Source organism: Chroicocephalus ridibundus, chromosome 4, assembly GCF_963924245.1.
Source record: "Chroicocephalus ridibundus chromosome 4, bChrRid1.1, whole genome shotgun sequence".
Lineage (NCBI taxonomy): Eukaryota > Metazoa > Chordata > Aves > Charadriiformes > Laridae > Chroicocephalus > Chroicocephalus ridibundus.
In genome coordinates, this window is record NC_086287.1 from 32,139,192 (window position 1) to 32,210,914 (window position 71,723).

At 44.9% G+C, this 71,723-nt stretch overlaps 1 protein-coding gene across 1 annotated transcript; it reads left to right on the forward strand.

Annotated features, from left to right (window-relative positions):
* Positions 1-18,986: 18,986 nt before the first annotated feature.
* EGLN3 (egl-9 family hypoxia inducible factor 3) lies at positions 18,987-48,950 on the forward strand. Its single transcript, XM_063333524.1, has 5 exons — positions 18,987-19,746; positions 40,775-40,894; positions 42,831-42,967; positions 43,668-43,741; positions 45,131-48,950. The coding sequence occupies exons 1-5, from the start codon at positions 19,390-19,392 to the stop codon at positions 45,166-45,168; spliced, it is 726 nt and encodes a 241-aa protein (XP_063189594.1). The 5' UTR covers positions 18,987-19,389; the 3' UTR covers positions 45,169-48,950.
* The last annotated feature ends 22,773 nt before the right edge of the window (positions 48,951-71,723 follow it).

Sequence of the window (71,723 nt, forward strand, 5' to 3'; positions counted from 1 at the left end):
AGCAGTGGCCATAAAATAGAAAAACGTAGTATGTCTTAGTAGTAGAAAATTACAATATCTTTAGTAAAAGGAACTTGCATAGGTTTTTCTTTGGTTGTTAAAGGTATCCTGCATTAAACAGTAAGTAATCTCTTTAGGAATGCTTAAGTTTCCTGTTTCACTGCCATATTATACTTCTGCTTATCTGTCAGTAAGAGTTCAAATTCTGCACCATGTCCATCTAAATCTACTTAGAGAAAAGAACGATAAAGCAGGTGTATTACACTGGAAGACCTACATTATTTTTTTATCTTCCTTACTTAACTGCAACCGTTCTCAACATAAATTAAATAGTGTGGGTAGGAGAACTTGTCTTTCTCATGTATACTGATTTTTCAGATCTATGTATAATATTAAATCCATGCTATACAGCTTTTACAAACATACCACCAGCTTCAAAAACAAAAGACTTTAAAAATAGCTTGTGGAAAGCTTATGATCTACTATCGAATCATCATGAACATTCTCTCAACCATACGGTCCCTTTTGTTCAGCGTGGAGGAATGTTACTTAAGAGGTTTTTTATCAGTTGATGTTTTGGTTCAACTTTTTCAAAATCCGCAGTTATTAATGGTATCTCTTATCCCGATTCTTAGCCCTAGCTGAGTGCTCAGTGCAGGACTTCGGACATGGGAGCAAAATCCCTTCTCCATTTATTGCCAGTCCAGATGGATGATGAGTCGATCTGGATCCCAGCCCTGGGACCTGCAGGGGTTGCCCTCGATGGCAGGGACTATGGCAGGAGCTGAGGACAGTGATGGAGCAGGTGCCTAAGCAGCACCCTTTCCATTGCCCAAAATAATGTTTGTTGACTCACAAAAGCAAAAACACGAATGAGCTATGGGAATCACGAAGTCTGCCCAGATTTTCATATTACAAGAGGTTTAGGACGCGCACCTTTGAAAGGCCTGTGAAGAGGTTGGTGCCAGTTGTGAGCAGCAGCAAGAGGCCGGGTGCTGCGTGCGTTGGAGCGCTGCACTGTGGTTATCTCAAACCAGAGGATGTGGTTGCTCCCTCCCTCCTCCTCTAAGGAGCTGGGATAAAGCAAGAAGGCAAGACCTGCATTAGCCTCGGTGGCTTCAATATTTAAGTGGTTTGGCTGACACACTATTGACTGTTTTTTGTACAGAGGAGACTATTGCCAGGTACCAGCCAGCAGGAGAGGGGAGCGTGTTAAGCACAGGAATCTGTCTGGAGTTCAGAGGACACAGTGCTGTTTTTGAAAGTGCTACCCCTTTGCACCAGTGTGCATTAGCATATTCAAAGCTGATGCGAAGTACATACAAGGCATCTTGAGGCCTTGCAAGAGAGCTCAGAAAACAATATTCTGTACTATAGGTTTCCTCAACCTTCTCAGATTATCCAAGAGAAGGCGTCTAAAATACAGCTGGTCTGGCAAAGGTGTGGAGTAATTCGTGCTGCTGTATTATGAGAACCATTTTCTGTGACTCCCAGATTATCTCCACATCATCATATTTGACTATTCTGGTGAATTTACCAAGGCTGGGTAAAAGAAAGCAGATGGAGATACGGTTTTATATCTTTTGCTGATTTTACAATATTTGTTGGTAAACCGTTTTCATTATTGGAATTTGGCACAGGTCATAAAAGACTGTATTTGAGTAATCCTTTTTCTTTATTATTGATTTAACTGTCTTTTGCCCTGATTGCATAAATACAGCTAAAAATATTTATTTTTACATTCTGTTTCTCAGTGGTGGCCAGCTATTTCCAGTGACAGTAATTAATTTTTTGATTTTTTTTTTTAAGTCTAGCAGATTGCACAGCTCTGGTTTTACTTTGCAGTCTTTCTAGGCATAGCTGTAGCCGTTAACAGCAGATTTCTGCTCTTGTATTCTAAAGGCACAGAATTCTGGCCAAACTCATCAGTCCCTTCAGTGATGTGGGAATATGACCAAAAGGCAATTTCTTATCCATTGAAAATAGGTCAGGAGATTAAAAAGGGTTGAACAAAGGCAAGGAGCCATTAACATGGGTTGGAAAGTAAACTCTAGGTACAAAAATTTATAAAACTAAATTAAAGTGGGACATATTTGATTTTAGGGAACTACAGTGATCTAAATCCTTTGCGCCTTTTGATTTATATCAGGCAGTTCACATAAACTGGCTCCTTTGAAGTTGTGGGAATTAAATTTACACATAAGCCACGTAAACTCTGTTTTTCTGAAGAATTTAGTGAATGTACTTTTCCTTAAAGCCAGTGGTCCTTTTTAACACTGCTCCTTCTTCTGGTGACAGATAACGTTTTAGTGATGAGAGAATTAGAAATGAAAAACTGAGTTAATGTCTTTTTCTTTCTTACCCAAGCTACTGCTCTGCTAAACAAATTGTTCTGCACTTTCCAGGGTCCTGCCTCCATGGTCCAACGCAAGGCAGTCAAAAATGGAACTTGCACACCCTAACCGTATTTAGACTGGTTTTCTAGAGAAGAAACCGAGTCTGATCTCTCAATATAACCTCACATCTAAACAATACAACATACTGAAGCCATTAGCTCTTTAGTGCTAAACTTAGCAATGAGGAATTCCCTAGATGATTTTTGCATTCCAGGGCTGCTACCACACAAGATTCGTGGGGACGTGAGGAAGATTCAAGATACTTAACAAACACACATATATATAAAAATTACATTATTCCCCAAACTGCCTGGTGAACTAACATTCTCTTCTAGCATCATGAAGTAGGTCTCAAAAAATTCTGTGGTGTCACAGATGTTACTGCAGAGGAAACCACACTGGCAAGCAAGGAGGAAATAGTAACAACATTTTTGTTAATTTAACAGAATAGAAGGCTTAACCCTTTTAGTGTTAGAACAGGGTCTGATGTTTTATATTAAGTGTTTTCATCCATTTCCAGTTGTTACTACTTTTCCCTTGGAAAGAGATTTGGGAGAGACTGTCTGGAAATTTCACATAGGCTCCATTTCATTCTGTCCCCAGGGCCAAACGCTACCGTATCAGAAGGTGGATCTTTGATTAGCAGAAGGACACCAGATTACAGGTTCTTTGGAATGATCTGGCTTCAGACTCTATTGATAAAATGCAGAGCAAAGTCTAGCTCCACAGACTAGAGGGAATAAACCATCTGCGATATAAGTAAGAAATAGTCATGTAATACCATTCTCAAATATATATGCAAGCAATACTGGTGGCTACCACAAGTTTGTTTCACCACTTCGTGACCCAATCAGCCTTGTCAGTTCTCAGAATCACAGGACCACAGATGGTTGAAGGTGGAAGGGACCTCTGATGGTCATCTGATCCAACCCCCTGCTCAAGCAGGGCCACCTAGAGCTAGTTGCCCAGGACCACGTCCAGATGGGTTTTGAATATCCCAAGGATGGAGACTGCACAACCTCTCTGGGCAACCTCGTGCCAGTGCTTGGTCACCCTCTTAGTAAAAAAGTGTTTCCTGGTGTTCAGATGGACCCTCCTGTGTTTCAGTTTGTGCCCATTGCCTCTGGTCCTGTCACTGGGCACCCCTGAAAAGATCCTGGCTCCGTCTTCTTTGCACCCCTTCAGGTATTTGTGCACATTGATGAGATCCCCCAAGCCTTCTCCAGGCTAAACAGCCCCAACACTCTCAGCCTTTCCTCATAGGAGAGATGATCCAGTCTCTTCATCATCTTCATGGCCTGTGTCCAGTATGACCATGTCTCTCTCATACTGGGGAGCTCAAAACTGGATGCAGTACTCCAGTGTGTGATGAGGTGTGGCCCCACCAGTGCTGAGTAGAGAGCAAGGATCACCTCCCACTGCCTTTCTCATCTGTTTTCTTCCTTAAACTAGGATCAAATGCATTGTACTTTCCAACATCTTTACCCCAATTTGGTAAAAGATATTTACTCTTATAAAAAACTAAAATAACCTTTTCTTGTCAAATTCCTAGGAAAAAAAAATGATTTAATAGCTGTGGATTGACATCTGGAGCAGGCCATTGCAACTATCTTTTCAGCCCACAGGTGCAGCAGAAACCATTGAACTTTCACAGTGGTGCTTCGTTTAGTCCCTAACTTGGGTCAAGACAGAGGACATTGGAAAATTTCTAATGCTCATTTATGTACTTCAAATGGTGGAAAATTTGTTTCTGCATTTGGTAAATTATTCCCTTTGCTGTGCCCCTTATTGCTAATCTGAAATTGAAGCTTTGGCTTCTAGCCATTGGATTGTTTGTATGCTTGTATACCAAATTAAAGACTTTTTTCACTGTGAAGTAATACAGTCTCCTCAGGCTCCCTGTAAAGCGGGTTTTCTGCCATTCCTATCATTCTCTTGAGGCATGTTTCAATTTTTTTTTTTTACATTTTCTTTTAAAATATGGACACTGGGCTGTTCTATTCCAGCCATGATCTGTCTGCTGTTGCACGTGGTGGCATCAGGTACACCTGTACTAGCACAAGGCACATACTAATGCTTCTGTCTTTCCGAATCTACCTGGAAGTTAGCTAAAAATGCAAACTGTTGAGGTACAAGGTGGTTGATTTTGCTCACCCGGAAGATGTTATGGTGGAATGGCTGACTCTGAGCTCCCTTGTTGTGTCACAGCTCTTCTCTCCACATGGCATTGTGGAAGTGCATCATATATATGTGACCAATGTCCTCAATCTTACTCACTGCAGCTGTGTCCTCTTAGAAAAATCAGCAGTGTGACCACGCCATGCATCAGGGTGCTGCGAGCAGCTGGGGCTCCCCTGGAGCAGGCAGACAGGACCATCCCACCGCCCCCAGCCAGGGACCAGGGCAGGCTGGGGAGCACTGCGGACAGGGATATGGCCAGGCTGAGATGTCAGGCACCAAATAGGGGCCAGGATCAGGCCCAGTGAGGGGAACCAGGGTCAGACAGCCCTCGGATGGTCAAGCCCAGGTGGAAGGCAAATGGTAGAGGCTTGTCTCAAAGCAGCTCCCACGGAAAGGGGGGTCAGCTCTTGCTGAGGATCCCAGCAGCGCTGCGGGGCAGATTCTCTGCAAAGCCACCAAAGGGACCCTGAACCCCACAGACAGACCGCCGGGAGCAGGGATGCTCTTGGGGCCCTGGCAGTGTACCAGCTATCATCATAATAGCGGGAGCAGAGGTTCAAATACTGACTTTTGCTTTGTTTAATCTATTAATTTATTCGGCTGTCTCATTCCTGAGCCTATAATCACTTGCATGGATGAAGACTGAGTAATTAAGCCCTTTCCCATTGCCAGATCAGGATATACCCTGCTGCAATGGGAAGGATGCTGGAAGTGCCTATGCCCAGGGGTGGAGAACATACGTGAGAGGAATGAAGCTTGGGAGTGCTGTGTTTGCGAGGTAGATGTGCAATTTGGTGAATCTGGTTGTTGTATTGGCCAGCAATGAAACTAAAGCCTCAGGGCACATCATGTCCTTGGGGCTGTGGATTTTCAGCGAGAAAATGTATAGGGAGACTGTAATCCCCATATGCATTCCAAGTTCCTAATTGATCGGGGGTGCTACTTTTTGTCACCCTCACCCATCTGCCAGGGAGATAACTGGGAGCTAATAACTCCCACTGGAAATATGCCAGTGCCATCAGCCTGGGCTAGAGAAGGGCATTGGGCAATTCAGGAAACATTTGGCAAAGCTGTTAGTAAGGGCTTCTCCCTTCCCCAATCACCTAGTTGATGGTAACCAAGATACTAACTGTCCCTCCCTATCTTTTCTTTTCCAGGCTGATGAAATGCGGTGTGCTTTTCCTGCTAAAGGAGGCAAGAAGTGGCAGGTAGTCACAGAGGGTGTGGATTAGGTCTGTGGAAAGCCGAGGCAAGCGGAAATGTCTCATAATATGCCTTAAGCTCAACAAGAAAACTACACTAGACTATATCTCCTATTTTGTTTTTGGTACATAAAGTTTGCGACGTTCACTTTTAGCATGTGGGTGATGATGGGGAACGCAGTACTAATTTTGAGAGTAAGCGGTGGTGATATAGTGTTTCCTTTTCCTAGTGGTTGTAAGGCTACACCCTGGTGCTTATCTCTACTGTCTCTATTGCTCATCTCCTGTCTATTGTTACGGTTATCACAATAAAAGGACATTGGTTTACAAAACATTTCAGCTTTATTAACAAGGTGGTGTTGTGGGATGAAGAACTCAATTGAGAGCTCCAAAGGAGGAAGAGGCAACTTGGAGTGTGATGTATGGGCTGGTGGCAATGGCCTGCGTGCCTTCAGCTCTGTAGTTCTGGGTTATATTTGCTGTGGTTGCTGGCGTATTCCCTACTATTGTTTCCAGTGTCTCTGTCTTGTGTTTCATTGTCTGGATTGCATTACAGCTGCACATCTTTCAGTACTTCTTTGCCATTCCCAGAAGGATGGCCATGCTAGATTGGAGCAGAAGCCCAGTTACTTACCATCCTCCTTGTGGCTGCAGTCGATGCTTCAGGAAAGTCCCTAATAATAAGACACTTCGGGAGGGATGCTTTCCCAGGTGTACCATCTGAACTTGCCACAGCCAACAGCATAGGATTTCCTGCTTCTGTCGATGTTTTGTTGGCCTCTGGACACATGCTCACAAAATGCACACTCACCACTCTTTTTTTTTCCCTACGGTTCAAACATTTACCAGAAATTTTGCAGAGGTGTAGAAAGATATTGCAGAAATTTGCTCCTTGAGGTCACAGGTGAAGGGAAAAAACAAAGAACAGATAATTGCTCCTAGTCCTTTTATTTCCCCACTTAAAAACATATATTTAAACCTTAATTAGAGTCTTGAAGCAACCACTCCATTTAAGGCCCTGGGTGCTGAGTATTTTTTTTTTCCATACTGTGCAAGATCAGCACCTTGTAAAACTTCTCCTGGGAATACTGAGGTAAAGGGATAGGGAAGGGTAAGCAGAGGAAGTATTTAATGAAGGATGTTAAACTATTCCAGACAGAATCCTAAAGGGAATATCTTTCAAGAGGAATCCCTAAGTGGCAGGCGACAAGCTGGGAAAAAATGCAGCCAATATCTTTTACAGCCTTCTGAGAAGGGCTGGTGGAATAGTATGAGAAGTGTTTTCCTTTCTTGCTACATTCAGTTTCTTCCTCTGCTGTGCTGGCAGAGCGTTAAGCATCCTGTAAAATACTGCCTTTAAATACGTGAATGGAACAGGTTTCTGTGGCTATAAACCACAGGACCGAATGTGGCTACCTCCAGTAGGCTTCTGCCAAGCAACCTCTCTGGCTCCCTCCCTTCCTCTGCCTCTCCAGTGGTGGCTCATCACAGTATGTCTGCACTGGCAGGTCAGAGCAGAGCCTCAGTGGCCGTGGCAAGCTCCTTAGACCACTGTAACAGTACAGTATAGATGTGCCGCTGCTTCCCATCCCCTAGATAAATACTGCCATCATACCACGTTCTTCTATCGCGTGGCAAGGTAGGCAGAGCGTAGCCTGAAATCTGCATGGCACAGTCCACTAGTGACCTCAGTGTCTGAACAAAAAAGGTGGGTTTCTGATACACACACAAGGAAAGTTTGCGTATCTGTGACTGAGTTTGTAGCAGCAAAAAAGAAAATAAAAAAAAATCCTGTTCTAGTTCAAACCCACATATATTAGCTGGGAAATAATGTAATTTCATTTCTGTAAGCTATCTTAGATGTCTTTTCCCTCAGTTGCTTATATGTGTGTATCATATTTCATACCACACATACATTTGTGTAACATATTCTGTGTGTTTTGTGTGCAACTATCATATAATTTACTACTCTACTTTTCTATATGGTGGCATTACAGTAAATTATTTTTGTCATACAAATACTGCATACTACACTTCATATGGTTTAATTATGTTTCATTAATGAATTCAATCACACGCTTTAAAAAGTTCAACGAATTATTGTGTACTATATCACTGAAGTGAAAATGCTGCCATCCCCAAGCACTGTCTTTTGCTCTTGCATTCAGCCTATGCTTTTGGCAATAATAAAGATGCCTTTTTAGGGTTATGTGAGGATAGAGGAGGCCACTCGCTGGAAATTACTGAACTGTTTTAAAAGAGGATTTTAGTGAGTTTGAAGACTCTTATGATCCATTTTCAGGAAACTGTTAGGGGGTTGGTTTTTTTAGTTTGTTTGTTTGTTTGGTTTTTTTAGGTAGTGGAGAATCAGAAAAAAAGCTTGCCGGAGAGGAAATGGAAGATGATTTAAGCACGTGAATGAGCTGGAGGAAAGACAGGATCCCCACATTTTCACTCATCCCATCTTCATCAGCTGGGAAGGCAATGTCCAGAGATGCTCACTCAAAATTTAAGTACAGTAAACATTACTTTGAATTCAAGGTTGTTGTTCAGGAATTTGACAGAGATTAGTGTGAGTATCAAATGTCTAGCTGAGTTTCCTTTCTTGTGCAGTAATAAAAGCTTAGGCGTCTGAGTGAGATTCTGGGCTCCGTCTCCGTGTTAGGATTGGACCAAGACCAATGCTGGGCATTCAGACAATTCATTGTACTTGTTCTTTGCCTCTCCGTCCAAGACAATCCATGGCTTCCTCTCCGCACCTTACTGACCACGTAGTTCATGTTCATTGACAGGGAACAGAAGTGAGAGTGTAGCAGCTTATACTATAAAAAGCCTTTTAATATCATTGTGACTTTGGGTAATGGATAGCAGCATTCAGAAAGTTTACCAGGGACTTGACGGTTGAATGTGAGAAGACCTGCATTCAGGTGGCTGTATCAATGTAAGTCACAATTTCCACTGCTCTGATGTAGCCCACTGGGAAAGGTTTGCACTACTAGAAAAGAGTATACCAAATTATTAGCAGGACATGTCAGTGCCAGGTAGGTACAGGCATGGTGCACGCACGTCTCTACTAGAGCAAAGTAAATTCTCACAGTGTAATTCCTGTGCTTAGACCAACAATTCTTCACGATTGCATCGCTTTCTCAGCCGTGACCCTGCAAAGCAAACTTATTTTCCCTGACCTTTAAGGCACTTTGAAAATGACTGTGGATCCCAAAGCACGAAAGAATATATTGTTTAGCCATTATATGTCTAGATATACATGCACACAGAGACCTCGATCTTATATATGTTCTTTGCTTCTTAGTGCATACGTTTACATTCACCTGCACTAAAACGTGTGTTGTTGATGTGAGACAGATTAATGGGATGATCCTCTTTTCTCTGTACAATCAGCCTATCCTTACCATCGATGCTGTAACTCCCCCTGGTCACATATGTAATAATACACATACACTCAGACAGCTTGTTGCTGAAACAGCAGCTTACTTATAAGGTGATCTTACAAATGTCAATTTATCTTTTCTGTATTTCATGGAAAAGGCATGAGAGTTTTTAACAGAAACGTCAAGAAAAAATGAACATGAATCAATCCACTCTGTGATCAATATGTTACAATCTATTGGGATTCTGGCCTCTAGAGAAGCAATAACTCTGCCAGAAGAAATATGCTTGTTTTTCCTGAGACTTTACTGAGGTCACATGGAAGATTTCAATGGGCTTTTCATCGGGCGGTTTGTTCTTACATTTAAAAAGTGGAGTAGCTCCTGGGATATAACATGGCCTCAAGGATGGACTCCTGGGCCTCCAGGATAGACTCGTACCTAGAGGAGCAAGCCTAAAAAACACCCGTGTAATCCACCTCTCAAATTACAGCGCAATGTGGCACAGATCTCTTCAGGTGATCCCTCACCTCTAAGCCAGAAGGCATAATCACGTAATAATTCCTAATTAAGGGAGGGTGTGGTCATTTGCTAAAATCTTTGTTTGCAAAACATAAACAAGTTTTTCTTCCTTAGGGAAGAGAGAAAAGGAACAATTTTAAGGCTGTGGTTTTTTTTTTTTTTCTTATTCATGTCATAACGTCAGACCACAGCAGTACAGATGAGAGCCCAGATGAAGTTTCCGTTCACCACCACACAATGGGAAAACAGGCTTAGCCATGGATGTTCTCTGAGTGTTTTTCTCTTCCTTCCATACACACAGAAAAAACAGATATTTTTCTCTGAAAATTGCTAAAGAATGAATCATGTAGAGGCTCACTTACCATAGTTGTAAAGCCGTGAACGTGTGCCTAGCTGCTCCAGTCTCTGCATGAGGCAATTACCTGGTATCTGCTCAAATTATCTTCAGTCAAGGTAAGTCTTCACTGAAGATATTCGCTGCCTCCATCTGGTTTGGGCACCCACATTCCCAGAAGTGGTGTTGCTCTGTGGTCTCCAGGCTTGACCTCCCTTGAGGTTGCTATTGAACCTCTGTTGGGATTTTGGCAGTAAATAACTACTTACCTTCTGACTTGTAAATCCCCGGAAAGGCAATGAAGGGACTGCAAAGTGAGATTGATCTGATTATTAAGTAAGAATGACTTTTTGCACTGAGCCTAATTACTGCAATTTCTGTGCAGGAAGGGCAGCTCAAAAGATCCTTCATGGAAAAAAGTTTATGTTGTGGGACAAAAGTGTCCCTCTTGAAAAGCAGATTATGGTCACCATCTCTAGGGTGTTTATTTGGACATATCAGCATCCTGACATGCTAACATTTCATGGTCAAACAGGCAGTGAAAGAAATAATTTAACATCAGCCTCTATGGATAGATGATGAAAAACATGAATTAAGGTCAACTAATCCATTGTGACAATGAATTAGGAGTGACTGGAACCTTGCTTTGGCCACAAGATGAGTTGTAGAAACAGCGGCTTGTCTACTAAAAATGCTTTAAATGTATATGAATTAAATAATAATTTAAAAAATCAGCATTTTAAATAAATGGTGACATCCTTTGGTTATAATATTTTTCACTCCTTTTGCTTTTATAACTAATTAGGCAAGACAGTCATTCCACAAGGTCTTTCTCCATTAAACCCCCTTATCTACCAGTTAAGTCACCATCTGCTCCCTGCAACACACAGATTCCTTTTCAGTTTTCCCACAGGCCATTGTAAACCACAATAAAAAAATAATTTCAATACTTACGAGAAAAAATATTGACAGTATCTTTTTTCCACAATACTTAAAGAGTCTGCTTTTACACACTACATGAAATCTTGGATTTTCTTTTCTGCAGTGCCTTCTGAAAGGTTCACTGGGGAAAGCTACTACTGGCTAGTTGGAAACAGCAAAATATGTTTGAAAAGGCAGGTTTTAATTACAAGTAGTGGGTTTTTTTGTTGACCTGCATGTGTTTTGTGAAATGTGATGTCAGTTGCCCAGCAAAGAGAGTGGGAGCCCCATGGCAGAAACGGTAAAACCGTGTCCACCCTATTCAAACATCAGGACAAGGACTTTGAGGTTTAGGAGGAATAATGTAGCATTTGCCCAACATGAGCTGAAAGCTGTGCAGGCATGATTCATAGCTACTGTGAACTCTGCTGTTAACTTTTAACTTACAGTAATCACCTAATAACATTGATTTTTGTTGCTATTATGTGGCTGGATAGCTTGCTATCAGCTCTTGAGGCAGAAAAAAAATTAAAAGGAAAAAAAAATTGCTTATCAGGAAAACAAATGTGTGAACAAGAGGTAGCCACCACCAAGAGCGCATGAGTGCATGCATCCTCGGAAGTGCATGAGTGTCAAGATCCTAATTAAACTTTATTTACACAAAAAAGCCACGAGGGTGTTTGGAACTGTGTGGAAGACAAACTGACAGCAATTTTCTTTTAAGGATGGCACTACAACTATTTATATGTGTTATTTTTAATTATTAATTTTATAACTTGATATGAACATGCATTTTACATTTTATGCAGCCAAAGTAATACTCAGGCAGTACTTGCTCAGAATAACATCGGGCAAATGTCCTACAAAACAGATGAATTTTATTAGAAATATTAATTTAAGAGAGGAAAAACAAATCTTTGATATAAGTTTTATTAGCAAGCCATTTAGAAGAGAATTTAGGGAACAGTACTTACATGGTTCTGCACTAGGAGGAAAAATTGCTTTAATTAGATATGGTAAGTGATCAATTCTGCATGCTATGATTAGGAGGACAGCTCTAGTAATTATATATACAATAAGATGTCCAAGTCCATGAACATCTGTTCCTAGTCATCAAATTCAGAATATAGAAAAAGGTTACATTTGTATTCATTTTGTATCACAGAAACCCAAATCCAAAATATTTTATTGTGATCTTTATGCAAAAATGTTGAATCTATTTTTAATAAAATTTTAAAAAGCAAAGTATATGCCATATTTTCATTAACATAATCAACAAAATCTTTATGATACAGATACCACATTATTTATGTCCCGGTTATACACAACATGTATAATCAGTATTTGTTAGAACTTTTTTGACAGAATAATAGTATTGGTACAACTACTGGTGTGGATATAATTACAGCAATATGAACGTGCCTTATATTTTATAGGATTTATTCTCCTTCTGATGCAAAGAAAGTCTATATACTAGTATAAAGCACCTTTGTAGGAATATGAATGCACTAATACTTGTAGGATAGAAGAGAAAGAGCAGAAATACACTGCTTTAATTGTCTTAAGCAATCTAGAGGAAGACATTTTGACTTCTCACTCAGGCAGTTTAAAAAAAATCTTGTTTCTTCTTGTTTGTTTAACTTGGATTATACCGCATTCTAAAGTTAAAATGTATAATCACTGAGACCCTCAAAAATTTGAGTCCCCTCAAGATAGAGACTTCCTAAATAAAAAGGCAAAGAGATGCAATAAGATACCCTCAAAAAATTGAGTCCCCTCAAAATAGACACTTCCTAAATAAAAAGGCAAAGAGATGCAATAATATAAAGCAATCATCTCACCACCCATCCATATCGAAGACAATATTTTTGTAGCTGTATTGATCATAAAGATATAAGAAGAACCAGAATTGTGATTTTCTTCCCTTATATGGTCTTTCACTGCTTCTCTGTTTCAGCAACTTAAAAAAACCAAACCTACAAAGGAAAAACCCAACAACAAGCCAACCCAGACGACTCCACTATCTTACTGGCATTTCAGCAGGACACTACCTGCTGAAAGCCAACTGCAATTTTCATTGCCAGCTAGAGATTTCCCAGAAATGAAGTTTGCCTGAACTGACAATTGCACAGTGGAGGCTTTAATTATAAAATCCAGCTAATAAACTACTGCTTATACTAATAGAACTGGAAAAGTGGAAAGTCTGATCCCTAAAATTGTCCATCACCAAAGATCCTCTTTCTTTTTGTTTTTTTTTGAGAAAGTGGATTTTTGTTTACATTGTATACTTATTTCTTCTTTTCCTTTAAGCTGTGGCAGAACTAGAAATGTGAAAACTCAACAACTGCAAACCAGCAGGGAAGATAACTTAAACACTGTATTTCTGGCTTTCTTCTTCTTCACCTATATTGATATTAAATGACCAGTTAATGTCTTTGAGAAAGAAAAGACATAGGAAAGATTTTGAAGCCTGGTCCTTTCAGTAGAAATCTCTTTAATGTTGAGAAGTTTGATTTCTGGTTTGTCAAAATTTATGTTTCTGAGGGCTCTCCGACTTGATAGCTTTGGCAATGCAGCTAACTCAGCTATGGCTCCAGTCTTCTGATCGGTGGATTATTGCTTTCCTGGACAGATTCTCTGTTTTGTTACAATGCACCATTTGGGGCAGACTTATTTCTCTGTCATCAGGATTTACTGTTTAATCTCAGAAACACAGAGATACAGTTGGTAGCAAAGGATATAGTTTCTGGGGAGGAATATCTGTTTAAAAGGGAAATCAGTTTTAAGGTAATGATAGTGTTACTTATGATAATTTTCTATTTATTTTCAAATGTAAGTGCTTGCCCTAGATGTAGTTCTTAATTTATCACTCCAAATCAAAAAGGTAAGACAAACCTCTCTTAAACATGGAAATATATATATGTGAATGTCTCTACAGTCAGATTCCGAAAAAGATGTTGACAATTTAAAAATCATTGAGTCTTTGTTTTAGAAAAATATTATACTAGCAAAGTTTACTGCTTTCCCTTGTTTGCACTATTTACTTAACTCATCGGACTTCTCTGTTTACATAATGAAAGTTTCAATAGTTGCCTTTTTTCCTTATAGCCATACTTACTTCCAAGTTCTTGATAGTGTGATAGTTGAGAGCCATGAAATTAACTGCCAAGTGCTATATTGTCAGACTGCGCATTAATTGCGTTTACTGTGCAACTTTGACTGCTCCACTTGCATTCTGCTCGCTTGCTAACTCCCTGCAGGACAGTTGTGAACACCCCACAGCTCTTCAAACAGCTGACAGCGTGCCGCAAACATCCACTCCTACAGAAGAGATGCACAACAAGCCAGGAAAAGCTGCAAGTTTAAGATTCGGAATATCTCAGGGACTGCTGGAACAAGATAGGGGCACTTAATCCCATCAGGAAGCTGGGAATCTCGCTCCCTAAAGGGAGTACAGTAGCAAGCTTTAGAAAAGCTTGGAGAAAGCATTCAGTTGTCACCGATGCTAGCTGACCTCCCTTGGCACTAACAACTTATAAAGTGTTGGTTTTCCCCAAGAGCAGGATTTGGAAGCTACTTACTGGTGCCGCAAGTTGACACGTGTTAACAGCCTACTATAAACAAGGCAATCGTGAGTCAAAGCCTACCCTGAAGTTTTATCACACGTTAACTAACTCTGAACCCTGGTGCAGGCCAGATAACTGTGGCAAGGGAGGAAAGGTACCAGCCAGGGCTGCGCTATCGAACTTTCAGCCCTGCCCAGAGGCGTCAGTCCCGATGGTTCTCGTCCTTCCAGCGGGTCTCGTGGCACCTGACCCAAAACAGTTCAATTCACCGACCTGCTAGACAATGACTCTTTCTTTATTGTTTTGTTTGGGATTTCTTTTCTGCCACCTTAGCAAACGGGATCAGCTGTGGAGGAGTCCAAAGTGTGCCAAAGCAAGTGCAAAAAGGGGGTGGGCGGGAGAAGGTGTTGAACAAGTTGCTAGGTCAGCTCAAGCCGTAACACATACCTTTGCCCTCACACCTGCTTTCAGTATGACATAATATTAAGGGTGCTGACAAAGGAGCTCCGTCAAGTCTCGCTGTTGTAGTCGGAGGAGGCACCACACCAAAATATGGCTGCTCTGGCAGGAGTTGCTGCCTGCGCAGCAGGCAGAGGAACGGGCGGGTACCGGTGTCTCAGCTGCTTCTGTGTAAAACTAAGCCCCCAGTAACGGTGGGTTCAAGGCTCTGGACTTTGCACTTTTGAAGTGGTGGAGGCAAAACCCACACATTCCCCTCTGTCAGCCCTGGGGAGGAGAGGTGGAAACCTCCAGCAGAGGGGTGGGAAGGGCAGGTGGGGTTAGCGGCCTCTCAAGGAGTCGTGGCAAGGTGTGCTAGAGCTGGTGTGTCACCCCTGCAGAAACACTGCCTGCCCCTCAGCGAGAGGGGTTGTATAACCGTACCAACACCGCCAGAAAACTTCTTTCTGTAGGCAGGGCTTCGATTAGTGTCTAACTAACTAGATCGTGAGACACCAGCTCTACAAATCACATTGTAAATTATTAAAAATAGTAATTTTCTGTTTCTCACTGATAGAAAGAATACTCTTCCCCTCTTCCCTTTCTCTCGCTGGGGCCTTTGCAATTCAGCTCTTGGCCCTGAAGGGGACTGGCTTTCCGAAAGCATGAATCTGAAAACAAGACTCAAAATGTTTAAAACTCTCTGCTCTAAAAAAGCGTGAAGCGGTTTATCTGTAAACTCTGCTGTCAAAAAATGCATTAGTGAGTAACAGGTATCAAGGCTTTACAGACACCAATTATTCTCATTCTCTAAAACAAATCTCCTTAAAATCATTCTGCCAGCATGTTAATGTCCTTGTTTAGTCTACTGAACTCTATTAATAGGTACCATGGAGGCAGGTGTAAGCAACAGATATGAAGGACTCAAAAGTTTTGAAAATGAGACTCTGGAGTGGAAAATAAAGAAAATATAGAATTAATTTTAGAAGGGAAAATAAAAGTTCCTACAGTGCAAGGATAAACAGAGCTTTACACGGCAGAGGGTTAGCTCATATGTAATTGAATGATGCAGGATTTTTAATTAAAATGTGGTGACGCCTTTCATGCCTGTGATACACTGCACTGTAAACAAACTTTGTGCGTGTCCGAAGGTGCAGGTGACATAGTGAAGTGCCTTATTTCACGCCTTCATGCCTTTATTCATGACCTGTGCAACACTTACATTGTGTACAATGTCTACAACGGGGAGTTGCGGAGGGGCCACAAGAAGTGCTCGGAAAGGTTCAACGTCTGGTCCTGCTGTGGCTCTTTTATTCCTCCGGGTGGTCCTTGTGCAGGACAGTGTGTGTTGAGGACTGCTTTGCCTCTTGTATTGGCAAGTTCATGGCTTAGCTTGGGAGTTACTGCAGTTGCAGCCCAGCATCTCTCCACTCAGCTTTGGTACCCTAAAGGGGAATGAGAGAGCTCTTGCAGAGTGCCCGTGGGCCAGGCAGGAACTTGCCCTTCCTTGGTGGTGGTGGAGGTGTGTGACAGAGATTGTGATTGCTCAGGTTACAAACTTGTTCCAGTATAATAATACGGAGACTATTGCTGGGTGCAACCTGTATGCGTGGGGAAAGAGTTTCTAACCTGAGCAATCGCCATCTCTATCACGCTTTCATCACCATCACACTTCCCACAAAAGCCAGGGGCAAACAGATGAAGTAAAATAGTAAATAAAAATAAATAAAATCACTACTCTTGGGGCTTTTTCCTCCCAGTGTTTTATCTTCATGTGGAAAAGTAATGTGTCTGACTGCTACTGCAAATGCTAGATGTGAAAAACACATCACGCTGGCCACCAGAAAACCTGATCTGCCAATAAAGGGCAGCAGATGCCCTCCTGAGGAAGGCATGGCTTATCGATGCTTGTGGAATAAAAGTATTTACAACTCTGTGAACACCACTCTGCAAGTGGGGCTGTGGACTCAGCAGCTTTTAAAGACACATTTCTAACTCTCTAAGGTGTCTTTTTCTGATGCAGATTTGCCTAACTCGTCATTTCAAACTCTGGAAAGGAGAAAAATAAAGCTGTAATGACCAACCTCAGCTACAGCCAGAAGATATCCCTCTCGGCCCTGGACTTGTCAAAGTGGCAGCATTACACTTGATAAAAAGGCTAGATGTTCAGGATCTATGGATACTTGATTCTGGCATGGGACTGTGTGCACACGTGCATGTAAACAAGAAAGGGGGGGGGGGAATCCAAGAAAAATCAAAGGATTTTGGCACATGATGGCTTTTACAGAACAAAAATGTGTGAACAGTACAACAATGCAGCAATGAGGTTTCCTAATGTGTCCAAATTTCATAACATCGACATTTTGCAGTTGAATTAATTTTGCATCCCTTGCTGATTATTATAGCTGCTCTTAGCTTACCATGCCTGACTGATTTTTCAGATAAGCGTTAAGGGATTAATAAGATTCAGAATTGTATCCTATTAATTATAACCACACTTTAATGTGAAGTGCGTACCTAAATCAAATAAAAGCCCTTTGACAATCCGTATCTCACTGCACGCAAATTTATCTGATGCAGAAGTGTTGCTTGGCTCTCGGCAGAGCTGTCAGGCAACAACTCCAGCGGAGGAGACCTGTGCTTAGTGCCGTGCACTGGAGGGGAGATCCTGCTGGATTCAAGGAGAACAAACGTGGGATACGTGACCCGCTCCCGCATGTGTGGGGGCCTGGAGTTCACAGCTCAAGCAGCATCAGCCGCACGGGCTGCTTGTAATCCTGGCAGGGGAAGAAAATAACCAGCGTGGGTTTTGCCTTTTTTGGGGTTGAAATGTGCCGGCTTCCAGCACGAAACGCCTGTGCCTCCCGCGCCGCGACCTGCCGCTGTGCCGCAACCCCGGCACCCGCCGCACGGACTCCGCCGGTGCGGGACGGCTTCCCGCGGGGCACGTCGCCCCCCACGGACACACGAACCCCGCGGGGGCGGCAGCGGAGCGGCGGGGGGCGGGGGCGGCGGGGGAACGACGCGGGTAGCGCGGGGCTCCGCGGGACACCGCCGGTGGCCGCCGTGCGGGCTGGATGCCCGCGTCACACGGGCGGCTGCGGGGCGGCAAAATTAGTGTGGGGCGTGATGGTGGGTAACTTCGGTGACGTCGAGTTGGTGACGGTGTCCCGCAGGGTTTCCAGCCCCGTGTCTTTGCTTTAGTTTTGGTTTCTGGGGAGAATTTGTTTGTTTGTTTGTTTAGCAAACCGTGGGCACGTTGCGTGCTGTGAGGGAGTAGTTATTTACTTTTTGCTTTTCGTGAGGCATCTTTAATTGAACGCGAGTGTCCGGTCGGGGACAGAGCGAAGAGCGACAGCGGGGTGGGATTTCGTGGCCGGACGGAGTTACCGAAAAACCCCAGGGAAAGGCGGGTTTTCCTTGGGAAGGGAGGAACGGAGTTTGTCACGGTTTGTCACTCAAGTTGTCTCGGGCAGTTGACAGTGCGGGAGGTGTTACCTGCCGGCAGAGCCAAACAGCCCGGCGGGCCCTTCGGGGTGAATAACTAGGAGGGGTACTATTTTACTATCTAAAACTTTTTTTAACAAAAATAGTGCGTTCCTCGCCCAGAAGAGCTGCACCTGCCGCCCAATGAAATACTTCTGTCTGAAGAGCTGAAACTGCCGCCGCGGCAGGGGAAAGCCCGGGGGCGGGGGGGGATGGACATTTCCAAACCTCCCTTGGACCAGTCCCACAGCCCTGCCGCCCCGGAACGGCGGAGCGGGTCGATGCGGGGTGCGGGTGCCCCCGGGACGGCTCGGCGGGGCGGGGGACACACACACACACACACGGCACCGCCGCCGACATGCGAGGGGAGAATTCCTCAATGGCGCTGGCCACGCCCACTCCCGGGGGGTGGGGCTCACGGGGACCCTAAGCCCCGCCCCCCGCGCGCACGTGTGGAAGCCCCGCCGCTTGTTCCCCGCCGGCTGGCCACGCCCCCCTCGGCGTTCGATTGGCTGCCCGGGCGGCGGCGGGCGGGGAGCGGGCGGGGCGAGGCGCGCGGCGGGCGGGCTCCTCCCACGTGCGGCGGCGCGGCGCGGCGCGAGCACACATCCCGCACGTAGCCGGCGCGTTAATCGCGGTGGGGCCATCTGTCGCCGCGGTCCATTTACCGGGTGGCAGCTACCGGGCGCGGTCCCCGCACGGCACCTGGAGGGTCCCCGCACGCCGCTCGGGCTCCGGTAGCGGCAGCACCAGCATCGCGGAGCCGCGGCAGCACCGCCGCCGCGGAGCGCAGCCCAGCCCAGCCCAAAGTTTTGCCTCAGCTTCGCCCGGCCCCGCACCCCCCCCCCCCCGCGGAGCCCTTGCCCGGCTCGGCCTGGAGCCGGCGGCGGCCCGGCCGGCATCGCCTCCCGACGCGGGGGCCGGCAGGGTAGCGTCGCCGCCCGTCCCCGCAGCGCCATGCCGCTGGGGCACATCATGAGGCTGGACCTGGAGAGGATCGCCCTGGAGTACGTCGTGCCCTGCCTGCACGACATCGGCTTCTGCTACCTGGATAACTTCCTGGGGGAGGTGGTGGGGGACTGCGTGCTGGAGCGGGTGAAGCGGATGCACCGCGACGGGGAGCTGGCCGACGGGCAGCTGGCCGGCCCCAGCCGCGGCGTCGCCAAGCGGCATCTCCGCGGCGACCAGATCAAGTGGATCGGGGGCACGGAGGAGGGCTGCGAGGCCATCAACTTCCTCCTCACGCTGATAGACCGGCTGGTGATGTACTGCGGGAGCCGGCTCGGCAAGTACTACGTGAAGGAGCGATCCAAGGTAAGGGGGCCCGCCCGCCCCCCGGCATCGGCTCCCGGCCGGACCGACCCGCCTGGCAGCTGCCGGTGGGACCTGGCGGAAAAGTTTCCACGGGCTCCCACCCCCCCACCCCGTGTCGCCTCCTCGCTCTCCGCGGGTGGCGGAGGCGCCGGGGGATGCCCGCGGCGGGCAGCCGCTCTCCAGCCCTTGCCGGCGGCGGGCGGCTGCGGAGGTCTCGCTTAAAAGGCGGCAGCGGGGCTGCTCTCCCGCCGCGGGTCCCTCGCCCCGCCGTGCCCCGTGCGGGGTCTTCGCCGGCCTCCTCGGTTGCCGGTCCGCGGCCAGGTCCTTGCCTCCGCCACCGGGCATCGCTTGGCAGACCACCGGCGGGCTGCAGGCGGCACCCCGCTCGCCGGCGGGGGGGCCGGACCCCGGCTGCCCCCCGCGGGTGGCTGCCGCTCGCCCCAGCTGCGGAGAGAGGGGACGGCCTTAACCGTGACTTTCCTTTGGAGGATTGTTTCAGGTGGAGGGAAAAGCTCCTTATCCCCCCTCCCTGCGCACGTACCCGGCTCGGATCCGATTATTTGTTTGTTTGCGCCCATGTGATAGTGTTAGCCAAAGTAGTTTTGGTGGTCCAGCTTGAAGAGGCCTTCGTGATTGTATTGAGTATGCGGCACAAAGTAAGGGATGCTCAGTTTTGAGCACAGCAAACTTTTTGTTTTTTGAAGGGGTGAGGTTTTTTTTTTTTCCCTAGGCTTTCTTGCTCAGAAATGGAGAGGGCACTTCTATTGTAGGACACCTGTATTATAGGCTTCCTTCCCAATGAAGTTTATTTGCACTTGCAATGTCATTACTTCACTTTGGGGTAACTTGGTTTTTCTTTCCTTGTCTGCTTTGCTGTGGCAGAGTGGACTGGTTTGGAACTAAGTTTGCTTCACTGTCCCGAATGCTGTGAAAATGCTCCCATTTCTTTGTTTCTGACTTGAATTCTATAATATATAGCACATTTTCAAAACATCTACTTCTTCTAGAGATATGCCAGGAATATAAAGAATTAAACTTTAAAAAAAGTTACGAAAGTGAAAACGTAGGCATTTCTTTTGGTCCTAACTTGCCCTGAACTAAGAGGATGTGTGAGTGGTCCTGAGATTTTATATATATATATATTTTTTTTTTTCCCCCGGAAACTGAAGAAAACAGTATGGTGATGTTTACCAGTTGCTTGGGATCACCTTAAAACCTGTGCATGTTCCCCCCCCCCCCCCCCCCCCCCCCCCCCCCCCCCGGCACTTCCACACAGTGGTGGGAATAATAAAAGGTTGAAACGTTGCTCCTGTGCATAGCTCCACTGAACTACTGATCATTAGTTCAGTTAAAGCTTGGGTAGATTTGGTTTAAAATGTGAGTAGACTGGATTTCACTTATTCCTGGTGGGAGCCTGGTGTTAGGAGGTATAAATAACCATCTGCTTTGGCATGCCTTTAAGGTCATCCTAGTTCTTTCTCTGGGTGACTTCTGTTTGCCTGATTACTGATGAAAGTGCATTGCTGGCCACCTGTAGGGGGGAAAAACAGGAGCTTATGTTAAAGTTGGACTGGAGTGAAAGGAGGTGGTCTAGCATTTGTACGAGATACTTGCAGAAAGTCAACTGAATGCCTGAAGGCTGTTGGCACTAGCTGGGGTGAAGGGTCTTTTGGGGAGTGACCTTGGGTTGTAGAGATAATTTTAAAACTTACTTGTAGTGTTCTTGCAGTCATTTTTGTACAAATAGTAATAACGGACAGGGCAGAACTTGTTTTATAAATAGATACCAAGCTACTTGCTATAAAGAGATACTTTTGGCCCGTGTTCTTGAGTGTGGAAAGTGTCACACTCTGAACAGTGCATGGAAGTGCTACACAACAGTCCAGGACTCAAAGGGACTCAATATTGTTTGTAAAACTAAATGCAGAGGAATTTCCATCAGAAATTAATAGTAACCAATCCCTTATTATTATAATAAGTGCCATGGATATGTGAGGCCCTGAAATAACAGCTGCCATCTGTAACTGAGATGTGGGACGCCTTCAGCAGGAAGATTATTCCTGTGACTAATCAACTGACTACAGCAGCGCATGCAGGTTCCCACGTCACCTATAGACATTTCCCTTCCACCATTAAACCTGCAAATTTTGCTTTTCTTCTAAAATTTGATGAATGTTTATACAAAAATCCCAAATTTGTAGACATAAACAGATGCCCAGAAAACTTCCATGGCTTAATATTTGGAGGGGGGTGGGGTGTTTCTGAGCAACTGGACCAGAACTTCTTAGCTGGACATGTGCTATTGTAATTTCCTGTTTTAGGATATAGGTATTAGATGGGGCTAAGAGTCCAGAGCAGTTTGAAAGTGTAAGCCTTTGGCTACATGGTAACCCCTCTTGTCATGGAAATGAATTTATGTAATGTCAGCCTCACGATTCTTTAGAGGTTTATGCTTTTAAAACAATAGCATGACTTTAATCTTCAGCCTAAGTGTTGGAAGAGAGGGAGAGATTTGCTTAGTAAATGAACTTCTGTCAGCTTACTGTCTGCTTTGTGTGATGTGCTTCATGGTTTTTTTTTGTAGCTACACAAACATACGAAGACAAGAATGACTTTAGTCCAATAAAGGAAGCTATCCTTGTAGCTACATGAGAGAAATAAGTCAGGATTTTGCTGTTTCCAAATGACTTCCAACAGCATTAACAGAAAGTTAAGATTGCATCAAAGAGAACAGATGGAGGCAAAATTTTACAAGGGTACTGGGTACTCTTAAGAGCTGTTGATTGACATTTGAGGGCTGATAATGAAATGTAACCTTTCATCTTTGCAGACCAGTGATCCAAATCTATCTTTAGAATAAGTCATATTTTAAAATATTAGCTGACATGGTTAAATCAAAATAACCAGATAACATTCTTCTAAAGGTCTCTTCTGTTGACAGACTCAATGCACTGCTTATTGGCTTCTGTATTCTCCTCAACTAGAGTTTACATTTTCTAGTAAAATAAAGCCACGATTCCCCTTTCGTAGTAGGTAAATAGCTAAGGATCTCACCGAGGCATCGTTGACCCAGGTTGAGTCCTCTCCTCAGTGTGAGAAGATTCACATCCTTGTGCAGAGGGACGCTCTGGCCTGAGGACAGAGGTCAGTCTGGTTTTGAGGACCTGTCTCTACTCTGCTAAAGCTTTGACGCTTGGTGGAGAAGAGCTGGCCGGGTCGTTTGCGCTGGGAAGTGAGGCCACAATTCGGTCTCCGTGGCCAGTCCCCTGGAGTGCCCCCAGGTCAGGTGGTGCTCCGGGGACCGTGGGTGAAAGGGTGATGTGCTGGAGCTTCTGACTCCTCGGGTCCCAAAGGGTTCATTGGGCTTTGTGGGGGCTTGAGGAGATGGTGGAGATGGTGCTGTCTGTAAAAATGTTTGAGCCTACTCGCAAATAAATATTGCTTAGTTGTGGGGGTGGCACAGGGGCCTGCCATGTATTGTAAAATTTTCCAGGGGGGCAATTGCAAAACTTTGTAGGTGGTGAAATGTCTGCCCTGTAGAAAAGTAATCCCTGTATTATAAATAAATCAAAGCAACGACATTAAAAAAAACCTCCCCAAAACAAGGCAGGAAAATATTCCAGAAGAGAAGCCACTTGAGAAGTTTCTCATTCGAGACATAAGAAAGGATTTTTTACTTTTCTTTGAAGTTAGAAGCTGCAGATGTGCCAGGTGCTGTGGAGTTTGGGATATCTGTCCCTTTGGCCACCTCAGCTGCTGGGGAGCCCGGCGTCCTGGAAGGCCATCCTGTGGGGAGGCAGTGGACAGGGGCTGGCAGGAACTGGGTGTGGAAATGTAAAAGAGATGTTTGCAGCAGGATGCCTGGGTAGCTGATCTGCTGCTGAGAGGCTGTAGCTATTCCCCCTTTCACATTTTGCCCCTGCTGGAGAAGGGCACCTCTCCCATGGTCAGGCAGGGTCCCAGAGGGATGCCATCAGCACCTGCTGCCCTGCGCCACCTCGGCTGCGTCAGCGCTTGACGTTCTGCCAGCGGGCCGTGTTGGTCCTCACGGGCGAGGGGTGGAAGGTACTTTGATCTGGCGTGGCTGCGCCCTGCGTGGACTCTGCACCCCGGTCCTGACAGCAGCGTGTCCCACTGCGAGTCACTGATACCCCCTTGCGTGCCGTCAGGGGTTGAAATCCATGTGGGGGCTGCCTCTGGGGGACCTCGAGCTCATCTTGCGCCTGCTGGACACCAGTGAGTCCCACTGGTTAGAAAATAAGGCAAGAAGTTATTATCTGAAGAGCTGACCTGTGTTGAAGGAAGCCCATGACTGATGTTTTTATCTCAGAACCCAACTGCTTGCATTCGGTGTCAAGTATATGGCCTGAGGTTTAAAAAAAAAAAAAAAAATGTTTTCAATATGAGGCTAATGAATTTAGATGTCCCTGTGGGACGTTAACCCTCTTGAAAACTTGCTTCAAAATCTCTGTGGGCCTTTCACTTCTTTTTTTTATGGGATGTTTTCTGCATCCATCGCTTGTAGCCATGACGCCTCCCTGCTCAGCCCACCCTGGTGGGCCCCCTCTGACTGTCGCAGGAGAAGCAGGTCTTTTGTGGTGCCACTTCATGGCTAGCCAGTGTTTGCTGAAAACCAGAGCGGGTCCTTTTGCCTACCTACTGTGCGATGGGGTGTTCTTAGGTAGGCTTTGAAACATGGTCTGTCTAGCAGGTTGTTCCTGAGGGTTGAAGAAATGCACGAAATGTCACAGTCTTGGGTTGAGTGGTTTTACCAAGTCCCTCATAACTCAGGTAATGAGGTGAGGTATTTTTGCTTTTATGAATGAAGACAGAAAAGTTCTGTTGTATGGCATTCAAAGTCTATCCTTTGCAATTAGAGTGAAATGCTGCATTTTCTGATTTGAGATGTGGATGTAAGGAGCAGGATAACAGAAGACTGGCTATAGAGCTGAAGAGCAGTACTGCCTGTAGAAATATACTGGTTTATTATGTGTTACAAATGATTTTTGATACTTGCATAGCAGCATGCCTTGCAATTAGTTTACAATGGGAGGTCTGATGAATACCACCATCCAGAAGAAATATGCATAATTTCCCTTTCTTCTAATCAAATGCACATGTTCTGGCATAATGGGTAAGTTCAAATCTGTTCTTCTGGCCAGCTGCCGGCAGAGTCCAGAGCCACTGGAACTGTAAATACAACAGACAAGTCGTTTTATGATATCAGACTGAGGAATTCAGCATTGGCACAGATCCTAGAGTGGTTGCTTTGGCTTGATGTCAAAGCTGATGTTTATATCTGTGTTTGTCAAGCAAGATTAGTTAGCCTGGTTAATTATACACAGGAATGTATAATTTTTACTTGACAATCAGAGCATTAAATGAGTATAAACCTGGGAATATTAGCTCTTGTTTTTGTTCTTCATCAAATTATTCTCAATGACTTTTTGAAACTTTCAAAAGATACTACTCTGAAAGAGGCACTCGGAGAATCTTTCAGATTGCTTCTTCACTCAGCAGGGACAGGGTACTGGAGAAATGGGTCAGTATTTTACAGGCAGCGATGCATGTATCTGTAAGGGGGTTCAGAAGCATGGGGAGTCTCTATGGAATGGTGTTTGAGCTCCTACTTGGGTGTTGAAGTTACAAGCAGCTTGAATTCGTTACCTGTTACGTGTCATCACTCTTAAGAACCTGGCTGTAGTGCATTGGTAGATCTATTCCATGGTAGGCAGTGGAAAAAATGTGCCGTCTTCAGTGTGTGTTACACCAGAGCCTTTGGCAGCCAGGTGGTTGCGGTTGGTCCTCCTTTCCCTCCTTGTGGAGGAGAAGTCTAACCACCCAGTGACCTTTCTTACACTGCGTTAGGAGCCCGTCCATGTGCTTTACAGTCGTAGTGGCAGAGGAAGGCAGAAGGTGGCTAATCCTGTAAGAGAAGGGAAGTAAGTCTGAACTCTCAGGCAACGTGAAGAGCAGAGTGGTCTGTTTATCCTGAGTTTGTGCACGTGTTTGTGGCATCAGGGCAGGTTGCTTGACTTTTTTTTTTATGTTGTCTGTAGTTTTGCAGTCCAGCAGTGCTTCATGAGTCTTATTAGACTCTGGAGTTACACAATGATGGCAAAGCAGGGAAGCTTTCCGCAATCTGTCCCATAGTGGTAGTGCATTTTCCTCAGTACCTTCTTATCCATTGCCATGACTGCTCTGGTACCAGTCCTTCCCAGCACCACTACGTCAGCTCCCAAAGCCAGACACTTGCAGCGATAGCCCTCCTGGTGTGCCTGCCAATATCCCTATTACTTGCAATCCCTAAGTAAGTATGTGCCTCTCAGTTTGTTTTTGTGCGAGGGCTCATTGCTTGTTAAATGTCAGTGTAAACCTTCCACAGCTGTGTGGGGAAGGACGCTGTAATACAGGTGGCATTAATGCCTCTGGGTACGGGGAGCGTTTGTCCTTTGGACTGGTGGGGGTGTGTACGGCATTGCAAGGCTCGGTATCCTTGGGAGAGCCACCGGGGAAAACAGCAAGATTCAGAGTTCAGTGCCCCCTCCCGCTGAGCTGGCATTTCGGGAGGGAGAGGAGCTGGTCCTTGCCATTAATATTGGTACACAGCCTTTTCCTAAAGGTAATTATTAATGAATAATTCAGTTCATTACAGCTCACTGCTAATAACAGTATATGTTTAAATGGAGATGCATTGATGCTTATGACACTGACACAGGGCAGCAGATACACAGTAAAAATGAACTTGTTTCTTTGCATTAAGGATTCCAGCTGTCTGTGTTGATCCCAGTGTCTTTATTTGATTTCATGGTAAACTCTTTCTTTGACTTACAAACTTATCTGGATGGTGGCTCAATGTAATACAGCCTTACCCTGCATGTTGCTTCCCGAGCAATTTGCTTGATTTGGTATGTGGAAGTGTCTTCTCCCCCCTCTTTCTCCTGTGCTGCACAGATATTTTTTACCTTTTTTTTTTTTTTTTTTTTTCCCCCTGGGTTGATGGGGATGTTCAACAGTGTCTGTACTCCCTCAGCAATTCCTTTCTGTATGTGTAAGGGGTGGGATAGGGGAAGAAGATAAAACCAAAATGACCTGAAGATGAATGCATTTTTAATCAGATGAAATCTTAATGTTTGCTGAACAGGCTGGACACACTTGGAATAAATCAATACTTTTATCAAATGTTTCAAGATGACTTTTACAAAGTCAAAGTACTTTTTTTTTTTTTTTTTAAGGCATTCACTTTTTAAAAATTTTTCTCCTGCTCCTGTTTCAATCGGATTGCCTTTTCCTGTTGTGTAATAGGTCAAGGGCAAGTGGTCCTTTGGCACCTGTGGGCCACATAGTGCTCATCGATCTTGCAGTGGATGGCTCGTGAGAATGAGGGTCAGGAAAGGAAGCCTGCGAGTAAGTGTTGCCGGTTTTAGATTTATGGAGAAGGAGGATGTGTGCATACCAACTCGAGGGAATTTGAAGCCCTGGGTTGGATTTTGCATGACTGTAATCCTTCTGTCACAAAGCTGAAGACTGAAACAACACTGTTAGAAAGCTGCCAGCAACACAAGACTCCCTAAGCTTCTGTGAAAAGGTTTTATTGGATTAGCAGAGGAGCTCTTGGGTAGAGGTGTTTTGGGAACTGCTTCTGGTACCTGAGCCTAGGGCAGCTGATGGCCCCCATGGTGGGCTCCAGGGTGAATAACTGATGCATTGGCACAGACTGTGGTAGGACTTGACAAAAGACCTTGATGCATGACATTACATAGCAATTTGTTTTGAACCTTCTATTGCTTTGAAAAGGGATGACAGGGAGTTGGTCAGAAAAGCAAGAAGGTCGTCTCTCTAGCTGTTCAGGCAATGAGGTGAAGGAAGAAAACAGATGAAGGAGGCTCATGCCAAGTAGACTATCTATCTCCTATTGTTTAAACTATTCACAGCCATGTCATCGCATCAGCACACCACTCCTGACCGTTCCTGCAAGTGATTTGGAGGGAGCCATAAGCCCCATTTCCCCTCCGTCACTCACTCACACGTAGGCATCTACTGTCTCTCAGTGACAGAAAGAGCTTTTCCCTACAGTCATTTTTCTCTTGTCATTGTGTCCTGATAAGATTAGTAGACAAAGAAACTTAGTGCCACCATGCAAAGCACTTAATAGAAAGCGGTTGATTAAACAAGCTCCTTGTTGCTCTGATTTTTCACAAATAACGTGATGCAATAGATTTTGCTGACCATAATCGTTCCATGCAGGCTTACTAGATGTCCATGCCACCAGCCACCCAGTTTAAAACGAATAGTATAAATTGCAGGAGTACAGCATATCACACTGTCTGCACAGACTGGAAACAGTTTGTCCAAAGATTTGTCAGCTGGAGATGGCAGGGTAGCGGTGTCTTTTGCCAAACATCAGGGAATTGCATCCTTGTTTGTAGCAAAAAGCTAACCATTTTGAGTCTCGTATATATCTAGTTCATATGAATTCTTTGGTCACAATAGACTCTTTTCTGTGCTTTCTTTTTGGACCTGAAAATCCAAACAAGAAATGTTCGCACTTTTCTTTTCTGTAAATCATAATAATAATTAATCATTGCTTATGTCTTCTTGCACTGTAATTTTTTAATACAAATTGATAAGGCAAATGCTTTTAAGGTTTTGGCCCCAGTTCAGCAATTCACTTAAGTACTTTTTTTAAAAAGCTCTTTCAAATCAATGGGACTAAAGCACATCTTTTGGTGCTTGGGTTGGACTATGCTAGAGTATGTTTACCAAACTTCAGGAAAAGTTGCAGTGATTTCTTGTGCCGTCCCCAGTCTTTGGCTACATTTTGTCTTAGATTTGAAATATGGTCCATCTTTCACATGGTGTCTTGGGAGGGAGCAAGGAGCCTTACTTGATGGAAGTTATAGATATCGGTTATGATTTTTATCTGACCTTTGCAATTGAGTGTCTTGTGGCAAACCTGACTTACACCATTAAGGGTAGCAGTTATTCCAGTAATGCATGCAGGGAGATGGGTGCTAGTCAGTGCAGGCTGGGGAACGCCACCCTGAATGGGAAAAACCTGGGATGCGGGGCACTGTTGGACAATGGGCTCCGAGGTGGTAGATGCCAGCATGGAGCCTCCCAACTCCATGGGACTCCCAAGGCTCCAGGGAGCGATGAAAGTCCTCTTGCACAGAGTCCCTTGCTGGACCATACAAGTAGAAAAAATATGTAAAATTTGGGGAGGAGATATTAAAGAAAAAAAAAAAGGGAGGTGGGGTGGGTGGGAAGTGTCAATTAGTCCTCAACTTGCCTGTTCCTAGATTGTTAACAGTCTTAGGGTGTTGTGCTTGCTGCTGAAGACTGTATGTGCAACTGCACCTTCTGATTTCACATAGGGAATCTGGTAGAAGTGGTTTGAGAAGCGGAAAAAGGAGAAGCTTCACTGTACATGCTGTAAAATGTCCTGCTGTTAAGGCATATAAACCATGGCATATGACTAGATGTGCACAAACAGAACGGGGTTCCCCAGGATGTATGGATAACTCTGCTCTTTACAGTATTCACCGATCTTTCCACTTCACTAAATTAACTTGTCCTCCGTCTTCCGTTGTCTGTGGAGCATGTGCGTGGTGTCTCTGAAGCAGGCCAACAGGAAGGGTCACAGCCTGGTTAACTGTTTTACAAACTTCCTCTTCACGGAGGAGCAATGAGAGGATTTGTGAATGCTGGTCCTCGTTGCCAAATTTACTATAATTCAGCATTTGATGGTGGTCAAATGCTGAACTGCCGAGGTTGTGCATTTTACCATTATATTTCTCAGTGCAAAACTTGATGTCTAACTGATGACCTAAAGGTTCAGTGCCAGTCTGACACTCACTGTGGTAATTTCTTGTCAAGTACGAAAGTGTAGTTGACTTTTCTTGTTTGTTTCTTTCTTTACACTTACCTAAGATGTCTGCAACTGAAACAGACACCATTTTTTTTTCTTTCTTAGTTTACTTTTGGTGGTGCTTGGTTAAAAGCCTGTTTCACCGCTCACCATCCATAGAAGCTGTTGCTGCTAATTATGAGCTGTATTAGTACAATGTCTTGGCTGCAGTTAGGAAAGGCACTGGTTGTGCCAGTGGTGACTGTGGCTATGGGCAGAATGAGTACCTACTTCACCCCTGCGCCTCAGTATGCGGATATACCCCTATAGCTCTGACTTGCCATCACGTATCTGTGCTGCGTTCCCCACTGCAGAGAAGCTCTTGTGCCCCACACCTCCATCAAAGCCAGCTGCAGCCGCTCACCAAGGGGTCTCTTACCCAACCCTGACATGCCTGTGCAGCCACCGTCTCTCGTCTCCATCCCAGGGAACGGGAGAGACAGGGATGAGAGCTGCTTCCTCTGGCTGCCCAACCAGCTGGCACCCTGGGAGAGCAGCCCCCGGCCAACCTCCAGCTTGGCTCACCCCCAGCCGCCCCTGCGGTGGCTCCGAGTACATGCTGCACTCCTCACACTGGCTGCCAGAGAGGAAAGGTTTTGGAGAGGAAGAGGAAAAAGGAGGGAACAGAGCCAGAAAGACCACTCCAGGCTTTCTGCATCCTCAGGAAGCATCCTGAACCCACACCAGAGAGACCACCTCCCTGCTCAACGGTTGCTGTGCTTCCTGCAAAAACTGCCTTAAATGCTGAAGAACGTTACTACTTTAAGGCCCAGTCCTGAACTGGCTCTTGAGAAACCTGCCAAGGGCTGTTGCTTCAGTGAGTTGTGGTGGGAATGGCTGGGTGAGGCTCCAGAGGGGAGTGCAGGGAAGCAGAGCAGCAGGCGTGAAGGGGCCGAGGGAAGGTGGGGAGGGAGCTCCTCAGACATGGCCGTGTCTCTCTGCAGGGCCACCGCCCTGGCCGGCGAGTCAAAGGCTGTGGCAGCGGCCGCAAGGCAGCCAGCCTTGTAGGGTCAAGTCCCTTCTGTCGGGTGGTGGCAGCATAAATCCGCGGGAGAGGCTTGACCAGTGGAAAAGGAGAAGTGGGAATTCAGCAGCCTGTGTTCAAATGCGGAGTCTGATGTTGCCCCGCAGCTGGGTTTCGGGCCAGGCTTCCTTCTCTGAGAGCCTTTGTGACTAGCTTTAAGGTGTGCAAATGTAAGAGTGGAGCTCAGTTTGTTGTGTGCATACATATCTGGTTTTAAGCACGCTTGCTTTCTTCAGAGTTGCCTAGTTCCTGTCTACACACATCTTACTGCTGCAGGTACAGGCTGTGTAGATGGTGGGGAGGGCAGGCACCACAACACTTAGAAGGATTTTTTTTTTTTAAATTTTTTATTTTCTCCCCCCAAATACATTTTTATTGCCTAACCTTAGAACAGGTGTATAACTATATTATTACAAAATTGCCTGGAATCTGAATAACTTGTTTCCCTTCGGGTGTGGAAAGATGCTGTGTCACTCTATACGCAGTCATCGCCTTTAATTGCACCCGCACTAGAGAGATTGTGCTGTTGCAATGTACACATGTAGTCAGAGCAGTACAACTTTATGTGCAGGCGGAGCCTTAGAGGTAAAGAGAACACGTCTTGTCTAAGCATAGCAGAAATTATTTCTGATGGTAATTTATTATCGGTAACTTTAATGAGTTTTATCCATAAGTATTCATGTACACAAAACCCTCTGCAGGAATAATTGTACTGTTAGCTGGGCGAGGTCCTCTGAAAAGGTGTGTGGGGGGGTGTGAGTGAGGCGGCTCCTTCCAAAGTTAACATAGGAGATAACTGGTCTCCTCAATTAGCCTTAATTTGGTGCTACTGCTGTGATAACAAACACTTGAGAACCATTCTTCTCTCTGTTTATGTAGTGCAGTAATGTCTCAGCAGCCTCAGAAGTCCAGACGGCTCAGACAGTTTTGGGGAGGATATTTGGGGTACCCGCCAAGTGTGATGACGTTAATCTGAACCCTGCCTCCCGTCTCTGTCAGGGGAGGGAGACTTCCACTGAACCAAAGGGGATAAAAAACCACCCCATCTCCCCGGCGGGAGCGTGCGAGGCCACGAGAGGTGTCCCAAGGAGGGACCATGCTGCACAGTTTGGGCTTCCCTGTCCCTTGGCACATCTGCTTTGAGGTTTTGGCTTGTCACCTCCTCTGCCTGCGAGTGCCTCCTGTGAGCCTCTGAAGGGGAACATTCACAGGAAGCGTTTTGGGTGTTGTGTACCCTGTGTGATCTGATAAAAAATCTTGTGGGCAGCATTGCTCACTCACCCTGGGCCCACAGGCTAAAAATAAATAAGGGTAAAAAAAAGGGATGTTGGCCAGCTCGGGCAACTCCGACACCAGCAAAACACAGTTTGCCTGTCTTGTGGCCGTCTCTCCTGACCTTTATTAACGTACCCACAAGAGCATCAATATATGTAGAGTACTTTAAATGTTGCAGGAAAAAAAAAAAGTGGTGTAATCTTCTGGGTGATTACTAGCAGAATTGAAAAGGTCTTAAGTGCTGACAAAGAATGAAAGGCTGGAATATCTAAGGAACTGTGAAATTATCTTTCTGCCACACAGATGAGGATATTCCGCAGAGGATGCCTGTGCTGGTTACCATGCCTTTGATTCCCTGCTGAGAACCTGAACATACAGGGATGGTCCTTACAGATTTCCTTAATGAGCCTGCACTTACTTACGAATTTGCTTTTCTGCAGGGGTGGCGCTTGTCACCGTGTCCCCTGGGACTCATTACAGGGGACGCTTTCTCTATCCGCATTGATTGCTTGCGATACTTTCTCGTTAGTGCAGATCGTCCAGGTTTGGCTCTTGGGGGGAGAAGAGGGGACTGAAAGAGTTTTCTGGTGATGAAAGAGGGCTTCAAGCACAGGCAAAAATAATCCTAAAATTTAATTAAACAGAGCATTTTTTTTTTGTGTTGTGTGTGTTTTTTTTTTTTTTTAAAGTGTGGGAAATAAGCGCGTGTGTGCAGGAGGGGGAGGGAGAGCAGTAAGAACCAGAAGAGAGAAGCGCCTTGAGCGTCTGCGTGCTGCAAGCGTGGGTTTCCCCCTCTTCCCTCCACAGCGTCTCTGTGAAGTGTTCTCTGGAGTGAAGTTTGCGTTCGGTGGCCGATGGCCTCACGCTCCGCACGTAGCGCTGTCGTTAAGCCATCATCTCGCTGGCCTGACGCCAGGGCTCCGCCGCCCAGGGGCGGCCCGTCTCACTGAACTGAAGCAGCCTTTATTGATACATTGATGGACTGCACATGTTTGCAGCTGCTAATTGGAGGCTTAATCTGAATATCCTTGGCTGCACTAACCCACTGGCAATAGCCTTTTGAATTTCGGGTCCTGCCGTGATGGCACGCCTGCGCCTCGCAGCACGGTAATCTCTTCGGAAACTGTGTTGTCTCTGTGTGCGTGCAAAGCACAACGACTGAAGCCTAACACGTAGTTTTAGGTCAGAGGAGGATGCAAAATAAAAATCTCACCTGATTTTACCATTGCAGCAGATGGGAGAGGCACTGAGGAACTGGAGAAAAGTGTTAATTGACATAAATGCAGAAATATGTAGATTAATTGAACAAACAGGGAAGGAGGAGGCTAATACTTTTCATTATCAGAAGAGACGACGATGCTCGCTGCAAGGATAGTCGTGATCCCATGGCAATTTTAGATTTGTTTCCTCAAATTTCAGTATTATGTTTTCTCCTGGCCAAGCCCAGAGGCTGAACGCAGAGAACTTGGGTCGTGGTCTGACAGCAAAAAGTTATTTTACTTGGCTTTAAAGAAAAAAAAATAAAAAATAGTGTTGTAGACAGTATCCAGAGGAAGATAAATGTCTGTGACTCTTTTGCCCAGGAAACCACAAGTCAGATTTCTCTCCTCGGAACCCTGGAGGACTTCTCCCTCGGTCGGCTCCTTTCTCGGTTTCCTGAATTGCCTCTTCACTTTAGAATCCCGGGAAGTATCCAGCTGCAGGGACAGCTCAACAAAACTCACCACTGTCTCCAAAGCTTGGTTCGCTAATGCTCCCTGTTCTCTTGGCAGTTGCAGACGGCCTCTGCCGACACGAGGCATGGCTGTTCCATGCCTTCCCACTTCACAGTGGCACTGCCTTGGCAGCCAGCTTGAACTTGAAGGGCATCCAGATTTATCTCTAAGTGGGTGTTCTGCTAAGAAAAGAAAAAAATAGTCACAAGCTGAAGCTGTCCTTCACATTAATAGGACTCTTCAGGCCATGAAGAATTAAATTTTGTTGCCAATCATTAGAAAAGCTTCCTAAGCCCCATCACAGATTCATTTAATAGGGAGCTCATTTTTAAAGCAGTGTCAGTCTGTGATCTGTCTTCCTTACAGGCAGATTCCATAAGATTTGAAAGCTTATTAGGGGCTCCTTGCACTACCACTAGATAACGTGCCGGTTATCAGCAGCCGTGTGGCATGGAGATAATCCATGAACAGAGCTTTCATGGATAGTTCTTTGTTTCTACCCTTAGTTCTAGAAGAAATTTAATAATCAGGAACAGTTTTCCATCTTAGGGTAATTAGAATAATATCAGGTAATAATAGCCTTTTGGTTGATAAGCAAAGGTAAACCAGTGTCTTTGCATCTTTTTCCTGTAGATGACAGCAGTAGTCTTTCCCACAATTCCCACTCTCAGGCTGTTCCTCAAAAAAATTTCCAAAATGTGCCTCTGTGCACCTGAAAACAATAATTAAGCTACAATGATGCATATGAAAAACCAAATCGAATAAAAAGGGAGAGATGAGGTTTCCAGTCCTTGGAAAATCTGAATCTGATGATCAAGGTTGCATACATACAGGGAAAAGGAAGTATCAGACCACCTGGCTAAAACGCTGTCCACGGAAAACGGGATTTTTGTACAATTATAAATACTTGCCCAGCAGGAAGGTATTTAAAAAAAAAAAAAAAAAAAAGAAAAGCAAGGAGCAAAAGTAGCTGTGATCATGTCAGTCTGCCCAAGATATAGTGCTCTAGAGATGAGTCACCTGCTGGTACAGGGTCCTATCAGTCTTTCATATCTTGTTTGCTGTGGCTTGTTTGGTCCTTCAGTAGGCGCTTGTCACCTGCATCCAAGGTACCTTCATTGTGTAGGACCACTTCTGCAAGCTAATGAGGGAAGTATTCAGCAAACTGTGCTCGTAGCTGAGTTTGTGGAGCTTGATCTGCTTTGTGTTTCGTCAAAGAAGCTAACCGCCCCAGGGTTTTTATGGTTATTTCTGTTGGCTTTTTTGCCTTTTAGATGTCTTCTGTATGGCTTTGGTTTAGGCCTCTGTATGAAGTTGAAAGGTGAAGTGAAAAGGTGCAGGTGTCTTGCCCTGCCAAACCCTAGCACTTTCCCCAGTGTTTCTTAATTTCTAAAAATAGTCTCCTTCCTCACACAGCCTTTCCCCTCTCTTGCCTCCGTGTCGGAGCAAGAAGCCGATCAACAAGGAGGTGGCTAGGCTTAGCTCTGTAAATCCAACAGCTGTTTGATTGAAGACTGATAATCAAGTTATGGGTGAGGACATGAGGAGCTGATTTCTCACGCAATACTGCCACTGAAGCCCATTTCATGTTTTGCATGACTGAAGCGGGGAGGTTTTTACCCCCTCTTGGGTGAAGAGTGGCAATTCCCTTTCCGACAGGCACCAAACTAATGTTTCTGATATTTTTTTGGGGTGTTTTAACATAATTTTCCTCCCTCTGTTCCCTCCCATCTCTACAGACTGTTAAATTAGAACAATTTTCCTAGTTCAAGCTTCAGTATTGGAGCTGAGTGTTTTGACTTTCATAAATTCAAACAAACTAATATTTAATAATGTTCATGAATATTTTATTCTTAACTATTATAAGCTACATGGTAGAAAACACTTGGGCGCAATTGGGTGCAACAAGAAAGTACTTAAGAAACATCCCGTTGCGCCTGTGTGTCAGACAAGCCTCAACTGAGAATCTCTTGTCTTTGATCACGAAATGTCAGACTACTCATGTTCTTTTAATGTAGAGCAAGCTGTGTGCCTTTCCCTTTCTGGCTCTACAGACTGCGCGCGTCTACAAACTAAAATCAGGTTGAGTACAGTATGCACTCAGACCTAAGTCAATCAAATGAGCCCTGGTAGTCCTCATTTCCTAAACTCTGGTCAAGTGATTTTTTTTTTTTTGTTCGTGCTCCAGTTCAGGACTAAGAACCACATATTGGGACTGAAATTTCGGAAACTGGGAAGTATGCAGCCAAATAAAAACGTTTCTGAAAGCTGCAGTGGCTATAGCACCGTTAATTCTTAATAATACCTTGGTTTTCTAGGCAACCATCATAGTGATACCTCAGATCAATATTGCTTTGTGTCTATATAGTACCTTTCATTAAATCGACAAGTAATATCTGAATTTAACTATTTGATGTATAAGCTGTATGCAGAGATGATCTACGCTAGAGATCAAAAGCAGCGGCTGTTCAACAATATACAGGGCAAATCTGGTGCAGAAAATGGAAAAGCATGCTGTCGAGTCCTTTTAGCTTAATCTGCAAGGGCGGTTGGTGTTGGCAGGATAGAGTTACGCAGGTCAGAATGTTTTTTTTGTTGGTTGCAAAGGTCATACGAGTTCTGAGAGGAAAATACAGGATGAGTATAGGGTTACAATACCACCTATACAGGCTGCACTAGGAGTACACTGGGGCCCTGGCTTGGTGCTAGCAGACACGGAGAACATCTCCTGACCTGCTGTCATCTCTGCTTCCTGTTAGGCAGTCTTCGTTTCCACTTACGAGCATCTTCTAGCTGAGGTATTCTCCGAAGCTTTTTGTTCCAAGTACCAGTCCGCTCCAGCGCTGCCTGTTTTATGAAATGTAGCAGAATGATGCCTCACAGCATGGTCCTGGCTATCAGCTAAGGGAATTTGTTTTTCTCCCCTTGCTAGAAGCACGGGGAGGCAGGGAAAAATCCTCTCTGTGGAACCGTTGTTTTTTTTTTTTTTTTATTTATCTGCCTCCAAACTTTGCTGGTGTCTTGCAGTTTGACTTGCAGATTTGTCTGGCTGACTTGAGCGTAATACTTAAAAACTGAATGATGAATAACTTATTTTTGCGAGCTTCTGTGCAACGCGGAGTTTACTGATGATTCCTGGCTCCTTACTAAAGCTGGTAATTACTGCTTGTTTAACTGGTGGTTGATTTGCACCCTCTTGGGAAACCTAACACCTCTGAAAACGACAGTGCGGAAACTGCAGTCTTGATGATTTGCTTTTCATTTTCCAAGTTTTGTAGGCTTTAATTTACGACTGTCGACTAGACCACCAGAGCATTGGTCCTTAAAGTATGGTGTGCGTGTGTGCCACTGCAAAGGCATGCATCTGTATATGGGAGTTTTTAACTGTTCAGCTGTTGTTTAAGACAAACTCCTCTATTTTAACTTAAAATGGGGGGGGGGAGTGTTGCTGAAATTTACTTCCATGGGGAAGTTAAGCCAACTAACAGCCATTGTAATGGATTGTATTGCAAAAAAAAAAAGGAAAAGGTTAGGTACATTCCAGCATTACTGCCTGCTATAGCTAGTTTAGGTTTGGACTTGGTTAATGAAGGGAGATGCTTCTGGAAACGGAGTGAGCTCTTCTGGACGCAAAAGCCAAAAAAGTATAGGAAATATTTTTTACTGACGCTCCACTTGCTCACCTAGTAAATGGTTTGATTATTAAAATCCAGCCTCCGGCTTTTGTAGCCAGCCTGTGCACTAAATTGGCCAATACCGGTGTTCACCAATTACCGAAATTAAGTCTAGGTCACGCATCTCATCTCCTGTTTCTTGTTTGCTTTGAATGAATCCAAAAGTAGTGCTAACAGCTGGAATCCCTGCTGAGGCCAGCTTGATCTGCTCTGGAGCTGCTCCAGCCAGAGCTCTGATAAAGCTTGATATCGTTTCAACAGGCTCTAGGAGGACCAGAATGATTTCCCTTCATTGTTTAAGGTTTCATTCAAATATTCGCCATGCCAGGAAAAAGGATATTTCACTTCTGCTTTTCTCCCTTCGCTGCTACTGCTGCTAGAAAACTTTTTTTTTTTTCTCTTTTCTTAAAGTTAAGCTAGAATGTGGCCAATGCTTTTGGATTCTGTGGGAATTGTTCTACTTCTTCATCCCCGGGGACTCTGTGCGTTGTGGTTGCGAAAGGTGCATGCTGTAAATAAATAAATAATGCATCAATGTCTTGGAGTCAAAGCGCGTGTTCTGCTAAGAGAACATATTATGTGGGGGAGGCCAGGGAGAACTTTGGCTTCCTGCCCAGATTTCGGTAGTAAGGAAAGCACCTAAATCCCTTTAAGGATCTGGCCTGCAGTCTATTGTTCTTCAGCAGCTTTTTGATTGTGGCATTAAAAAATAGTAGTAATATTGGATTGATTTTTAGGCATTTCAGTGCTCTTGGAGTAATGTCTGCTCTCCAAAGAGAGACTTCCATAATTTTGTGTTGGATGTCGACTTAAAAATGAGGTATTATCAGTCAATAAAGCTTTATTCCCACTGTGCATCATCCCTCTGGTATGATTAGCAGAGCTCCATCAAGGCGGGGCTCGCGCCGGTGGTGTAGCCGCACGTCCTCTGGGCAGCAGCTCCGCTGGCTCCAGAGATGAGATGAGCCCCCGGCGCATCCCTCCTCCCTGCCTGTCTGCTGCCATCGCTCTCTCCTCTCCCTCTCCCTCTCCCTCTCCCTCTCCCTCTCCCGGCTGATAGTGAAAGGTTAAGTTCAGCTGCGGAGCTGTTTGTAACAGCAGAATGACAACAGGACAGACAGAACCTATGGCAAGGCATCTAGGAAAGTGCCAGGCGTGATGGAAGAGGGCTTATTACTGGGAATTAAAGGTACGCACTCTTGTTCAGCATAATCTCCTGCCGCAGCGGGCCACCAGCCCCAAAGCAGCTGTGGCCTGAGGTGTTGGGGCGAGGAGCGGGTTCTGGTGACTTACTGCTGCCTGCAGGTACTGTTCTGCTGGTGCTTGTGGGGAGGAAGGAAAGTCGATTCATACGTGACTTGAAATGCAGAGCAGTATTTCTGCAGCTGTATGTGTATACCCATCCTAACCTGGCTGACTCCTGTAAGTAGACTTTTGTTCTTGGTCAAGAGCATCCATTGTGCTGCTGGTGGCAACTTCTGTGCCAGTGTTTGTTGGCACGATAAAATTACCTTTGTAATTAAAGCAACGTGTGCTATACTTTAGATGGTTATGTGTCCCATGAGAAAAACATGGCTTTAGCATGTGCTAGGAAGCAGAAAACAAGACCTCTGTTCCTGGCTAAAAATTTCAATTGCTCTTGGTAAAGCCTATACTGTCAGTCTTCAGTGTTATCAGCTGTGCTTGGCAGGTTACTGGGGGCAGGTCAGGCAAGTGGTGCACAATCACATCCTCATTCTGTGGGACAAACATGTGCAATACTCTTGTATCCAAACTTAAGATGTTATGGTCTGGATGGATGGAAAACTAAATGGGTAAAAAACCTGGTTGGATGGTTGGGCTTGGAGGGCGGTGGTTAATCAGTTGTATTTATTATTCCTAGAAGCTGATAACAAGTGGAGCACTATGGACCTGTTAACTGCCTTTATCAGTAACCTGAAGCAGATGATGGAGTGCATGCTCATCAAGCGTGGAGATGACCTCAAAGTGAGGGGGACTAGTTGATGCACTCAAGGGCAGGGCTGCCACCTAAAGGGACACAGATGGGCTGGAGAAACAGGGCAATGGCAACCTCTATAAAAAGGACAAATGTGAAGTCCAGCCCCTGGGAAGGAAGAGCCCCTTGCAGCGGTGCAGGCTGGGGGCTGCCAGGCTGGGGAGCGGCTCTGCTCCACAGGGGACCCTGGGGACCCTGATGGTCTTGGTGGGCAGTGAGCTGAACATGAGCCTGCAGTGTGCCCCTGCACAACAGCATCTAGGACAACAGTCACAGGAGCACAGCCAGTAGGTTGAGGGGAGAGATTATTGCCCTCTCCCCAGCCCCAGGGAGAGCACATCTAGATACTGTGTCCACTTTTCCAACCGAACTTAGCCCATCATCTCCCGTCACTCTTGCTGCCAATACTGGCAAACGATTAAAGGAGGTGTCAGGAGTGGGAACAAGACTTCTGTTGCCACAGCTTTAGTGGACAAAACTCCATGGAAGGTGACTGGTCTCACTACCAGGTAGTCCCAATAGTGAAGAAGTGACTCCGAGACAAAGATCTGGTACCCTACCAGCGGTCTCGCCTGCTCTTCCCTGCATCCTGCTTAGGCTGCTAATGGTGTCAACTCAAGTCTAATACATTTTTGCTGTAAAGAGCCTTTTAAGACCTGTTGACCGTCGTGTGGTTTGGAGTAATTTGTGTTAGGCGTATCTCATCATTCAAGGTGAAATTTAAACAGGCTGAATTAAGCGATTGTATCAGCAAGTCTGGGGATGATCAAAGAGAGAAATATGCTTCTGAAAGCTGTTTGGTTGGTTCTGTGGCTCAGTCCGTGAAAGCAAACACGCACTGCCCTGTGCAAACACAGCACAAAGGAGTTTCAGATTTTTGCAGACTTTGCTCTATGGACTTTCACCCGCACCTCCTGGGGACCCTCACTTTGTGTTGGACCATAGGGATGCATATGACAGGGACTGGAAGATATGAATAGAGGAGAATGGTGGTAGTAAGGCATGACAGCCTGGGATCGTTTTCTACTTTCATTATGACAGGCAAATCGGTTTTGCAATGACTGCTCAGCTTTAGAAACCCAAGCAAACTTTAGCTGAAACAGCCTCAAAGTCACGTAGCTTGTAGAGAGCAACAGACTTGTACCATAAGTAACAGCATTTTAGTTTAATTCAGTTTTTTTCCCTCCTACTTTAGTGTATATATTGTGAAACGTGAAGGGTACTTATTTTCAGTTTGGAATTTCACACTGACTCACCCAGTGAAAGAAGCTTGTGCAAAGACACCTTCTGGTGGTGTCTGCCGTAGGTTTTGGATTGATCATCTGAAAAATGCTGAGCCAAACTGGTGATGGGAGGATGCTTAGCGAAGAAAAACTGAAGATGGGCATCTTGTAGAAATTTATTTTTTTTTAACAATCTTTATCTTTCATTCAGGCTATGGTCGCTTGCTATCCTGGAAATGGAACTGGGTATGTTCGTCATGTGGACAATCCAAATGGCGACGGGCGCTGCATCACCTGTATTTATTACTTGAACAAGAACTGGGACTCCAAGGTGAGTAAGCCACGGGGTTGAGGCAGAATGTGAAGGAAAAACTACTTAAGAAACAGAGCTTTGGGGCTGTCAGTTGCTTCTGTGAACTCCGGTGAACTTTTGAACAGCTGGTCCATTCTTCATCTCTCCATTTATTTTTTTGGTGTTTATGGCAACCCTTTGGAAGTAAGAATCTGAACTGTTTCCTTATTCTCTCTCCCATCCCACACACATACTGTTTTGTTGCTGTAGAATAAAGCTTCTAAGCACTGGGCTGCTGGCTCTTCCACTTTGTTTAGAGGAAAGAGCAATGAAGCACTAGAAAGAAAAACATAATCCACTAAGGAATAAGTGGATTCTGGGAGCAGAACAAAATGACAGCCCAAATTTGGGACTCTGGTGTTCTTAATACTGTTCCTTCCTGCAGAAGATCTTCAGGCAGTTGACTTTGGGGTTTTCTTACTTATGAAGTGATGGGGCTTAGTAAGAGGAACGAGCACGTCGCTTGGTTTGTCCTCTCCATCTTTGACTCCACCAGTGGGTCTCTTGCCAGGACGTTGCTCTTGTTTCTGCCTGTGTTACTATAAGGCAATAAAGTCAGCCTTGAATTTACCATACCTTTAAGTTAGAAACAAAATAAGGGTTTTTAAAAATATGGATGTCTGTTTACCCTTCTGTTGTCATAATACAGCACAAACTATTCATGTGGATTATCTGTTGAAAACTGCCCAAAATTTTTTTTCTCTCTGACTTGTCTTGGCCTTTTCAGGTGGATGGTCTTTAAGCACGCGTAAATACTATGAACCCCCAAAAGTGAGTTCAGATTTAGAGGCAATGCCACCGAAAAACGCAGTGTTGGAGAAAAACACATTCCTTTACGGAGAGTATGGCAGTGAGACATCTCAATGTAATAAAATGAAGGAGGAGATGCGTGAGGAAATGCAAATATCCAATTTATTTTGTGCACTGCACTCTTATTCTGATAGTGAAGAAGCACCCAAGTGGACACTAAGAGAGCTAACTGAAATCCAGGACACTGGTGGAGAGTATTCTGTGGGTGTGATGGTAACTTTATGCAAATGTGTGCTGGAGGAGATGCAATATAAACATGCTGGCCTTTGAAAGCAACCATGTTGCTTTGAGGAACCCTATTAATTTCTTACTGAGGTTTGCATGCCACGTGGAGATACTAAGTCAGGTCAGTGCTGGGTTGACAACATCATCCCCGCGGTGCACCCTTCTCCTCTGTGGTGCGGCATAGAAGCCTCCAGAGAGCCCTCTAACAGCAGCAGGGAGGAGGCAGAGTTCATCTGCATCTTTTCTGCAGTGTGTGCGGATCACCAGACTTTTTCCCTGAAACTCGTGGCACATGGAAAGAGAGAAATGATGTGGTAGAGAAACCACGCTGTGTCATAAGTAGGGAAAAGACTGACTGGGAGAGATAACGTATTTAAGAGAAGTTTATTACAAATCCCACAATAGAACAGACTTCACTCTTCCCCAGGGTGTAAAAGTTAACTCCTATACGATCAGATGCAGGCTCTGAAATACCACAAGCAGTATCTCGCGATTGCTGGGAGGAGAGTCTGATCTCAGGCTGGTCCAGTGGAGCACCCCTTACCTGCCCTTGTGGTATTCACTGGTTCTAGAGATGTGTGACTGGGACCTCAGAAGTTTCCCAGTGTTTGTTGCAGGGCCAGTGTTGTCTTTATCGTGGTTCATTTACTTTTGCCAGATGTTTACGCTAAAACCATGACTGTTTCAAACTGTTTGGGAAAATCAAGGTGGCTAAGAGATTCAGCGTACGGTCTTCCATTGTTGTCATGTAGCTGCCTTGGTTATCGTTAGATGTTTATTCCCCATTTGTTGGGTGCTGAGGAGGGAGAAATAAGTCATTGTTGGCATGAATGTGTGGGTGTTTATATGCATAAAAAAGCAACCTTTACTTTTCTTTCAGCTGCATGGTGGAATTCTTCGGATATTCCCAGAAGGAAAGTCCTACGTAGCAGATGTTGAGCCAATTTTTGACCGATTACTGTTTTTTTGGTCAGATCGAAGGAATCCACATGAAGTCCAGCCTTCTTATGCAACCAGGTAAGTAGCGTATTTGGTATTGATACTTGGCCAGGAAAAAGCAAAGCATCCCTTCTACCAATATTTGTATCTAAAATTAGGGCCATTATGTATTTGTTTAAATACACACATGCATAAAAAAACAGATGGCTGGATTTTGAGTGGATTTTATGCTTTTGAGTCACAGGGAATTCTCTCATCAAATGAGGAAGAACAAGCTTGACTGATAAGATTCCTTGTGTGATGGAAAAAAAGCCCTTTTACCATTGACAGGAGAAATCACCCAAGCCAGGCATAGCTATTTAGCTGGGAGATGCTGGGTTATACGTTTGCCCTCGTAACACTAGAGGGATTCTTGGGGCTACCATCTGTCAACAGGCTACGAAAAGCTGATGTGATGCAGGGCAACCCCCAAGCTGCCTGCAGGCATCCCAGGACAGAAAAACATGCAAAGGTCTGTAAGCTACTTTTGCCCTCTGCCAGGGGCTGTGCACTCTTTTGTGCCTCCAAGCAGAAATTCTCACCTATATTTCTATCTTACTTGATAAAATACACATTTAAAATACCGTCTATATTTGTCTGTAAAGATGTGTCATTCGCATCCTATTTTTTTATCTACTAATCCAGTCTTGTTGTTTGCTTTCTCCATGAGCATAAAACTTCAGGGCTCTATTTTAATAGCAAAAGTTGAAACAAACACAAATTTTTCATTCTTTTATAGATATGCCATGACTGTGTGGTATTTTGATGCCGAAGAAAGAGCAGAAGCCAAAAAAAAGTTCAGGAATTTAACCGGTATGATTCTTTTATAAGTGTTCACCAGGGAGAATTTAATGCATTTTGATATTTCCAAAGTCAGGGACAGTCTGTGAATAACTCTGTAGCTAGACGGGTATGACATTAATTTTTAGAAAGCTCTTTCATCTCTAATCACTAGTCAGCTATTTTATGTGAAGTGGAGAAATTGTGACAGAAGAAGATTCAGGCCTGGCCTCAGTATTTCTGATGAAGTGTGGTGGGAATATGGGAGAGGTGGTTTCTGATTTCTCTCCCAAATGGCTGCTGAGATTTTGTCCCACCCCAGGTGACTGCTCCAGTCTCTGGGAGTCTCTAACTTCTTCTTTCGTTATTTGGGAAGTATATTTTTTTTCTCCTCCAAACTTCATTTAGCACAATGTCATGAGACTTACACAAACAGTTTCATAATCATGTTCTCTAAATGTTCTGTCCGAATGGAGCCTATCTTCTGTATTAATGAAAGGGCAGTTGGGGCCTGCAGTAACGCAAAAAGGATTTGTCTTTAATTTGCAAGTAATTTCTGAGTGGGGATATTCATAATGACCCTGGAATGTAAAAATCATGAGTTGGAAAGAAACTACATTTAGAAATATATATAAGTGCATCTTTTGGCAGGCAGTTGCTAGAGTAGCTGTGGTCATGGTGCACTTCGAGAGCTACCTACATTCAACTGGGTTTCACAGATAGCTTAAAGTCAGCCCAGAGACACTTCTGCAGAAGCCCGGGAAGAGGTGACCCCAGCTTTCCGAACAGCAGCCATACCTCCTGCTACTGTAGTAATGGCATACGAGCGATGGACTGAGTTGTCCAGATGTGCTCCAACACCCTACCTGTGGCCATGCTCAAAGGTTTGCTGTTCGTAGCAGTTTAAGATCTGGTCTTCAGGGAGTACCTCAGGCAGTTCCTCAAAATACAGTGTGGAGAGCATTCCTCTTTTCTTAAAATGTGTTCTATGCAGCTGGGGACCAGCAAAGTTGTAATTAGTCAAATGCTTTTCAGAACAGACTATTGTCATCTATGTAGCTGGTATGTAACGCAAATACTGGCTTCACCCTTAAAGGGGATCATGATCAAGGGGCCAAGGGTGGGGAGAAAAGGATCACAGATGTGAAAGGTTTCTGGGCTACTTAAATACTGCATGAGTCGTCTTCAGTTTCAACAGGGCAAATATACAAAACGCACAAAACCTTGGTGTGATTGTCTCGTTATGTAGCTTGTGGCTTCATACAGCATTTCAGTCCATGTAGTGAATTCATATAATGAGTCTGAAATGGAAAGTGCGGTCCATTGAATACAAATCAACTTTATTCTGTTCCTAAGTTTTCAGATGAACGCTGCCAGAACCCTCTGGTTTAACTGCCTCTCCTCTCCATCTTTTCCATGTAGATGCAAGGAAGAGAGAAGCACCTCTTAATGAAGACTAATCAACTGTTCCTGAACTCTTTGTGAGGAAATAAGATCCCAAAGATGACTTCCATTTCCAGCAAACAAGGGCAAATTCTTGTTGTGCACAAGAACGCGCTGGTTGTGTCTAGCACGTGCATCTTATATTGATGGTACTTAAGGCAGCCTCCTGTCATGCCTGCATCTGGCAGAAGGAACACTTGTTTTCTATTGGCCTTTTGCTGGAAAAAGTAACCAGGGTTTAAAAAAAAAAAAAAAAAAAAGAGTATCACTAAGCCTAGTGGTAGTGGCTCACCAACTGGCTTTTGGTCACTCTTGTAACCAAGATAATGATCATTGGAACTAGTGGTAAAAAACTGAGTCTTATTTGCACTTTATGGGGAGAAAAAAATAATCTAGCTCAAGGGGAAGGAGCTTTACAAGTGTAAAATCTGTGGCAGACTGCTAATGGGCAAGGAGAGATATTGGAAATGTGAAATTAAACTGGATTTTTCTTATGGTCTGTCCCACATGGGCCTGTTGATGTACTGATCATCGCTTTGCTGCATAGAGCATTGACTCAGCTCTTTGATAGCACGATCGTCCAAACAGATTTTTTTTTTTGTCTACACAGTCATCGCATTTCCTGGATATTGTTTGCTTTTCAAGAATCAATCTCTAGCTGTGCAGTTGTGCTGCCCTTTCTGCCCCAGGACTGAGGGGGAAATATAGTTATGCATCTGTCCACAACTTCGTAAAACCATTTCCTTTCTGTTCGGAGCGGGATGGGTTTTACGTTTTATATTTTCATGGTTCGGTAAAGCAGCTGTTTTCTCCCAAAAGTCTGGTAAACTTTGAAGGCTGATGGCACGCAATGCATTGGCACTAAAGGCCTATGATATGTAGAGTTAAGCGTTATTTTTGTGACTTCTCCACCTACTATGTTTTGTATGACAGATATGAATCTGAAAGGAAAAGATACGTCTGGCAGTCTGACAAATGTATGATAAATAATGGGTAACTTAAACTTGATTTCTATGCTGCTTATCCTTAGTTAACACACTTGTTTAACTTTGCATGTGTATGTAATTTGAATGAAACAGCGATTCGGTTATAATTGATCTGTTACGCCAGGTAACTACTGCTGCTGTGCCCAAGCTGTGAGATCAGGGTTATTCAAATGGCAAAGCACATATTATTTTTTCTCCATTGTTTTTTAAAAACTTATTAGACTCAATGAGTAAGTGGCGAACTATGTCCAATCTGCCTAAGCTTCTACAACCAGCACTTACTATGCAGTTCAGAATAGCTCTTAATGAAGCTGGGAGCTGGCGGTGGATGTGTTTATCACTCAGACTAATTGTTCTCAACCTAATACACTCACTCGCATGCGTTTTCGTCTCATGCCGTCAGTGTGTCTGTCAGACCCTACTAAATGTTCCAAATAGGTGTCCTCGTCTGTGTCCCGTGTTTTCTCGTGCCACCTGGCCGCAGTGGTGAAGGTGGTGGTGGTCTGTCTGAGCCACCAGCCCCCGCACCAGTTCCACCACACTGGGCTAGTGGTGGGTCTGCGGGCCAGCTCTGCTGCATTCGAGCTAGGGAATGAAAAGGTAGTGTGCAATGGCAATTATTAAACACCAGCGACAGAAGGGTAACAGCTGAATAGGACAGAAAAAAGGTAACTTTCATGACATTAAAAATGGTAATAGAAATGGAGTATTTTTTTAAGCGTTCTGTCTCTAAAAAAAAAAAAAAAGGCAAAAAAACCCCAACAGCTGAGCATCCTACAGACCGTCCTTGAATTCTGAATGTAAATACGGTAGCGCTAAGAAACCCCTCATTCTCCCTGGCTTCTCCCAGAGATCCAGCCTACAGTCTTATGGGCTGGACTTTGTTCAGCCTGACCACTGTGCACCTTAAGAGAGGAATATGAGGGAACACATGTGACAAATATTCTTATAACTCAAGACTAGAAAAAGACAAATAATCTGAGAAATGCCCTTTAATGTTAGCAAAACCATTATTCCACTACAGTTGCTTCTAAGTAGCACAACATAGACTTGAAGGAAACTTATTTAAGAATAACTTGAAATTCTCATTCTGTTCATGTTCGTGTGGGAGGAGAAAGAGTTAGGGCTCTTCCCTGAGAGTGAGAGGTAACCCTTTGAAAGACGGTAGGTGTTGAAAAAGGGGGGAGACAGGATTATTAAAGGGGGAGGGACCCAACCCGTTGTATTGCTATGCGAAGTTGATAATGGCACGTAAATTTGAAACTCCTACGTGATTTTAAAGAGAGCAAAGACAGCTAAAGGAGCAGAGCAAGTCTTGCTTTGCCTTTAGAAACTGTAACCTTAAAAAAAAAATGCACTAGAAAGAGATGCTAGTACACATCTCACTGGAGCCTAGAACAGTGGAAAAACGATGGGGTGAGAGGCGAAAGGCTTTGTGGAAAAGTTGAAAAAGAAAGGTACTTCAGTTACCACTATTGCTACCACTGGGCTTCAGCAGTGGTCAGCAGCGCGCGTGTGGTGGATGGAGCGTGGAGCAGTATCGATGCATTTATTGTAAATAAAGTACATATTTTCATTTTAGCCAATATCTTCCTGATCTAGATAGAGGAGAGGGCAATTATTCTGTGGCAGAGAGCATTATCTTTTTCTTTATTAACACGTATCATTAAGTACAAAAAAGTTGAGGGCACAAGATTTTGAAACCAATTCCTCAGTCCTGTTCCAGGCCTTTACCCTGTTTCCAGATCAGTGGGATGATCTCCTTGAAGGTGCTGTAGTTTATCTGGGGCTGTGGGTCATGTAGGAATCCACAGGCTTGATGTTTTCTACACAGATTTCTCTTGCCTGTCTCTGGAGTTGTTGCAAACTGCTCTGCAAGAATGAAATTGCCTGAAGAACTGTGGGGGAAGCAGGCTGCTGCAGAAGGGACAGCATTTCAGGGAGACTCTTGCCTTGTGTTTTGTCTTCATGGCAAACTGTTTGAACCATCTATGTCTGAACAGTTGCGTTTCACAACACCCAGTTGTGAAAAGGAGTGTTTTCTCTAAGGCATTTAATTTTCAGTCCTCCAAAAGTTTTATTGGGTCTTTTCAATCTCTAGGTAATGTGCCTTCATCATTCGTACCTGTGAAGATGTTACGTGCTACATGTGCGTCATGCAAGTTTCTCATGGGTCTTGAAGAGATATTGTTGCCTTTCTAAATGCAATTGCATTGAAAAATATGCAGACCCACCAAGCCACGATTTCTGACAGGTGATTTTTGTTGTGCAGGGAGGAGAAAGGCCAGGTGACAGTACTGAAAATCAAGAGAATATTTTTATTCTTAAACCTGTAACCACTGGCCTTTGGAGCAAAGTAGCCTCTAATAAATCTTATTTTTGCTAGATTACTTCTGGTTCTATGAGGAATGGCCTCTGCAAAGTAGTGTCTAAAAAGATCCACTCTTTTTTCCTTCTCTCTTTAAACGGTTTTAGTCCTTTCCTATTGCGTTTTTTAAAATGTTGGAATATATTATATGTATTTGTTTTTGTTGCAAAATAGCTGGCTCTAACACGACTTGCATCTAGAAGAAAATGTGTCTATTTGCAGGCAAATAACTAGTTCTACTTTGACTGTGCTGTACTCCCAGCAGATATCTGAGAGTGAGTTATGACTACATCTTCTCTTGTCAGGTTGTATGCTGGTCAACAATGCTGGCACTTTGCATCTGATTGATATAGAAACCCCTAGTAGTATTTTACCATACATCACATTTTGTGTTCCTGTTACTATTATAGAAAAAAAAATAATAATGTGGCAGGAGTCAATAAACACTGGGTTATGTTAAACGTTGTCCTGTGCAAATCTTTTCAGTCTTGTGTCTTACCACGGCCAGGGTTGTGGCAGGTGGGTGCAGTGCCACACAGCTGGATGAAGGATGGGGGCACCGCACGGAGGTGACGCCGTAACTCGTGGCTGCCGTTGTCCTCTGCTGTTGGGGAGAGCTCTATCTGTTGCCATCTGCTTGGCACGTTTCCTTGGTCACTTCCTGCTATTTTGAAGTCATTTACCTTGTTAGCGACCCTCTTCTTGAAATGCCTATTTGTTTTCACACTCCTGTTGAACCAGATAACATTCTCACGATTCAATTGTCGTCTGATTAGTTTTATTTTTAACAGTGTTCACATCCTCCCCCTGCTACTTTTCCAGCCTGAGTCCCACAGTTTTCTCCTGTAGCCGCGCGTAGGTTTTTCCCCACTCCCACTAACATTGCAGTTGAATGAAAGCCAGGACATTTTCACTCGTCTATTAAAGTGCTGTGAACTTTTTTGATTCCTTTGCAATATTGTGAATAGTGGGAATTTCTGCCCCCGCCCCACCCCCGCCCCCTGTAAAAGACACTTGCTATTGGGGAGGGCTTGGATTTGACTTTTTTGGTTAAAGAGGGGAGAGAATTCTAGATAATTTGCCACTTTAAGCACTTCTTTTACACTGAGGAGTGCTTAGAGCTCATGGAGAAGAGCTAAGGAGGGGTTTCTCATCTGAGCATGCTCCTCGCCGAGTAAAGATTTGCAGGGACAGCCTGAGAAGAAGCTGGCCATTGGCCATCCAGCTGACAAGGACTTGTCTTTTCTCTGAACTCTGACTAAACTTTCTCTAAGCAAATATGCTTGCAGTAATTGTTATTTTATAGCTATTTAGGGGTCTCTTTCCTCCCCCACCTACCCAAAGGGATATGGCTAAATATACTTGTACTGACAATTCCCATGACTCTTGAGAATGCATCCTAAAGCAGAGGTTGCACTGAAAATTACAGAGTAGCATGACAGTGGAAGAGAGGTTAGTAAAAGCTGGTTCCTCTTTCCCACATAATTTTGTCTCTGTGGAGTACTTCCACTTCGCAGAGTTGGTAAAACCCACCCTCTTTCACAAAGCGTAGATATAATTTTTTTTTTTAAATCTGTCTTGTGGAAAAAGGGAATAATTTCATCTGCATGTGTGCTTATTTTAAACAATGCTGGAGATGCTAACTAAACCACACTAGGCCAACCGCAGTCAAGAACAGTTCTCATGTGGTGGCAAACCTGGTCAGTGCCAGCGTGCAGGTCCAGCTCCTTTGCTGGACACCCACAGTGGTAAATCTTCCAGCTCAAGGTGAGAGAAGGGGCAGTTTGTGCTCCCCAACATTAGCCAACACCTTGGAGGTTGATTTAGCAGAAGGGGAGTCAGAATGTGGCTGCCTAGTCCTAAGGTTTTGGGAAAGTGTTAATCTGGCTACTTCTTTAAAGTCTCCTATATGGGTAGTCTTACCCATGTGCCATGGAGGTGAGAGGCATGGAAAGAAAGACCTTGTAGTCCAAGCTAACAGAGCTCTGAATACATGCAGCTGGTTTTAGGTCCCTTAATTTTGACATTTTCTCAGTGCGTAGCTGTTGAGTGTCTTATGCTAAAACACCTCAGAGTAGCAAAATCAGAGCGGAGGTTTAAACTAGGGCAGTTAAGGAGAAAGAGATCTCCCAAACAGTAGAGCCAGTGCATTTAAACAGAAGGGTTTCTGTGCCTCTATGTGTCCCTTTTTTCCCAAATGTGTCAGTCTGATTAATAAAAAATACTATCTCCCCTTACAAGCCTTGCCTCTCTGATACAGCTGGTACTATTTAGTAACTTCCAGAACTGTGGACTTAGAGCATTTTCCTGGTCCCTGCTGTCCCATGATCCATGAAGCATTGCTGCTGCATGGTCTTTCAAACACCATAATGCTGCACGCAGTACGGAAGATTTCTCAACTGAGAAATCATCATCCAATACCGCAAAGAAGCAGCAGAAGGGGCGGCACTCCTCAGAAGTGGTGGAAAAAGCTATTTGAAGCCCCCTTTGCCCTACAGAGCTGCTGGTGCTGTGACAAGCTGGTTTTGTTATGTTTATCTAATAACAGGACATAGGCCAGCAATAGGTGAGAGCAGACCTGGGCTAGCGCAAGAGTTGACCACAGGGCAGTGGTGTGGGCTCCAGAGTGTGATGGATAAGTTTGCCCAGCACCCTGGGAGCAGCGTCCGCTGGCACTGAGCTGCCGTCTGCCAGCGAGTGCCATGACCAGTCAAATCATCCTGCCCATGCGGAGGAGCCCAGGCATCAGCTGGGGAGCCTGGTGCAGAAAGCTGAGAGCGGGAGCCCAAACATTTATGCATTTAGGGGTTACGACGTAGAGCCGTGACCATGCTCCGCAGGCTTTGGCTTTGCTGCTGGGAGAGGGGATTGAATTCACAGCTCCCGTCAGGATGCTGGGCAGAAGGCAGCGGATCCATCCTCCATCCAGGCTTCTTTTTCAAACCAGAGCATTACACAGATAGATGTGGGAGCTGTTGTGAGGGATAAGGCAGCAGCACAGCAGTAAAAACCCTGCCCTGGCAAGTAACAAATCTCAGTTTTGGAGCAGCACCTGTCTTGAGAACTGCAGGCTGAGCTGGAGCTGTGCAAAAAGTAGGTATTTTACCCCATCTTCAGCATCAGTGGTGGCCTGGCTGAGGTGTTTGCATGCCTAGGCTGCTGATGTAGCATTCAGAAGTGCCTGTCTCTTAGGTGTGGGTGTTAGGGAGGGAACTGCTCTGGGAACTGAGGGTGCAACCTGTGGGTGCTGGGGCACCCAGTACTGTAATGCCCACAACTTGTGAGCGCTTAAAGATTCAAATCCCTCCAGTGCATGGAAGCAGTGAAAAAAATAAGCTTTTTTCAAAAATAAAGAATTTAGGATGGTGTTGCATACGGAAATTGGCAAGAGCCCTTGCCCCTTCCACAGCAGCCCTCGCAGCTGGAGTGGGGAGGAGCAGGATCTCGTTCCCCCTTGGCACAGGACAGTCATTCACACATCTCCTGTCTCCCAGGACGGTGCCCAAGTGTGTCGCTCAGCTGTGAGCACAGACACATCCTGGACCCAGCTACATGGGGTGCCAATAGCATCACTGGTGCTGGTGAGCTTTACAGAAGACTGGGTGAGACAAAAGACTCCCCCGGGTATCCCTCTGTCAAGACAGACTTGCCGCCCCCCACAGGGTGAACCACAGGACGACCCAGTTCCCGCTGGCCACCCCGTCTGTAACTTGCGTCCCAACTTCTTACAACAAACAGCTGGGTTTTTGGCCCAATGTTATTTTCACATCCTTTCTGCAGAGCGAGGCTGCCCCACAGCTCTGCCATCACCACCGCCGTGGCTGCTGCCCTGGCTGGGACAGTCCCAATGATGAATTCTGTGTTCACAGTGGAGAAAAGCTGCTTTTGAGGCCAGGCCCCAGCCATTCCCGGGGAGAGCGCCCAGCGCCAAGCACACACAGCACCCCGGGGGCCTGCGCGGGGGCCAACCACCCCCAGTCTTCAGGTTGGGTCGTCCCTTCCCTGGCAGAGGGCGTGGAGCTATTAAAGTTTATGAAAAATGCCATTACTGCCGCTGTTCCCGCTCACTTGCTCTGATACCGGTACAAGAATCCAGGTACATCTCTGTGGTGCTCTATCAGAGGCTCAGCAGCCGCTGCCTGTGGGAAGGGAGAAGATAAAAGCATCCGAGGCTCCGCTGGTCTCGGCATGTGTGTGTGTGTGTGTGAATTAATTTCAGAAAACTGACAAGTCGCTTCCCTGCTACCAACTAATGTTGGTAATATAAACCAGTTCTTTTTCCTAAAAGGACTGCAAGATGAAACTACTTATGAAAGTGGCATAATTTAGACAGCAGTAATTTTACCATCAAGCCTTCATTATGGCTCAGCTTACCTCTCAGGCTCTTTCCCTTGCCACTGTTACTGGAGAAAAGATATGCTGTATTTTCCAGTGTACAGAAGGGACTCATTCCCTTTGCCAGGATTGACATGGGAATGGATCTATAGTTAAAATATTTACTGTTCCTGAAAGGTGCATCTTTGAAGTTTTTTTTTTTTTTTTTTTTTCTCTCTCTCTTAAGTAAACTGAAGGAGAGACGGTTAGAAAGACATAGAAGTATGGCATCTGCTCATGATATAACTAAAATTTACTGGTGCCGTCCTCAGGACGGAGCAGGCTTAGGCTGGTCTGCAGCTCTGTAGTGAACCACAGCAGCCCCCAGCCCTCCTGCCCAGTCCTCTGCCAGCTGTTTTGCAACACGGCGTTACTGCTTGTCTGTCGGGAAAAGGCAAAGTAGGAAATAAAATCGGTGCTGTCGTTGCTGTTATCGCACGGCTGCTGTCTCTGGATTTGTTTAACTCAGCTGCATCTCATCTCTCATCAAATGCCTCCGTGGGGCAAAGCTCAGCCCCGGACCGTTTTACAGAGGCTGCCTGTGATGGACCTGATTGATAGCTCTGAAAAATACATCTCCAAAATGGTATTCCCAAAGAGCTTAATGCTCTTACCTGAGACTCAAGGCCTTTGCCCACCTACCTGTCACCCCCCCACCCCTCACCACCGGCTGCCAGGCTGTTGGGGATGAGCCCCCATGAGATGAGTGGCCCGGGATGAGATTCAGCAGCCTCAGGCAGTGTTCCTCATGACCACAAATGTGTCCCCACTGCTCTGAGACCTCAGGGGCTGGAGGAGCCTTCTGAGCCTGTGGCCGAGGTGTCGGCCAGACCTAATGGCAGAGATAAGAAACAACCATGAGCATGGAAACCTGAAAACAAACGTAAAAACTTTGGAAATCCAGGAAAACTGCGTAATACTTCCATATTTAATCTGAAAGGGAAAAGAGAAAGAGAAAGAAAAAGACAAGGAGAAAGAAAAAGCAAAAGAAAAAGAAAAAAAAATGAAGAAAAAGAAAAAGGAAAAAAATAAAAAAAGAAAACTGGCATTTGGCCAAAAACTCAGGCTTGAGCAACCTGGCAATCATGCTATTTCTAACCATATGCAAAGCACCCAAGAGGGCTTAGTATTGCCCTGTAACGGTGCTGTAAAGTCTCCTGATCAGCTATGGGAACCCCCTGCCTTCCTCCTTAGTGGCTGCTGATACCCCAAAAACTTGAAGAAAATGCTGCTATTTGTTTTCCCCCCAAAGACAGAGAAAATAATTCACAGTTTATGTTGGAAATATCTTCGTGTTTCAATATATGTTTTATTCATGTGAAATAAAAGAGAAACTAATCAAGGCTTGGTTTTCTTCTTGAACTTGAATCGAAAACGCTTCCAGACGAGTAAGAAAAGAAGATTTAATGGCATTTTTCTGGCAGGGAGAGAAACTGGATCCTTAAAGCAAGGAGAGAATTAGAGCTCTCATGTTGCATTTAAGCATCCTGTCTTGGTGGCTAGTCCATACAGAGAGCAGAAAGTTATTATACAAAATAATTATATGCAGTATACAAAGGGGATAAAGTGGCAACGTCATTGCTGTTTCAAACTCCGTGCAGCAAATCCACTGCATTTGATAGGACCCTTGAGCGCGTAGCTGGCGCTGCACTGAGGGTGCCTGTGGGTTGCAGGTGGATGGTCTGTCTCCCTCAAAGGGAGGACCACCTCGGCAGCGGGGTCCAAATGCTCCCAGGGGCTCAGTCAGATGTCAGCTGCTGGGCCCTGCCAAGACACAGGCGGCAGCAGAGGCACTGGGAGAAGCGCAGACCCGATGCCTGAAGTAAGTACTTAGAAAATAAAGGTTCTCACGGTGTTAGGTTAGGGGGCGACTGGCAGAAGAGGGATTTCGGGATCTACGTATTATAAGTACCACCATTCTCTGGCACATACAGTGGCGCACAGGGGATACAGCCAAGTTCACCAATCGCCCAGCAGGCTAGTCAGAAAAGCACCGGTAGCTGGAACTGGGCTGCAAAACATTCGGCTTCTCCACTTACATAAACAAAGTTTTAATTTTCACTGATAAAAGATATCCCAGCAAGGAAAAAGAGGTCATAGGTAAGGAAAAAAATTGGATGAAAGTTGCTCCACACGTGACCAAGCTGGTCAGCTCCTTAAAAGGGACTGGGCATCCCATATAGAACCCAGAGTTTCCCTCTGTCAGGGACATGGTGCAAATCCAGGCGAGCCAGGCAAGGTGGCTGTGCCTGGGAAAGGTCTGGACAGGACGTAACCTGGGAGGGATGCAGTGACAGCACGCTGTTTTTTACTTACTAAGTACTGTACTTCGTGCCAACTTCAATACTTGTCCCACCTTTATAGTGGTTCAGTGGATGCTCTGTGTTCCTCACTGTGATGTACCATTGCACATCACCCCCTGCTCCAGGCAAGGGAGAAAATGCCTTTTAAGAGGTACCGGGGGCTTCTCTTATAAGAAGAAAAAAAGAAAAGAAGAAGAAAAAAAAGATGTCTGAACTGACATTTAATAGGTGAAGGAAGAGGCTTAACAGACTTAAGCTCAGCTGTCTTCAGAGAGTTTTCAAAAGCTCACTGCAAACACTTCTGTTTCAAAGCTTATGCTCCTTTATCTGTGAGAAGCTAAACACTGGCTAATTCTTTAATTAGTTCCCAACAAGATGTTTTTCTCTGTAGCCAAGGCTTGCAACAGGATAATTATGTCTTTAGTTTAAAAACAAGTGTCAATACAGAAAGTTGTTTTGATTTCTCTGTCTTCAAATGTTTTATTTCCCCTTCTACTTAGCTCCCATTGTCGGTCCTCACCTGCAATATTTTTCCTTGATTTGGGAAAGGCTGATTATTTTTACCTCCCTGCGCTCCAATCCCAATACATGGACATGCCATGGCTAGAACCAAGCTGGTGCTGTGATCCATGGTGCAATTTTATGAACACAGTGCTTGGGGTGTGGATCCCTCCCAGGGCCAGGGAGACGGAGGACTCTGAGCCACCATCTGTTGAGCAGTTCAGCTGATTAAACTCTAAAAACTAATCAGCATACAAGTGGCCCTGGGTGCCCAAGTGCTACACGGCATGACAGAGACCTACATTTGGAGATTCCAACCTCCTGCCTACCACCTCAGTTGTCTGTATTCATTTTAGCAAAGTTCTCAGAGCACAAGCAGATCTCCTAGTTGGTCAAGAGCTGCCTCAGTCTTGACAGCGCTGAGCAGACATGATTCTTCTGGGCCTGAGTCCCGTGTGGGCCATGGCAGGAAGGTAGGGAGCTGCCCCTATGCCCTAATCTGTCACAAACGCAGGATGCTGAAGGCTGACACCAGGCTTACTCAAGGAGCCACCCAAGGTGCCTTCATTCACCCACTAGGAGAAGATCCTGGGTATGAGACTATACAGTGTGTGTCCTTGTGGTGAGGGAGTATGACCTTTCTGGTTAACCCATTGAAGGTGTTCTGTTTCTGAGGGAATAAATACATTTTCATGGATTCAGGAGGAAATTTATCTGAACTGGACTATTGTGTCTCAGCTGACTTAAAGAAAGATGTGGGAAAAAGTCCTGTTAGTCCATTTGAAAAAATGAATATGATCTGAGACCTAGAAAACACGACCTGTGTGGACAGGCTGGGATTGTTTCTTCCAAGGATGAGGAGAGTGAGGAGAGGAGTGAAGGAGGAAGCAAAAGCACAATAGAAGTCTTAAAATTCAGGAAAGGTTATTGCAAAGAATAAGGAAGTAATTTGTTCTGTATAACTGTGATGGACACCACACAAATAATGGGATAAAATTGCAGCAGGGAAGTTGCCAGTGAACTTTCTTATGGCTGAGACACTGAACCACTGGAGTGCCTGAAGAAGTTGTGGAGATGCCATTACCGGAGCTGTGGTTGGAGAAATGTCTGCCAGGAGCGATACAGGTAGAAGGGATTTTTTTCTTGGAGCAGTGAGTAGGGACTGACCAGACTAGATGACATGCCCTGTGTCATGGTAATGTAAGTGTGATTTTGGAGCCTAAGTGGTCAAGGTACTCCGTGGAAGGGTAAGGTTTGGGGTTGTCCTATTCCAGTGAACAGTTATGGGGACCACTAACACTCATTGGGGCAGGACTAGGCCCGAGGTGTGAGATTCAGCCTGACACTGCTGTGAGCGGTTGTCTCCTGCCCTCGTCTTTCTGGCCCGATACGCTTGCAGGTATCCGTGCTGCCTGCACTGTGCAGCAGGTCTAGCATGGTGATCACATACCTCAGGAGGACCCAAGGACGACAGAGCTCCTCTCCCCATGCAGCAAAGAGCTGAACTCACATTTTCCACAGCAACGCAGTGGCGGTAACTCCTTTTGTACCCTCTCCCTGTCCAATACTTCATGAAAGTTACACTTATCCTATAATTTGATGCCCAGACCTTTTGATCTAGTGCCTAAGGCTGTGGAGTCTCCTCCTCTTCTTCCTGTCTAGAAATCAGGAATTGCAATTCTGAGCCTGGTGCCCCTGTGGATCTTGCCTCAAGGTAGAGCTGAGAACAGATTTAGAGCAGCGACCACATCCTGCTTTCCTTCCTATCCAGAGGAGCCGTGCAGCTGTTTGGGCTCTCTGTTTTCTAGGAAACCTTGAATTAAAGGTCATCTTCAATCATTCATTTACAAGTAGAACTAATAGTTGGGCGGGGGGGGAGGGAACGATAAAGAAATATACAGTGGGATATCAGAAGTTATCCTTTGGGAGCATATAGGGTTTTGAAGGCAGGAACCTCTGCTCCCTCCTCCAGTTCATGTCCTGGTTAAAGAGGACGTGCATGTGTCCGTCCACAAGTCAGCATTTACTACCTCTGTTGAACATTTTCTCCCATTTGCAAAGCTGTGTTGATTTCTGAATATATTGTAAGTAAATTCTCAGTTGAGTCATTAATTCTTTCAACACATCTGAAAGAACTTGAGTTAACTAATGTGATCGTAAATTCAAGCACTTGCAATACGAGTACTTGAGCCTAGATGTATTTATTATTGATATTAAATACTATGAGTAGTTCTTGCAAACTTTTCTTTCACTTTTAAAACTGGCAGTCCATCAAAATTTTATATAAGGTTGGGACCTATAGTATTCTTGCTGCTATAAATATGTTAATATCATAAGCCAAACATTTCCCCCCTTATTGTTAGTGTATTTCCTTTGCTTAGTCTCTGAAAATGTGCCCAGGGAGCACATGAAAATTGTTGGAGCCTCAGCTTCCTTTCATTCCCCTCGTCAGCAAATCATGGCCAGAAGATGTAGACGAGGCCATTTTGGAGGAGGTGGGGGTTTCCCCAGCCTCTGCGATGGCACGTCCTCGCCAAGCTGGCTCAGAGCTTTGGAGGAGCGGACGGACCCCGCTGCCATCCCCTCCAGACAGAGCACCCATGACCTGCATCGCCCAGTGCTGCAGGCACGAAGGGCAAGAGAGTATCTAGGAGACTTTTCCCCCTGTGGTCAGAAGACTCAAATGATGTCTCTATTTGCTGTGTCAGCTGCTGATCTCAAGGACTGTTAGATTCGTGCTTTGTCTCCTAGGAGGTGAGGAATAGGTAAACGCCGATGCCTTTTGCATGGTCCCTGAGCTGCCTGAGGCTATGGTGGTCTGGGCTGGAGAGCAGTCCCGCAGGCTATTGCAGCACATGGACCTCACCTGCACTGGCTGTGCACTGCTTTGCTACCCAGAATCTGCTCGCGGCAGTGAATAGAGACCCAGGAACATCCCCATTCTCAGTATCACCCCGTGCTGTTCCCAGAGCTGTCTTGCCTGGTGCTTGGTAGCCTTGGGGTGGCATGTTTACTGTCGTGACATGTGGCAGAACTGCCTGCCACAAATGGGCTGTACAAGCCTACCGCTGGTGAGTTCGCTGGCTCTTCCTCTTTCTCCTGTAGTAAATGAGATTTCTCTTGCACATTCTGCAATTCTGGAAATTATTGACGTTAATGACGTTACCTGTCAGGTTTAGTGCGGGGGGGCACAGAGGTGAGCAGGCAGGGACACTGAGTGGTCTTTGCTGGAAGAATGAGTCTCACAGATCAAATTTAAGTCGCAAGAAAGAGCCACAGCCTGGCTGTCGCTTGGGCACCGTGCAAGATTGCAGCTTCCAGGCCTGTCACTTTGAATGCCATTCAGGTGCGGACCTGCAGTCTTAAAACACAGCTGCAACGGAGAACCTTGCGCAGTTGTAGCTGTCTACCCTGTCTTTCCAGAGCACCTGATGCTCTGCAAGCAGCTGGTCAACACTTCCTTTCATAGTTCTGGTTGCCCAGTGGAAGAAATTGTTTTCTGCCAGTATTGAAGATAAGCTTGTTGTAAAAGGCCGCTCAGTGATGTCTCTGTGGCATGTGAAAGTTTTCTGTTAGAAATGCCTCAGGACCTAAAGCAACATCCTCTTGTAAATTATTTAGTATGACTCCTGGACAGAAAACAGTAGCAAAGCCATTCAAAACTTTTATTTTTATCCTCTGCCGTAATTAATTGCACAAATCAGGGCCTACACTTGTCCTTTCAAGTATCAGAAGAAGGATTACGAGAAAGGTTCAATAAATCAAACATGGAAGTGTTGCCACCAAGTGGTACAAGCTGTATTAGGCAATGGCTCATAATTTATAGATCACAGAGATGAATCTGAGACACCCTGATGTATTTATAAAAAGAGTCTTTTTCGCTTTGTTTAGCTATCTTTTTCCTTTTGAGATGCATTTTACTTCCCACAGTGTTAAACGATCATACTAGCACCTGTCTCCATGCAGTCACGGGGTGTATTATACGCCTCTTGCAGCTTCTTCTGGAGGTGCCAGGAGTGGAAAGGCAAATCCGAAGGGTGTTCAGGGTGTATGGGACTGTTCAGGGCGTCTCCAACGCAGTCCCCTGTCTCATCAGGATGCAGCGAATCCCACCCTTCGCAACCTGACATGTGAGCGGAGTGAGCGGACCCACAGGGAACGTGCCCCTCAGGGCACTGACCACTGGCCGAATAGCGCCCCAGCCCACCCCGCCATTTCCAGCAGAGCCCCTCCTGAGTGACTTGGACGCTTTCGAAATCATCTGCAAATTTATATGGTTTTCAATGGCACTTAGGTGTGCGCTAGAGGTGTTTAGTTTTTCAGCCAAAGTACTAAGTACGCTGTACTTCAGCCGCATGTTTTTCTTTATTGTGCAGGAGCTGAATAATGCCCTTTGCTTCCCTGTTGTTTAGAAAGCCCAGATTAAAACAAAACAAAACAAAAAAAAAAGAGAGAATTTTTGTGGAGACAAGACTGAGGCGCGTCTTCGTTATTTATATTGTGAGGCACACAACATTATTCTTGAGAGGTGCCTCTCCCATGGGGACAGGGCTCCCCAGGGCCACTCGGGACAGGAGGCAGTGGCAGGCCAAGTGAGGGATATAGAGACTTGTGGGCAAACACACACACTCTGGGTTGGCCACAGCTATAAGTTGAACACCTGTAACAGGAGCCCCACAGGAAAGATTTAGGTCAAAAAGATGCTTTTTCGAAGCTTACATCTTTTCTCAGCAGACACAGCTTCTTAGCTTGCTTTTAACAACCTCTCCCTTCCTCTTTGTCTTTGGATAATTGCCTTTTGTTTCTTAGAGTGAAAGCCTGAAGTACTCCTCTTTTTTTATTTTATTTTTTTTCCTAACGTTGTTGGTGCTGCCACCGTTGTCTTCAGACCAAGCAAATGATGGCAAAAGGCAGAAGCAGGCACTCAGCTCCTTTTATCCCAGGTGTAGTGGCTGCTAACTCCAAATCACAGCAGAGGAGTTAAATTAATGCAGCTGGTCTCCTGAAAGGAACCCCTAGAAGGGAATTGGCAAATGTGTGTGTTAGTGAAACCTGACAGGAGAAAAGGTCTCCAAAAATCTTGCCGCATAACTTCCAAAGCTCTTACAAGTGTGAGTGGGAATACGTTTCAATTTTATTTTTTCACATTATAAAGAGAAAGAAAATAAATGTAAAAAGGGGGATGTTAACCTGAATAACACATAACATGGTTACCCAGAGGGAAAAGATTAAAATTAGGGTATCAGATCTGTTTCAAATATGTCTTAACAGGAGCAGGGGAACTTGCCTGAAATGGCTTAAGTTTTACTCTATTATGCCGAGTAAGTTTAACTTGGCCATTTATGAATAGCTAATTCTTTTCCAATATGATGACTGCTCTTTAGACATCACATTTGCATATGATGCTTCCACTTCTTATTTTTATTACTACTCCTTTAAAAAGTAATTAATGCAGATAAATCAAGCAGACAATTTGATATAATAAATTCACTAGCAGATGAAGTAATTATTTTGGAAGTTATTATATCAAAATCAGATTTTCTTTATTTTCCGGTGAGGTTTTGCAGGTGGAAGAGGCCAAATCTTTATGACAGTTGTTTGTACGTGGTTAGATCTGCTGTGTATCTGTCGCACCTACATTCGTAAGCAGAATATATACTTTTTTTTCCTCTCTATTAAATTATTTATCTTACTGAAGAGATAGAAACATAAATAGAAAGTGTCATAAAACCATGTTAAAATGAAACACAAAGGAGTCATCGGACAACTTTCTTTGACTCAACTAAAACCCTGTCCACTGTCAAAGAACAGTTTTAAGCAAGGTATTTGACCACTGTTTATAACCATCTTATTTTTATTGAAACTTTACAAGGGCCAGGAAGCTTTCTGGTTGTCTCTACTTTTCCTTATGGGCTTAAAAGTGCCTGCACCGAAGGTGTTAAATCTCTAGTCAATACCCATGCCGTATCTCTTCGACAAAAACAGAAACAAAACAAAACAAAGAAAACCCAAAAACCTCAAGTATGTTTGGTGGAGAAGCATGGGCATGTTTTGGTGAGCAAGATGAATGACCAATACCAGGCTATCGTCCCAAATCCCCCCGTCCCCCTGGCAGTGCGAGGCCGTGGGGACACGCCGTGCGAGCGCCCACCGAGCTCAGCCCACCCAGGCCCAAGCCCCGTTGCGTCCCTGCCTGCGGTTTGCTCATTTTATGGACCTGCGAGCATTAAACCTTGGTAATAACCTCTGAGAAGCAGCAAAGAGAAACAGTTTGTGGCCCTGAACGTGTCGCTTCTTATTTATTTGTTTTGCAGCCATTTTTGAAGGAACGGGAAAAATTATAATGGGGCATTAAAGCTGAAATACATATACTCCCCTCTTTTTTGGCATGTCAGAAAAGGCTTAAGCATTTAAATAATTGAGCTATATGGCTAATCTACTGTCAGCCCTGAACTTTGAATTAGTTAAAAATATATTAAGGGATTATAAAATAATTGTCATATTAGAATTACATGGCATGAACATCAGCACAGGGAGCCCTTTCCGCACGCTACCCGTGCACGCTCAGTGAAGATGTGCACGTTGGAGAACCCCCTTTCCTCACGCCCAATTTCCCAGCTGGGGCCCCTTCCCCTGCCACGTCCCCGGGATAGCACACAGCAGGAAAGGACGTGGGCACACAGAGTTGCTGCTAGTTTTTGAAGACATCTCAAGCACTTGTATTTGGAGGAAGAAATGGCCGACATTCACACATTCTTGAGCTTTTTGGTTTTGTTATTCCTCTGTATTAATTCTTTTAGGAAATGTCCCAGCTTAAAGTCCCCCACCCAGAAATCTGGTTTTCTTACTTTCTCCACTATCTCTCTATGTCGTGATCTAAGAAACATCTGTGAGGTTGCTACTAATTAGCTACGTCAGTGGCCTGCTTAATGGTGTCACAAGGCTGCTTCTCCAGCAACAGCCACCAGCACGAGCTGACCTTGCAGTTTTCCAGATGCAACTTTTCCTTGGTTCGTGCAGGGGGAAAAAAAAACCCAGGAAAACACACCAGCACCTGCTCCGGGGAATAACTGCTCAGTGAGCAACAGAGATGTTCTGTCTTCCTCCAGGGCAATATGGGTCAAGTCTTTTTCTGAACAAAAAGGAAAATCTGGGTGCAGACCCACTTTGGTGCAACTGGGGAGCAGGGGATAGAGGTGCCAGGGCAGGACCAGTGTCTCTCTTTCCTCCTTGCCCCCCCAAAGGAGCCTCACAGTTGCACAAAATCTCCCTGGCTTCACCCAGGAGGTGGTGGAAGGATGGTGGTCGTGTAATGAATGCATTGCTTCTCCCCGATCTCCACCCAGCCTCCAGGGCAGTAGGGCCCAGGTGGCCGGCACCTTGGATGATTCATGTATACAACCTTTTGCTTTGGCTCTGAGAGCCGTTGATGGGTTGTAACCAGGACATGGCACTGTGAAAGCGTGCTCCTCCCCAGGCACCAAACTGACCTTTATCTCCCATAACCCTGCCCAAGCAGTAACCACCCGTGCTGGTCATAATGGATGCATCTAGTCATGATTGCTCCATCTGGCTCAACATGGTTTCGGGGAGACAGATAACAACATAATAGCCAAGGGCTAACTTGGGCAATGCTGGTATTGTGGTCATTATGCAAATATGACTATAGGTCAATCATCTTACCCCCAAGAACAGCCCAAGAGCCCTTTGAGCTCTCCTGCACGGCAGCAGGCTGCACGACAGGATCTCCCCTTGAGTAGGGATGCCTCTCAAGGTTACCCCTCGAGATTCAGAGGTTCCTTGCCCCAGCAGATCCTTGGTAAGTGACTAATAGTGTGCTAAACTTTGAATACTTAGCTAAGTGATATAAAAGATTGATTGCACATATATAATCCTTTAGACATTAATCACTGGCCAAGCCTGGGACTAGGGTTGGATCCAGCTGCATGTTGACTCCTCTCTGAGAAGGAGTTTGGAAAGCAAGGGGGTCCTTTCTGAACCTTGACTCAATGGGAGGGTCTCCCTGACAGTTCTGTCTGACCCTGTTCTCTATGCAGTAAATAACCAAGTGTACCTTGCCATCAAATCTTGTTAAACTGTCCCATTTATTATCAAATTTTGTCAAATCCCTGTTTTATATCAATAAATATATTGCTGCTTCTCTCTTACGAGTGAAGTGCATCACTCCATCCGTGACAGGCACACGCTGGTACATAGGGACACGACGTATGTGCCAGCCAGCCCAACAAGGGATGCAATGGGAGACCAGGTCTGCACAGCACATGTGGGGAGACAAGGGCTACTGTATGGAGATAAATTAGATGTCGATAAAACAGTTAAACATAGGTTAAAAGTAGACAAATTAGTCTGTGGATAAATTAGGAGAAATGGTTCCTTTGTTTAAAGGACAAATGCGTTGCAAAGGTGCCGGACTGGGCAGTGGAGCAGAGCCCATTTACGTTCTCTGCATATATGACTCTCTGTGTTTTTCCTCAGAGGTAATTTTGACATTACAAAGACTATAAATAGAGCATCCAGAGCAGAAAAGTACAGGAAGGAAGAGGAAACCTCTAATAAATTATATATCTTAAAAGGATGCAAGTGGAGGGAGGGAAAACGTACCTCCAACAACAGGAAAGTTTAAAAGAAGCTTGTACTGAATATTATAAATTCACATGAGAAAAAGGGATCTTACTTCTCACAAAGGTTTTGGTACTTTATGCCTAAGTGGGGAAAAGGTTGAGACTGCTTCTGCCATATTGTCATTAACAAATCATGCTGCTAAAATTGTCTTAAGTGGGACTCCCGCTTTCTTGTAGGAGGTCACGGATTTCAGAGCAATTGTTTCTCACTCAGTTTGTCCAAAGGTTTGTCTACTGAGAACCTGGCACTAAACTAAACAAAAAGTATTATTTAAGTTATAACACAATACAGCATTCTCGTCCCAAATGCTGTGCTTCGCAGAGAAATCAGGAACACCAGGTCCGATGTTGTGCGGGGGAACCCACGCGGTGTCTCAGACAGCAGCATGATTTGGCTCGCAGCAGGTCGTTGTGGCAATTGGGATTCCCCACACGTGGTGCCAGAGACAGCGAATGCGCCCCAAGCGAGCAAAGCCTTTGGGATGTCACTTGCTGGGGACCCGGGGTGTCCTGCAGGGAGCTCCCCACCATCCCAGCCTGCCCAAACAGCCCTCCCCAGGCAGCCGCTGCTGCCAACGGGCCGTGGCTTTTCACACGGGCTGCAAGAGAAAGCCGCTCGCCCGGCGGTTTTGCTGGTGGACTGTGGAGAAAGGGACCCGAATTTGAATGGAAGGTGCGATAGCATGAAGATGAAATTGTGTTTTCCAGCCTCCAGCCCAGCACTTCAAAACTCTCTCGCTTCCCTTTCTAGTAAACATGAAGAAAAAAAGACGTGCAATATAAATTCACATGCACACAGAGCGAAGGATCACGCAGTTTTTACAGTCAAATTTGAAGATGAATTAGTCTTTGAGATACCGTCTGTTTAAGGATTATGTTGTTAATAACCTAAATTTGACACACATTTTTTTCCCCCTTCAGTCACTACCTGCAAAACCTCTCGGAAAATTATCTCTTATGAAGCTGTGTCATTAATGGCTTCCTGCGAGGTTTCTTTTGGAAGCAGCAGAAAGGTAAATAAAAATGAATTAATACAGCATTTTGGGTTTGTAGGCAAAATATGCAAATATCTTACTGACAAAGCCTTAGTAGCATTAAAGGCTTTCAGATCCTATCCTCAGAGGCTCTGCTGGTGGAATCAGAAGCCTTTAGGCAACCTTTAACTTAGTTTACATGTAATACACACACATACTTTCTCTCTCTCTCTCTCCCTCCCCCAGTGTCCTCTTGGACCAGCTCCCTCTGGTGCAGTTTTCAGCTTCACAGTTCATGAATTTTATTTTCAATCAATAAATAAACCTACTATCAAGTTTTGTATTCTCACCATACATCGTCATTTTTCATAAACCATTTCGCCATACGGGTCAGCTTCACTGAGCACGTGCCACTCACCTTTATTTCTGAGCAGAGCACTGTCAGGTATACCGAAGGGATGTGTATGAAGATCTAATCAGATTTCAGTTCTAACTAATATTTATAAATAAGTCTCTTTAAAAATTCTGTTATTGTTATTATTATTATTATTATACTGTATTGAGATAGTGATCAGCATTTTGGTACTCTTTGAGCCCTGGTCTGTAACGTCTTCTTATAGTTTGGAGCAGCGGATTGCTTTGCAGGCCCCCAAACTCACCCATATCATCGAAGAAAAAGTTGTTATTTACAACACCACAGCATTTATCAGCCATTTTAGACAACTGAAGGAAAGCTCGCATGCACCTTACAAGATTGCCAAGTTCCCACTGTAGCAAATTGTAAAGGGAATCATTTTAGGAGCCAGTGACCCACCATGATGAACCACTTTAACTCCTCATGCAGATTTCTTTAGGCAGTATTAGTTTGGGCATGGCGTAAAAAGGCAGGCCGTCTTCATGGTGATCGGGTCTTTGGATAGTTACTGATTTTTGCCTTGAATTTTATCTGTCAGCCCAGACAGAGTATTAGATGCTGGTATCATATGCAGTTATCAAATGATAGGATTACAAGGTCAACAGTCAATATGCCAAAATGAAGCCTCCAAATTGCCTACTTTGCTAACCTCTGACAGTGCGTAATCTTATACACAAATGAAAAAATGAGTCTATCAATGACCAAGAAGGGCAGAAGCAAGCACAGGGTCAAGGAAGTTGGATGTAAACATTCCCAGTTAAGCACACTTCCATAAGCACATGAAAAGCCAGCAGTACTTTGAGCTTATCTTGGTAACACCGTAGCTATTTAATCTCCAGTACTAACATTACTGTGGGATAGAAGATGTGATACTACTACTACAGTACCACACCACTACTACCGATGCTAAGGCAACTAGTACTGCTAATAGTAGCAGTATCATTACTAAGTAGCACTACTAAGTACTATCTCTACACATTTTTAGTTCCTTAGAAGTGTCCATTTTCTTAGCTCCATTTACTTATCACTCTCTCCAACGTTTTTTCTTCTTTTGGACGTGGCCAAAATAACAGTGGTGAAGACTTTAAGCCGAAGCAAGAATCTCTCAAAGGAGGCATTTGGGATTTCCTAATTCTAAGGGGGATGTGTGGACTCCAGGAAGGTATCTTTCCATCTGCAGCAGTGGCTCAGTTTCAGAGGGTCTCTATGAGGAAGGAAGGTTTGTGTTCATGGACTAAGTAAGGGTCTAGGGTATTGTAGTGATTTAATTTAGTTTGAAAAAAACCTCTTGTCTGTATCGTGAGATGAATTTAAGTAATGGGAATAAATGCATAGCTAGGTGACAAAGTCTGTCATTGACCGCCACGAAGCTGATGTGGTGTATATTTGACATGATGCACACCTCAGCACCGTGCCATTAAAGCAATGGAAGAATTTATGAGCTTCGTATTCTTTTTCTTGAGCCTGATGTTGATCCACTGGTGCAGTTAATATTTGTGAGGTTTGGTAAAATTGTTTTCATGGTGTGCTTTCCTGTCATATGAGTTTTAATATTCTAAGCAACTTGATTTTAATTTAGATGGCCCCAGGCATCTTCAGACATACAGTGCTCTGCCCACACTCACTGGAGTCATCATCTCCCTGCCACCAGGAGGGACGGCGTGCAGAGTGTGATGGCTGATGGGGAGGCAGGCCTGCGGTGGAGTCCCGTGTCCCGCCCTGCCCCTGCCGTGACTCTGCCATGCAGTGCTCAAGCCGTCCGGCTGGTGTGAGTCCCTGCTCGTGGTGTGGAGCCAGTTCAGTTTCAGTGTATGGAGATCTTCAAGCCGTGAACCAAAGAAGCAGGGAAGGCAAATGCCCTGCAGACACTTAATGCTGAAGTTAAAGGATATCTCCTGCCTCAAACGTCAGTTCCCACGCTCTCCTCCCAGGGATGCTTTCTCTGAAGCGCACTACTGATTCCTGTAAGTAGAACTCACCTGCTGCAGGAGAACATTGAGCCAACATAATAATGAAAAGATACTTTTGATCCTTCACACAACTTCACTATGTGCTCACAAAAATATACTGGAAATCATAGGCAGAAACATATGACAATTTTGCTGCTGGTTTTTTTTCACATTTTTTGTTCACTTTTCTTGTTCCTAATTTGTTCGATCCTTAACTCTACAAATTACGCATTTATAGAGCAGATGTTTAGAGAGGCCACAACTGGAATACTGTGTCCAGCTCTGGGCTCCCCCGTTCAAGAGAGACAGGGAACTACTGGAGAGAGTCCAGTGTACGGCAACAAAGATGACTGAGGGATTGGAGCATCTCCCTTATGAGGAAAAGCTGAGAGAGCTGGGACTCTTCAGCCTGGAGAAGAGAAGGCTGAGGGGAGACCTTATTAACATTTACAGGTATCTAAAGGGTGGGGTTAAGGAGGATGGAGCCAGACTCTTTTCAGTGGTTCCCAGTGACAGGATGAGGGGTAACGGGCACAAGCTGGAACACAGGAAGTTCCGATCGAATATGAGAAAAAACTTCTTTACGGTGAGGGTGACAGAGCACTGGAACAGGCTGCCCAGGGAGGCTGTGGACTCCCCTTCTCTAGAGACTTTCAAGACCCGCCTTGGTGCAGTCCTGAGTGATGTGCTCTAGGCAATCGTGCTGTAGCAGGGGAGTTGGACTAGGTGATCTCTAGAGGTCCCTTCCAACTCTGAAAAAAAATTCTGTAAAAATTCCGTAATTCCGTAATTTCTTACTAGTGTCAGCACAGTCACTGTTTCAATGGGGTCTTACGATCAGAAGGGATGGTTATCATCATCTGATCTGTCACCCGTGATCCGAGTTGTTCAGAAAAATATCTATATAATTTCTGCTTGAAGGTATGGTATATAACTTGCTGGCTGATGGAACTTTCTGGGGTATAAGCCTATCCAATAGCTGATTCCTTAAAGATGTTAGGTAACTTGGATTGTTTGTATAACTTCGTATTATGCACTTGATATTAAACCATATTTCTTTGCTTGTGGGACTCCCTATAGCTGTGATGTATCTTTATGCCAAAGACAAGACCACGTTTTAGCAGCAGATACTAGCAATGTGGTAATTCTAGCAGCTTGAACACTGCTTTGATTTGGTTTTTTGCTTTTCTGCTTTTTTATTTGCCTAAGAAATACATGATAGTTTTACTTCCCCTTCAGAACTCTCTCATCATAAAGCAGGTGAGCGATCTTTTCTTCCGAACAGGGAAGACATGCTCCAACTATTTCTTTATACCCTTATAACCCTTATCTTTAAGCTGTGCTTCTCTGTACTGACCTACTGTTTTTGCAAGTTATTTTTCTGAGCATGTCTGTACTGGCTGTTACAGGGTCAAGGCCTTGAAAGCAAGCCAAACTGACGTGGGGGCCTCTTTCCTTTGTTTCGGTGGATGTTTGCCAGAATATCTAAGTCCTGCAGCAGCACCGACTGGGCTGAACTCTCCCAGGGCAACATCTCTCCCACCATCCATGGACTACCGCATTTCTGATTTGAAGGTGCAAGGGAACCATACGTGTGTATATATAGGATATAGGCAACAAGCCTCCACAGCGTGTAGATTAGGAGGCTCCCTGCGTGCACCTTGGGCGTGCTATGAGGCAGGAGGCCAAAGGTCAGTTTTCCAAGGGATGTCTTCAATCTCCTCTGGATCTCAGTGTGCTTGAGGCATACGTTGTCAAACAAGCTCAAGACGGATTGTCGGGATCAATTATTTTTCCCCCCACTCAAACTAAAGAGACCTCAGTTATGCTTACAGCATTGAGGGAGATGTTTCCAGTCACGGAGGTACAAAAGCTAGCAAAATATACCTACAGCTGCTGCCAGGACTCACTGCTGAGAGCCCCTTTCCTCACCCTGCTTGTGCAGGCTGCCATGTTCATACCCCAGCAAGCAAGCCAAGGGGACGTGGTGGTGCCGGATCCACTCCGCTGTACCTTGCAGGCCCTGAGCCCACCTCTCACTGTTGTTAATCTCCATGGAAAAAGTTGCTTCTCTGGCATCAGGCAACAATGACAGGTGCTCGGAGCAGGCACATGCTTCAGGGGAAGCAAGATACCAAAAGTCTTGATGGGATATAGGGAAAATTGTTGCAGTTGACGTAGCACCCGTGCTCTCCAGCACCTTGGCCAAGGTGGGAGACTCTTTTGGTATCTCTTGGCTGTGCTCGTACAAGAAGCAAACGCCCATGCTGCCTTTTGACATGAGCCTTAGGCAATGCAGATGCAGCTCTTCTCGGAAGTTGTGGGATAGCATTCTGTTGAAAATGATTTTTTTGCAATGTCTATGTGATTTTGACTTAAACATAGATGAATATAAGCAGAACCCAGTTTTCTCCTCATCCTCAGTGATCCCATTCACTTCTGCAATAGAAAGACACTAGGCAAGTGCAGATAAAAGCTTTTGTTTTCTCTGGAGGAGTTCTGGTTGCGACCCTGGGGAGCGATCTGGCCACTAATAAGTTATCGGCGAACCTTCAGGCCTGCTACTGTTAACTTCAGCGTATCAGCGATTCCCATCTCTCATCTCCACACGAAGCAACCTTAGCTTGCATTTATATAGCAGGCCCCCTTTGAGTCTCTGTCCTGATTTAATATCAATCTAATATAGATTGGTTAGAGATAGTCAGCATGGATTTACAAAAGGGAGGTCATGCTTAACAATCTTGATTCATTTCTCTGAGGAAGTGACAATGAGAGTGGACAGGGGTGAAGAAGGAGACATAATTTACTTGGACTAGAAAAGGCTCTCAATACAGTGCCACATAACAGATTAATTTATAAGGTTAGCAAGTATGGGACTGATGGTAAAATACTCGATTGGATATAAAATTGGCTTGGTAACAGGGGCCGGGGAGTGGCAGTAATAGTTATAGATCACACTGGGGAAATGCTATGCACCCAGGGGTGTGTGTTTGAAGGCACTGTGAAGCCAAAAAGGATGGGCAAAGCCAAAATTGAAGGTGGTGGAAAAAAGAGGAATAATGATGCCACACAGAAAACACGAAGGCTACAGCCTCACAGGTAGCAAATGATCATGTGAGCAAGCAATTAGTAACGCTTAGTGAGGAAAATTATCAAAGCTCGTTCAAAGTGCCAATGAGCAATAAGTTGGAGGCATGTTCTCAGAAACTGATCTTACCCTGCAAAGTCTATGATTCCCAGGTCCCCGCTATGGGGACGAATCACAGCATTTAGGGGGTGTTTTCAGCTCGAAGTAAATCTTTGGAGTATCCTAGTTCTTTCCATTTTCTATAATCTAAGGAGACTGGACTTCCTGAGCTGAAATCGGCTTTTGTCACTATCCTGCAAGACGCCATCTTACGTGCTGTAACAAAGCAGAGAACTGGCTAGAAGAAACAAAATTGTAATGGAGGCACAGGAGAGCCCGCAAAGGATGCTAAGAGGCCGCATTGATTGACAGCACTGAACAGAAATTGGAAACTGGTTTCAGTGAATACTCACCTCCTCGCCGTGTGCTGAACTTTCCCATCTCTTGGATGATATTCAAAGAGGGTCTGGGAAAGCTGTATGGGTGATACTGGTGCTGCCATCAGGTAGCGCTGCTGGTAGTTCAAGAAAATACAAGCTTTGATGTCCAGCAGAGTTTCCACCTCAGAGTCCTTTGTTTTCTTATTAAAGGCCCAGGCAGCCAAGCCCACGGAGCATGCATGAGAAGGCGGAGTCTTCCCAGTCCTACCTGTGCCTCTGCCCCACTCCCCACCTGTTTTAAAGGCAAGAATCTCTGGGAGGATCAGACCATGCAGTTTGGGAAGCCTGGGAAAGACTTCTTAATTAAACAAAAAAGAGCTGCTCTCTTAGCGTGTGAGCGGTGTGGTACAGGAATTAGAAAGAAAACTTGATGCACTGTACCAGTTACCCTGACTCGTTTGTCTGCAGTTCGTGCTATAGGCTCTGCTTTGTTATTTGCTTATGAGTATTGGCTCAAAACTTTGGTCCCGTTCCTGAAGCCATTAAAGTCATT

Bases quoted from the DNA above. Each gene is read 5' to 3' on its own strand.
- EGLN3 (XM_063333524.1), top strand. From the start codon at position 19,390: ATGCCGCTGGGGCACATCATGAGGCTGGACCTGGAGAGGATCGCCCTG. The intron at 42,968-43,667 runs GTAAGTAGCGTA...ATTCTTTTATAG, and splicing joins CAGCCTTCTTATGCAACCAG to ATATGCCATGACTGTGTGGT. The intron at 43,742-45,130 runs GTATGATTCTTT...TTTTCCATGTAG, and splicing joins AAAGTTCAGGAATTTAACCG to ATGCAAGGAAGAGAGAAGCA.